Source organism: Panthera pardus, unplaced genomic scaffold, assembly GCF_024362965.1.
Source record: "Panthera pardus isolate Hobbes unplaced genomic scaffold, ASM2436296v1 HiC_scaffold_6, whole genome shotgun sequence".
In the NCBI taxonomy this organism is placed as follows: domain Eukaryota; kingdom Metazoa; phylum Chordata; class Mammalia; order Carnivora; family Felidae; genus Panthera; species Panthera pardus.
Genome location: NW_026526991.1, coordinates 30,407,969 through 30,480,057, shown reverse-complemented (window position 1 = coordinate 30,480,057; position 72,089 = coordinate 30,407,969). Strand labels below are relative to the sequence as shown.

Here is a 72,089-nt window from a genome sequence, read left to right as displayed (position 1 = left end):
ATTTAATGATTAATACTTATTGAGTGTCTAACAACAATGAAAGCTTTAACCTTAATTTTGAAGAGCTATCATAATTTTATTATTCATTCAAAAATCAACAGCTATTTATTGACTAGCAATAATAATAACTAACACTGTCTTGGTAATACAGAAGTAAACAAAAAGATTCTGCTTTCTTGGGGCTTATATTCTAATGGAGAGGCAAATGATAAATGAATAAGAAAAGCACTGGATAGTGACAAGGGTATACAGAGATGGTGTGATATGACAGTCAGAGTCTGGGTGGCTATAGTAAGTAGATTGAGCAGTCAAGAAAAGCATCTCTACAGAAACCCATGGGGGAGGGGAAGGAAAAAAAAAAGAGGTTAGAGTGGGAGAGAGCCAAAGCATAAGAGACTCTTAAAAACTGAGAACAAACTGAGGGTTGATGGGGGGTGGGAGGGAGGGGAGGGTGGGTGATGGGTATCGAGGAGGGCACCTTTTGTGATGAGCACTGGGTGTTGTATGGAAACCAATTTGACAATAAACTTCATATATTGAAAAAAAAAAAAAAGAAAAGCATCTCTAAGGAAGTGATATTTAATCTGAGATCTGACTAACAGAAAGGGCCAGCGTTCTGAAGTTGCGAGAAACAGTAGGAATAGATAGCGGAAAAGCACTCAGATGTGGTCAAATGGGTTTATTCATAGAACAGAAAGAGGGCCAGTGGGACTGGAACAACCTAGTCAATGGCGGAGCATTATAAGAAACGAGGTTGTTTTTGTGAGCCTCCCAGAGCAATGATGAATTACATGTAGTGAGAAACGCTGATAAACAAATGAAATAATACTTCCAATGGATAATATGATACAGATAAATATGGACAGCATCCTATTAGAACATAGAAGCACCTAACCAAGACTGGGAAAAGTGATATTGACTTTGAGCCCTAAACATGAGAGGCAAGGCAAGACCAAAAAGCGTTCCAAAGAAAGTTCAGAAAAGCAAATAGGTAATTACAGCCAGAGCCTAGGGTTGGAGGCAAGAGTATGGTGAGTGATGACCTTGGATACACAGGCAAGGACAAAATGATAGCCACAAGAACTCAAAACACCCTAAAGTTAATTTTGTTTCTTTTGTTTCTTTTTTTCTTTTTTTCTTCTCTTTTCTTCTCTTTTCTTTTTCCTTTTCTTTTCTTCTCTTCTCTTCTCTTTTCTTTCTGGCAAATAGGGAATATTTACTTATTTATTTTAGCATTTTTTCCTAAATTTAAATTCAAATTAGTTAACATAGAGTGTAGTTTTGACTTCAGGAGTAGAATCTAGTGATTCATCTCTTACATATAACACCCAGTGCTCATCCCAAAAAGGGGCCTTCTTAATGCTCATCACCCATTTTACCCATCCCCCCATCACCATCCCTCCAGCAGTCCTCAGTTTGTTCTCTGTATTTAAGAGTCTCATGGTTTGCCTCCCTTTCTGTTTTTATCTTATCTTTCCTTCCCTTCCCCTATGTATATTTGTTTTGTTTCTCAAATTCCACAAATGAACGAAATCATATGGTATCTCTCTTTCTCTGACTTATTTCACTTAACATAATACCCTCTATTTGACTATGAATGGATAAAGAAGATGTGAGATATATACAGATATAGATATAGATATAGATGATATAGATATAGATATATACATACACACACACAATGGAATAGTACTCAGTGATGAAAAAGAATTAAATTTGCAACAATATGGATGGAACTGGAAGGTATTATAAGTTAATTTTTTAACTGAGTGTGTTGAACAACAAGCACAATGAATATGAATGTAATACATACCTCAGAAAGTAGCCTTCAAGAGCCTACTGTTCTAAACAGTGACACCTGCTACCCTATTTCTAGCCCCACAGAAGAAAAAAAAATAAAAAAGAAGATACTAGTTTTTTGCCAAGCTCAGTTACAAGTTTCAACCCTTGTCTGGAAATTTCTACGTTCTGTTGACATACTGTCAAATGAAAGTCAATGAATCCTCACTGTAGTAGTTTGTTTGCCAAATATGCCAGTTCCCCACCCTGAAGTGTCCCTCCCTGAGGGAAGAATATACATCGTTGCTCTGATGAACTCAGAAGTGACCAAGTGACTTGCTTTGGCCAGTAACATGTAGACAGAAATAATGTGTGTCTCGTCCAACCAGAAGCCTTCAGATTTGGCAAATGATTCCCCATGTTCCTTTTCGCTCTACTAAAGTGACCGAGTGTTCCAGACCGAGGCTGCTCCATCAGGACAGAGAGTGGAACAACAGCCAATCTGGAAAGGATATGGTACAGGAGACATCCATCTATACGTCGTTGAAATTTGGGGGTGGGAGAGGTGTTACTGCTACTGCGGCACAAATCGCCCTATCCTGACTAATATGTTCATAAACCCAGACTTCTAGAGCAGAAGGGGTGAGGCAAGACATGCTAGTAACACCATACACCTATAAGCCTTTGGTCAGGTGAGCACCTGGGGCTTACCCTACTCGGGAATTTCCCCCACAGATTTCACACCAGAACCATGGAAATGAAGCATATTGGATTTTACATTTTCACTCTCTCCCTGCTCGTGACCAAACAATTCAGTACTAATGACTAACTACTCCAACCAGAAAAAAAGTGTGACATGGGATGTAGGCAGCCTGTCTGTGCTCCGTTCGCACAGCCCACAACTATAAATAATACCAGTAGGAAAGCACACATTGCCTTAGATGGAAGGCACAAAGAAAAGCACTTTCTCTGATAGTTTAGCAACACATTCAGATTTCATGTCTCTAGGTAAAAATAGGCCTAACAAATGAATTAAATTTGGAAGCTGAGCCGAAGTGAAGAACACTGGCATTATAAAGATGCCGTGGGAGGGAGAAGAGACTTATAAGGTGCTGTATTCTCTCTGCCGGTGAGCAGGATAGAAGGGTGGAAAGAAAGGATTTTCTTGAGACATGAAAATAATCATCAAGAGTTTGAAGTTAAAAATATCATCTTTATTAAACTAGTAACCCAAAGGAACTCTGAAAACCATACAGGCTTCAGCAACGGATAAAATAAAACTCAACAGTTAGGATTTTCTTCGGTGCACTTTCAACGTTAAGAAAAGGGGGTGGGGGGGAGGGAAACAGATCCAAAGAAAATAGATGTCAAATAGATCTCAAAGAGTGTCTAACAATACATAAACTTCCAACTTAATAACCCACATGGTTGGTTTGTTTGCTTGCTTGTTTCAATAAAACCCATCCATTTCTATTATAATTTTCAATGCTATTTTTTTAAGATTTTATTTTTAAGTGATCTCTACACCCAATGTGGGGCTCGAACTTTAAATCCTGAGATCAAGAGTTGCATGCTCTACCGACTGAGCCAGCCAGGCACCCCTCAGTACTATTTTTAATGTCTCTGGTACTTGGGCAAAGGAAGCATTAGGAGATAGTATATCTTCCAAAAGAAAAAAAAAGTATCAATCATCAACCTTTCTTAATGCTGTAGTCTAAGGCAAGTACACCTCTCTATCCTATAACATCTGCAAACAAACAAAAAAAAAATGCTATATTATCTTTCTACATCAAAATATATGCTATTCATTTCCAAGTAGAAATGCATCTAACATTAGATCATAAGCTTCTTGAGGGTATCTCAAGGCTGTCTTCTGCATCTCTCTCAGAGCCTACCTAGTACAGGGGGTAATACCCAGCAGGTGCTTCAGACACATTTTTTTTTTTTTTTTTTTTTTTTTTTTTTTTTTTTTTGGGGACAGAGAGAGACAGAGCATGAACGGAGGAGGGGCAGAGAGAGAGGGAGACACAGAATTGGAAACAGGCTCCAGGCTCCGAGCCATCAGCCCAGAGCCTGATGCGGGGCTCGAACTCAGCCCAGAGCCTGACGCGGGGCTCGAACTCACGGACCGCGAGATCGTGACCTGGCTGAAGTCGGACGCTCAACCAACTGCGCCACCCAGGCGCCCCTCAGACACATTTTTTAATTGAATAGAGTGACTTTTCTCCATGAGCCCTTCTTTGCTCTAAGTGGCCTACTGTCAACAAACTATACCCTATGTTGATAGACAATTGGTGAAATCTTTAGGCCAGCAAAACATCAGCAGATAATAACAGCACATTCTAACTGTGTCCAAATCTGTGGCCTGAAATGTTCCCTAAACTGCACCGCTGGCATCATCACATAGTGAGGATAACTCACTTGAATCACCTCCCTGAGCCGCTGGAGAACTGCCTGCTTTGCCAACAGTCCTATGGTCATGGTGATTTGGCCAGATCTCAGTTCCCCAAAGGTAGGCCCTGAACACAGTGAGGCCTTTCCAAGAGATCCAAATGGCTTGAGGATGAAGCTGAGATGACCCCCAGCTGTGATCACAAGAATGCAAAGGGCCTTGGGTTTGTTGTAGATACAGGCCTGAAAAAACCTATTCTTGGATATACGCACAATTATTGGGGTCAACTTACCAAGAGTAAAAAATCTAAGTCATCAATCACCTCCTGCAGTCAACACTGTTGTGTAAGTCCTCAACTCCCACAACAATGCAAGGGCTTCTTGATTAACTTGTGGATAGTCCTGTTGTGCTGCTTTAAGACCAGCTAACATGTTGGAACAAAGCGTTCTAATATCATAAACTGAAGTGTCAATGGTAAGAAACCTTATATTTTATATTTGTTAGAGTACTAGCCGAGATTTCCAGCCGGACACCCCAACTTTGGCAAGGCCTTTTTCTAGCTGTTGTGATGTGGCTCAACAGCAGGACCTAAATTAAGACAAAATAAAGCAAACTTGGTTCACAATCCTGGTTTTTGCGGTTTTTTAGAGTATACACATCATGAACTGTATAGTTTTATCTGGGGGTTAGTAACTTCAGGATCATTTATGCAAAGACTTCAAGCAAAATTGGAAGTTTCAAACTCACATTTCATACTGAAATAATTCAACACACATTAATAAATACTGTAAGTCAAGTCGTTGGGTTGGCCACTAAGATATAATGATGCACAAATGAATAGGGTGTTATTAAAAGTATATAGCCCTGGGGTGCCTGGGTGGCTCAGTTGGTTAAGGGTCCAACTCTTTATTTCAGCTCAGGTCAGATCTTATGGTCATGAGATCCAGCCCCATGTTAGGCTCTGCACCGACAGCATGGAGCCTGCTTTGGATTCTCTCTCTTCCTCTCTCTTTCTGCCCCTTCACCCCTCAAATTAAAAAAAAAAAAATGTGTAGCCCTTGTTGAATGTTGCATAAGTTTATCTTCCATTGTTTCCGCAATCAGGATACCACCCAGAAACAGGCTCTTCACAAATCGATGAAATTTTCAGGTTGGCTTTTAGTTTTGTTGATTGTTTCCTTCACTGTGCAGAAGCATTTTTATTTTGATATAGTCCCAGTAGTTTATTTTTGCTTTTATTTCTCTTGCCTTAGGAGACTTATCTAGAAAAATGTTATTATAGCCAATGTCAGAAATTACTGCCTGTGCTCTCTGTTAGGATTATTATGGTTTCAAGTCTCGCATTTAGGTCTTTAATCCCTTTTGAGTTTATTTTTGTGTATGCTGTAAGAAAGTGGCCCAGTTTGCATATGTTGTCAGGTTTCCCAACACCATTTGTTGAAGAGACTGTGTTTTTCCCATTGTATATTCTTTCCTCCTTTGTCGAAGATTAATTGACCATATAATTGTGGGTTTATTTCTGGGTTTCCTATTCTGTTCCTCTGATCCGTGTCTATTTTTATGCCAGTACCATACTGTTTTGAGTACTACAGTTTGGTAATATAACTTGAAGTCTGGAATCGTGATAACTCTAGTTTTGTTTTTATTTTTTAAGATTACTTTGGCTATTCAGGGTCTTTTGTGGTTCCAGATAAATTTTAGGATTGTTTGTTCCAGTTCTATGAAAAATGTTGGTATTTTAATAGGGATTGCATCAATTGAGTACATTGCTTTGGGTAGTATAGACATTTTAACAATATTTATTCTTCCAATCCATGGGCATGGAATGTCTTTTCATTTCTTTCTGTTGTCTTGAATTTCTTTCATCAGTGTTTTTTATACTTTTCAGACTACAGGTCTTTCACTCTTTGGTTAAGTTTATTCCTAGATATTTTATTGTTTTTTTGTGCAATTATAAATGGAATTATTTTCTTAATTTCATTTTCTGAATGTAACAGATCTCTATACATTGATTTTGTATCCTAAGACTTTACTGAATTCATTAATCAGTTCTAGCAACATTGTGGTGGAATCTTTAGGATTTTCTCTATATAGTATCATGTCATCTGTAAATAGTAAAAGTTTTACTTTTTCCTTATCAGTTTCCTTTTATTTCTTTTTGTTGTCTAATTGTTGTGGCTAGAATTTCCTATACTAAGTTGAATAAAAGTGATGAGAGTGGGCATCCTTGTCTTGTTCCAAAACTTAGGGGGAAAACTTTTTCAGTTTTTCCCCATTGGGTATGATGTTAGCTGTGGATTTTTCATATAAGGCCTTTATTATGTTGAGGTATGTTTCCTCTAATCTTACTTTGTTGAGATTTTTTATCATGAATGGATCTTGTACTTTGTCAAATGCTTTTGATGTATCTATTGAAATGACAACATGATGATATGTGATCTTAGTGATATGATGTTTCAGGCTCAAAAAAATTTTGAAATAAAGACAAAGTTCAGACTTAACCTCAATGAATATGATTGCTTAGCTATCTATAGTAATATTATTACTATAGATAGTATACTAATAATATTAGTAACAATTAGACATCACTAATAAGCCTATGCAAGGTCAAATTCTGCAGAGACATGGAACCTAAAAGGAAGAGCAAAAAGTCAATTTACTGCAGAATTTTAACATGGATTCATTCATTCATTTATGCATTTTTAATAAATTCACTTGAGTGAATTATGTTTATTGAGTCCCTAATATATTTTTGACATTGGAATAACATCATAAAAGAAACATAAAGTCTTTCTCTCTTTGAGTTTATACTTTAGTGGGAGAGATAGAAATTATAAGGTGACATTTAGTTTCCATTTTAATTAGCAAAATATCAAGAATATTGCTGAAGCAAGGGGGCTACAGGAAGAAAGAAAGGCCCAACATGTCTCAGCTCAACTGTCTGAGACTTCCCAGTCCTCAAAGGGATGTCACAGCTGCCTGTGATTCTCTTCATGCAAGGTAGAGACTAGTGTTTTTTGCAGAACAAATTCAGAGTGAAGTAAAGTATTAATTAGCTTCTGAGATGCAAAATAAGATAATGCCCCGAGACAACAGCGTTACCAGACATATGCATTGGGAAAAGATTTTTTAGATCACTCTATGTTTTCCTGTAGTATATCAAGAATTGAGTTGGCCAGAGTTGTGGAAGAGACATTTCTCCTTCTATCATAGCTAAGTCATCCCTATGATAGACAGAGGATGTGTCATAAAAGAAGTAAAACAATGTTTATCCTGGACACAAGATTGGTGAAAAAGAGAAGAGAGGGGGAAAAAAACCCCAAACAAACAAGCAAGTAAACATGCATCTCCAAATTTGTCCCATCTTTGCTTCCAGCAGGAAAGAAGGCAATGTTACATAGACGTTACTTGATCAGCAACCCCCAACTGAGACTCTGCCACTTAGCAGAATATCCAAAGCAGACTGCACTGACAGCGGAGAACCCGATGTGGGGCTCAAACCCGCAAATGGTGAGATGATGACCTGAGCTGAAGCGGGTTGCCCAAACGACTGAGCCACCCAGGCACCCACAGACTGGACCAATGTTAAAACATACTTTAAATTTAATTAAGTTTTCCCTAGAACAAGCAGGAAGACGTTCCAGGAGGAGACAGGCTAGGGGCAAAATAAAGGAGGTTCATTTCTCTGCACATCTAAATTGTCGGGTGACTGAAATCTGGAATCCTGCCACACAAGCCACACATTTTGCCCAACCTCTCTCTCTAACTGCCTGTGGGGTCAATATGCCGCAGTTTGAGAAAGAGCTGCCGCCAGAGACTTGGGTCCAAAATATGCAAAACTGACATAATTTTTACAAGAGAGTTGATCATTCTATTCAGAATCAAGTTACTAAATTCCTTCTAAATACGTAAGGCAGGAACTACTTTCTGAAGCCTAGTTGTTTAACTGGTATTGAAAAATTTCTTCCACAGATCAGAAAGTTGGTAATTTGTACATCATTGAAGAGCCAGCACCTTCTAGAAATACAATAGGGGCCCCTGGGTGGCTCAGTCAATTAAGCATCTGACTTGGCTCAGGTCGTGATCTCCCGGTTCATGGGTTTGAGCCCCGCTTAGGGCTCTGTGCTGACAGTTAGGAGCCTGGAGCCTGCTTCAGATTCTGTGTCTCCCTCTTTCTCTGCCCCTCCACCCCCTTTCTCTCCCTCTTTCTCTCTCTCTCTTTCTCTCAAAACGAAATAAACATTATGGGGTACCTGGGTGGCTCAGTCAGCTGAGCGTCCGACTTCAGCTGGGGGTCAAAGTTCGTGGTTCGTGGGTTCAAGCCCTGCGTTCGGCTCTGGAGCCTGCTTTGGTTTCTGTGTCTCCCCCTCTCTCTCTGCCCCTCCGCTGCTTGTGCTTTCTCAAATAAAGAAACATTAAAAAAAAAAAAAAAAAAAGAATTTTCAAACCCTCAATGTCATGTATACCCCTTCCTAAAGTGATCTCCCTGGATCCCATTAAAAATAATAAATAAATAAACAAACAAACAAACACACACACACACAAACATCAAGAAAATTTTTATAAATAAAAATACAATAGATTCAGAAGCACTTGTTTATAAGAAAAATAGGTGGAAATAATCTGTTCTCCTATAACAAGTATCTCTTTTTGTAAATTTGTACCTGAAATTATTTTCATTTCTTAATTTTATTTTTTTTTTAATTTTTTTTTCAACATTTTTTATTTATTTTTGGGACAGAGAGAGACAGAGCATGAACGGGGGAGGGGCAGAGAGAGAGGGAGACACAGAATTGGAAACAGGCTCCAGGCTCCGAGCCATCAGCCCAGAGCCTGACGCGGGGCTCGAACTCACGGACCGCGAGATCGTGACCTGGCTGAAGTCGGACGCTTAACCGACTGCGCCACCCAGGCGCCCCTCATTTCTTAATTTTAAAAGATCACAAATGAGCTCAAGATGTAAATAGAAAATATGCTCTCAAATATCAAACCCTATTGTGTGTGGGGTTTTTTTAAAGAGAAATGTAAATGTAATAATGAATAGGGGTTAGCAATGTAAGTGTGAAGTTAGAAAAATCTCCTGACAATTAAAGTCCAAATACTAAGATAAAATAAGGTGAATGTTCCTCTACTTAAGTAAAATGTGAAAATAGTGTTAAAAAAAAAAAACACAAGATTTTCTAAAACTAAGCGATTCTTCCTCTGAAGAGGAAAGAAAAAAAAAAGCAGGTTCATAAATAACATTTTACAATATTTATTTCCACTATGCTTTTTCCAAAGTTGTATAAAACAGATCTCTGCTAAAATAATTGCAAATTAGCTTGCTGACCAAAACGAACTTTAGAAAGAAAAGAAAACAGACTCATATCATTGTCGCCTTATTATTTATGCCTCTTTAAAAAAAAAAAAAAAGGCCTGTCTCCATTGTTCTTCTAACATCTTTTTATAATCAGCTTTAATGTGATATTATATTACATCTTTTTTATTCTTTTATTTTCTATTTTTTTAAATATTTTATTTATTTTTGAGAGAGAGAGATAGAAAGACAAAGGGTGAGCAGGAGAGGAGCAGAGGGAGAGAGAGAAACATGGAATCCTAAGCAGGCTCCAGTCTCTGAGCTGTCAGCACAAGGGGCTTGAACTCATGAACTATGAGATCATGACCTGAGTTGAAGTCGGACACTTAACTGACTGAGCCACCCAGGCGCCCCTTTTATTACATCTTCTTAAATAAAATAATTTATCTATCTTTTATTCCACAAATCAATCAGATGTAACATGTAGGTTACCCTTAATTAAAGGTTTCCTTTGTAGAGATACTCAGTGAATTCTCACGAACCCCACTGACAGAAAGCATCATTTGTTGTCAAGTAAGTCACTCGACAGAGCTTCCAGCTTAAGTTTTTAAAACACCCTCTCACCCAGCGAAACTTCCCATACTTGGTAAATCTTAGAACCTCTGGTAACCTTTACTACTTAGAGGTGAGGAGGTGACTGATCACCCACATTTTCCCAAAAGAGCCCCCTGCTCCTACTTGCCTGTAATGATATTTTAACATTGAACTCAATCTTCTTGCTCCCAAATTACAAGCCTATAACCATTACCTCAAGAGTGGCACCAGGAAACAAGAGTGCATTTTTACTACACCGTCATCCCTTAACATTTCCAACTTACTCCTTTCATGCCAGGCCTTTGCAAGAGGCCTCATTTATTCATTCCCAAATTCCAGGAGCACAGGAGCTAAGAAAAGCTTTGTTGTATGGCAGAGAGCCCCAGATCTGACATTCATGGGAAGGGGAAATCAAATGGGACCATCCATTAACAGGTCAGTCCAGAATTGTTATGAAACCCCCTGCCTTTTCAAATGACCGATGGGCCTCTCGTCCTTTCTTGGTGCTGGGCCTCCAGACTACGGGCTGTTTGCATTCAGTCAACACTCCAATTTTATAGGCCTGTGGAGCCAAAGATTACAAGACTTTTGAACTCCAGGCTGCCTTCTGTCTGGCTACACCCTCTGTTTCTGGAGCCCAAGTCTTTTTTAACAAGCCTACAAAAACAAGCAGTTAGGGTAAGGTCTGCTAATCCTCTTTTCTACCTAGAAGTAATTACGTATTTTGAATCAACCAGCAAGGAAGCAGAGTGACCACTACAAATGCGTGGAGCTATTTACAGAAGGATCGTACTGTGCCTCAAAGGGGTTGATCGCTACTGACTCGAGTTCCTTAAAAATGTCCTGCTGTTGCTACACGAGAAGTTACATACAACGCTAGGCCTGGTTTTTAAGGAAAAGAACAAATGTACAAACTTAAATGAACAAAAGATGAAAAGAAAAAGTCAGGAAGGCATTTTAAAAGGCTCCAAATATCCTGGAGCATCCATTGGTCTGTCCTCTAGATAACTGCACATCTGGTTTCTCCGCACATAATTTCACGCCCCTCTTCTTTTTTTCTTAATTTACACCGTTAACGGACTTCAGCCTATCAACAGCTTTGAAGTTGCATCTAGGCATTTTATATTAAGAACATGATGGTCTTTTTAGTTACTCAAAATGATAAACACATAGTTCAAGAAAATTCATAGCATTCTTTTCAAAATCCGACGTTTAAAACTGCCTTTTACCTTTAGTGTAAATTATTGCTTATACAATAAGCAGTTCTTTGTATCCCTGTGGACAAATATTTTGATATAAAATATGTCAATGGTCAACTCTCGTTATCTTGTCAAACAAGTCTGTAATTTTTCTAAAAAGGTTTTGCATTGATACCCAAGTTATACACTTCTTGGGACATAAATATCATAAATTGTAGTAGGCCTACCACTATCACCAAAAGAACAAGGAGTTCCCAATTTACTAATGGGTTGTGTTTCAAAACCTTTTTTTTTTTTTTAAGTATTTAGAGCACAGGGGCGTCTGGATGGCGTAGTCAGTTGAACATCTGATTCTTGATTCAGGTTCAGGTCATGGTCTCATGGTTCATGGGTTCGAGCCCCTTGTGGGGCTCTGTGGTGGCAGTGCAGAGCCTGCTTGGGATTCTCTCTCTCTCTCTCTCTCTGCCCCTACCCTGCTCTCTCTTTCTCTCCCTCAAAAAAAATAAGATAAATATTTAAAAAAAAAAAAAAAAAAAAAGGTGTTTGGAACACAGAATGCGTTTTCCCATGGAAACATTGTTGTGGTGATTCCATTCAAAGCGATCTGCCTAACAGCCCTTCATTCACACTCTTTTATGCCCTGCCCCTCTGATTTAACTATTGCAACTCCCTCCTCCTGGAATGCCCTCTACCCCTCCTCTCCCTGATATCCGTAGTCAACTCATACCCTTGACAATGAGCTTAAATGCCACTCCATAAAGATTCTCGACAGATGGAACCCATCACTGGATCCTCAGAACTAAAGGACTCTTCATGGCCCTTCTGTAGTAAATGTGGTTATTTCCCCCAACATCTGTTCTACTCCCCACCCCCACCCAACCTGTGATAACAATCATTGGGTTTTGGTGAGATTGATCTCATCCTTATTTCCTGGAACTAGGTCTATGCCAGTGAGGACAATCCTATCTCTCTTGACCTAGACATTGGTTCAGGTAACCCAGGTTTACACCAATAACTATTTGGCATTTTCTTTTTCTTTCTTTTTTTTAATTTTTTTAATGTGTATTTATTTTTGAGAGAGAGAGAGAGAGAGAGAGAGACCATGAGCAAGGGAGGGGCAGAGAGAGAAGGAAACACAGAATCTGAAGCAGGCTCCAGGCTCTGAGCCATCAGCACAGAGCTCCACACAGGGCTCCAACTCACAAATGGCGAGATCATGACCATAGCTGAAGTCAGATGCCTAACCAACTGAGCTACCCAGGCACCCCTATTTGGCATTTTCTTGTCCACATGGACTGGTTTAGGTCCAATCAGAACAAATCCTAGGACTTTTGGCCAATGGTTGTGAGACAGAACATTTTCTTCCTGGATTTGAAAGTTAGAGATTATATGGCTCACGTTCCTATGGGCAGGCATTTTGTTCCCATGAAGGAAGTCAACATCAAGTCGATACCCAGAGGAGGGCAGAACTGAAGGAATCATAGAGAAATGGAGCTAGAATCTTGATAGTGCAAGCTCCTTGAACCTGACCTATCTCTGAACTTTTCAATTACATAAACCAATAATTTCATTCCCTCACATCATTTAAGCCACTTTGAGTTGGGTTTTTGTCACTTCTAATGAAAGCATCCTACTGATACAATTCTTATCGCTTTCTACTTCATACCATTTTTTGTGTGTACCAGTTTTATATTGCCCGTTATACCTTTTAACTTTCTGAGACCAATACCATATCTTCGTACCCACCCTCAGTGCCTGGCGTATACATCTGTATAGGAAAACATAAGTGCGGGTTGGATTGAGCCAACTAACTCAGTATTTTTCAAGAGAATGCCAGTTATGTGGGATGTTAAAACATTTTATGGAGGGAAATAATTCTACCTTTAAATAGGATGGACAAGCACTGGGTTTTTAAAAGGGAGAATAATTTCTTTACCACAGTATTTCTTAAAGTCCTCAATATACTGCACTAATGCACATTGTGACAAAAAGTGAGATCTAATACAGTATATGTGTCAAACGCATTTAACTCCTTATCTCTTTCATACTGCACATCTCGAGGAGCTAATGTTACAAAGAACACGTTACGGAAAATACTAGAGTATGTCATAATGATCTAAAAACTCCAACCTGATAGGCTTCAAGGAGTAGAAAGGAAGAGGAAAAGGAAGTTTTCCCCACAATTTCAGAAGGAAAGGTCAGCCAGAGAACTTACTGTTGATGACCTCACCCCTGTCCACACACTGTTTACATAGCTCCAATGGTTTTCCCCCGAGAACTTACCTTTATGCTGATCCACACACACCAACTACCTCTGTAAGTTCTGATCTTCCAATCAAAATGCCCCTTCCTTTGCCCCTACCTACAATAAAAATTCCCTTTCCTTTCAAACAAGTAAGATGTCCAGAAGACCGCAATCTGACTAAATTGTGTCATCTTATATATGAAAAGTCAGCCAATCCTTCAAATCTCCCATTTTAACAGGTATTATACTTTTTTTCATATTTCTATTAACACTATCCCCTCAAAAATATCTCCAGGTAGCATAGAACATATAACAATATTACAAACGGAAGTGTAGAGCGAACATTTTTTAACAGGGTTCATATTTAAATGAGATCATTCAGTGGAAGACCTTTGACCTTTATGTAGGAAACAAGGGACATTTTGGTTGTCAGGCTCATTATCACCATTGGTTTTAATAATAGTAATTTTTAGGAGAGCCTGGGTGGATCAGTTGGTTATGCGTCCAATTCTTAGTTTTGGCTCAAGTCATGAGTTCACGGTTTGTAGTTCAAGCCCCACTCTCGGGCTCCACACTGAAAGTGCAAAGCCTGCTTGGGATTCTCTCTCTCTCTCCCTCTTTGTCTGCCCCTCCCCTGCTCGTGCTCTCTCTCTCAAAATAAATAAATAAAGTTTTTAAAAATAAAAAAAATAATAGTAATTTTTAATAACCTCTTTAGTTACCCGAGGCGGGGGGGGGGGGGTAAAGGGTGGGCAAAATGGGTGAAGGTGGTCAAAAGGTACAAACTTCCACATATAAGAAAAATAAGTCCTGGAAATGTAATATACAACGTGGTGACTATAGTTAACAATTCTGTATTGCATATTTGAGAGTTCCTAAAAGATTAAATATTAACAATTCTTACCATAAGAAAAAGAATTGCAACTCTGCTTGATGATGGATGTTAACTAAACTTACTGTGGTAATCATTTCACAATATATACATATATCAAATCATTATGTTGTATGCCCAAAACTAGTACAATGTTAGATGTTGATTATATCTCAATAAAAAATAATAATAAAGGTAATTTTTAGGCATTGTCTTCATAATTACCTCAATCACAACTTAATATTTCTTAGACCATCCCAGTCTTCTAAGGTTGCTCTAATTCTATACAATTAGGTTTATTACAAAACCAACCACTCCAAAACTGAATGGCTTAAGCTTTTTGTGACCCAAGAGACTTCTGACCCACCAGTTCCAGTGCCATCCATGTAGTCCTTCTAATCCTTGTGACCCCTGTCTCCCAATGCCTGCCCTCCTGTGTCCTGGGAGCTGCCTCAGACCCAAGCCGCACACGGCTTTGATTCTGGAAGCCCTGTAACCACCACAGACCGTTCTGGCCCAGTGGACCTGAGAGCTGTAGATAGGAACTTCAAAACCCTAGGCACAACACTTTCTCATGAGATCTCTGCCCACAGTCAAGACATAACAGCAGAGAGTATTTCTTGGTGGATTTTTATACACCGACTTCTGTTGAAAGTAAAAGGCAATGTTTTTCTCGAGACACTGATGTGATTAGACCTAATAAAAATTCAACAACTCACGTCTTTATTTTTAATCCATCCACGCCTGAGCCCTATTAATCTAACTTCCAAACTCGACCTTTATCCATTTAGAAGTGTGTGGCAGGTGCCACCTGATGTTTTTGAAGGTGTGTTAGCTTTTGATCCCCTTTGCTGTGAGGGGGAGACGAAGCAGCTTGCCTAGAGCCTCTCTGGAATCCGCGGGACCAGCGTACCACTCTCTATGCCTTTCATTGACTACATGTCATTGCCAACAGGCGATTCTTGTCTTACAAGTTTCTCAGGCTTCACGTCAGGCAACAATACCAATAACAGTATTCTGTGGAATAAAATTTATTAAAATTGCCTTGGATTGCTAGCTAATCATTCAGACTGTTGAAGCACGCAAAGATAGATTTTTAAAAAATCATTGTAGTATATAAGCCTTTTGACCTGGGTAGTAAAAGTGACATATGAAACAAACTACACAGTGAGTATTAAGTGGCGTATAGGGCCAATAATTTATTGTTTCTCTCAGTTCTTCTGACCTGGGTCAACCTGTCACCAATGGAAAGGTCTAAGACGATGACCTCACAAGACTGAGACCTCAGCCAGAACAGCTGAGAAGGTTGGCTTCTCTCTCTAGGTGGTTTCTCCTTCTCCGGGAAGTTAGTTGGGGCTTCTTCCAATGACAGTCTCTTTCGTTCCCAGCAGCAAGGTTGCGAGCCCCAATGCACACGTGGTTTTCAGATATCTACTGTATCACATTTGCTAATGTCCCATTGGGCAAAATAAGTCCTGAGGTTAACTTCAAATTCAAGGAGGAGAGGAATACACTCCCCTGTTTGCTGAGAGAGCGGCAAAGTCACATTACAAAGGGGCATTTGTGAAGGGAGGGAAGCAATCCTCATGGCCATCTTTGCGAACCGTCCATTTCGCTCCCACTGGCCACAGTGAAAGCTGAGATGAACAGTCCCAGCTGAGTCCAGCACAAATTGCTGGCCCATACCGTTGTGCGCAAACACATGATTGCCATTTAGACCACTAAATTTGGGGAACATGGTTGGATGCCAAAAGCTAACCGGAACAATTTCTGAACCCATAAGGCAGGCAAAAGTTCCAAAATGTTTTCAGTTTCCTTTTTAAAACTCCTCTTATGTTTTAACGCTGAGGTATTTTAAGTACTTTGGAGGTATCACATGACTATTCCTTGCGATTTCTACTAGGCAGGATGGAAAACAGAGGGCTGTTCACATAGAAAGTCAAGTATAAATCAGGTAGTTGAAATTTGGGGCAAGCCTCTCCTGCCCCTTCTGCACCCAACACGCCAATGAAGAGACGGAAGAGAGAGGGTTTGATGGAACGACCACAAAAGCCAAACACACACATTCGATAAAGAAACAGTGTAGGAGAAACAATCATGTACCTTCATCCTTAATAGGACATAGTAAGGCCAAACCATAAGCAATGCACTTCCTTACAAAAGCTCTCAGAATTCATAGAACAGATTGCACAGCAAAGAAAAAGCAGGCAAATAAAGAGGCTGGCAACCCGGCTGTAAGTATGAATTTTAAAAGGAAACAGTCCCACTTTCCCCGCCCACCATGACTCAAACTGTGTTTCCAAACTAGTCCTCTATCAGAATGTAGCAGAATAAGTGCCAATCAGAATTAGGACGCCTGGATTTTCATTTTGCCACTGAGCAGCTGCCAGACCTCCAATAAGTCATTTGACCCCTCTGGGTCTATGCTTTCACAACTATTAATTGAAAGGGTCAGACTAGACGACCTGCCTAAAAACTGCTCTTCTAGAAATTAAATGCTCATGTCAGAAGGCTGGGCAGTGTAGCATGTGGTCAAAAACATGACCTCTGTCATCAAAAAGAACCATTTTCAGGTCCAGTTCAGCAACCGACTAGCTGTAGAATCTTGAGCAAGTGTCTTAAATTCTCAGTTTCCTCACCTGGAAGATGAGAACGGTAATTGCATGGGAATCTGCTAATTATGAGATACCACATATCACATATTCAGCATTTGTCTGGCACATTAGGAAGTGCTCAGAAAATACGTCTTCATGTTGTGAACAAGAACCTAAACCGTGTCTGTTAATTCTGCCCGTACTGTCATAATACACATAGATTGGTCACATGATCCACAAAGGAATCCTAAAGCTGCCCTCCCCCCCACCCCCCCGCAGCTACCTGAACCTCAGCTCCGCTTGTGTGTCCTGAGGACAAAGCAGAAGTTGAATATCCAAAATCACCAGAACATTCTGGAACTACTGCTTTCCCTGCCCTAGCTGTTTTACTTCCCTTTTTAAAAACTAACATCAAGTCTACAAGAAAAAAGAGATTTGGGATCCGAGTTTAAAGAAGAAAAAAGCAGTTTGTGCAGACAACTTTGACTTCTCTGATTTGTGGAGGATCTCCTAGCCCCAGTTCCCAGAGTATCTTTAGCCTCCAGGCGTCTGCTTGAAACAGGATACTCAGTTTAACCAGTAATTCTGGTCTCTCCATTTTCCCCCTGTGTACAAGGTATCAAAGGAACAAATAATGCCTAAAACATCAAAATGTTTTTATTCCTCACCTAAGAACAACTATATCCATGGGCGAAAGGAGAAATAATGGAGAGTAGACTTGGGCAGGAAGACTGCTATTCAGTCTTGAAGGGTCTCCGTTGTAATTGCTAAGGATGACAACAAAACAATAGCAACTGGGGGAAAGGGAAGAAGTGTTCAGCACACGCTACTCATGCCCTCCACCTCATCTAAGCCAGTAGACCCAAGAAAGAACTTACGTGGAAGCAGGGCCCAGGCAGAAAAAGGAATGAATGCCCACATACCATACGAATAAATAATTAAAAGTTATAAAAGCAAGTGAACAACTAGGTTAAAAATATATATACTCTATTTTCCTGCTTTGACAGCTATACCCTTAGTAACTAAGAAGGCCGGGTTGCCATTCAGAGGTCCACATCGAAACCTGGTGACACGGGGAGAGCCGTCCCCTGACCTCTGCCCACCCCTTCTCCATCTCCTGGTTCTATCCAGCACCACAAGCAGCCTCAAAGGCACATTTGGGGATAACTCACTCAGCACATATATCCGAGCAATTCAAACTCCTTCTGCCAGGTGGCCTTTGCCACCTCCATGGGCCCAAAAGTACACAATTGTCTGTGACCAGGAGGACAAACCCAGAGCAAATGCCCCAACAGGCACTGGAATTGGGCCTGGAGAGTTCAGGAGGCTGGGGCATCTGGGACGCCATCTCAAAAAGGAGCATAAACTTTAGATGGGTATATCCCCTTGGTCTCTTAGACTGTTTGCTCAGTATATCCCAAGGAAACCACCTGGGACCGTTTGCCTTGGACTAGGGGCAGCACTGAGGAGACCACAGCCTTCTCAGAAGCTTCTCAGACCTTATCCCCAGGGGTCATTCCTCCAAGGAGATGCCTCCACACTCTTTTCCACACACAGATGGGCCTCTTCAGCTTCCCCACAACCGTCACCGTAAGTCATAAACAAACGTCAAGCAACAGGTTTCTTTCTAATGTCTCCCTTTGGCATTCTTCAAACTGAAACCCAAGTTTCTCATTTTCTCCAAATTCAGAAGGCTTGTCTTTTCTTCACATGTTATCCTGCCCTCGGGTGATTCTACTCATCCATTATCTGTATCAAAGTATGTGTCTCAGACGTGTACAATGTCCGTCTTCAAGTCATGACTCTTCCCTCACTTCGCATGAAATCAGGAAGCCAGGAGATATAAGAAACATGGAAACTAATGTCCCTTTTTTAAATGTTCCTTTTTAAAATTAGTAATTACTGATATCCAGCTTTGCTTCTTTTTTTCCCCGGGCCCTGATCATTTCCTGATTTTATTTGTATCCTTTTTTCCTTAAGGTTATTCTTCCCAGTAGCCCCAAAACTAAAATCAATCCAGCCAAAACCACCAAAGTTATCATTCCGGCACACCTTTCTCTGAGCCCGGTGGGTGTTCCTCACCCCTCCGTGCCCAAAGGCCATCACAGACCCTTAGGGCACAGGATAGGCACTCAGGCAGCAGGCTTATTCTCTTTCAGTGAACCCTTTAATACCTCCTAGCTAAGACCAGGCCAGTTCTAGAAAGAGTAGAGTAAAAAAAAAAAGGGAGGGCCAGCTTCATGAACATGTAGCCCGTGCTTTCTGGGCCATGCACTTGGTTTAATGTTCTGATGTCACCATCTTAAGGGTCTCACTAATCCTGTCTTTGAACTTTTTCTTATAAGTGAAGTCCAAGGGGACAATGAGGCTTATGTGTGAACAGAGGCATACATATGCTATGCCTGTCCGCCTTCATCACCACCCCATTCAACAAAGAGTATTTGCGATGCCCCGTGAGCACAGAATTCATGTGGCTCTACCGTGTTTGGGAGTTCTGCAAGACTAAAACTGAGTTCAAGGTAAGTGTGTTACATCTGTGGCTGTGTAAGTGGGGGTACTGACCACACCTGGAGGCCCTGTTTTCTATTCCACCCAGGCTACAAATACAAAAAGACAATGGGGTTCCAAAAGACCCAAACAACCAAGGAAACTACTTTATCTTTTGCTACTCTTGGTACTGCTCTGTAATAATCAACCATTCACCCTAAAAATGATGACACTGAAAAAAGAGAAAGGCAGGGCGACCAATAGCTCCTTTCCCTGTCAGTCCCTTCTTATTCATCAGTAGCAAAAAGAAAGGTACTGGTACATGTATATCAAGAAGCAGAAACAGTTGAGTTCGTTTTGTGCAGCATTTCCATTGTTCTGGTAGGAACAAAATCCATATGCGAGTATGAACTATAAAACATTGAAAGGCATAGTTTTGTGATTCCGTATACAAGTAAAATCATCTTATATTTTCGTTTAAAACTGGCACTGCACACACACACACACAAAACTGGCATTGAACAGTATAGAAATGAATGGCAAAATTAATGATAATAATTTTAAATGTTAATGTCTCTTTACTGAGGATTGCACTAAATGGCAAATTTAAAACACTGCGCTAAATTGAAAGAGATGCTGCAAGAGAAAGGAAAAACTTTATATTTTAGTGTCTTTAACAGTACTCTATTTTTTCTTGCTCTTTGAACAAAAGGCCCTACATTCTCTTTTTGCACTGGGCCGTGTGTGTTATGTAGCCCTCCCTCCACCCCCATCCCCCCACCGGCCCCAGTGAACAATGAGAAGAGATTGAGTGAGACAGAGGTGGGCTAAAGGTGTCAGAGACAGGTCACAGCACAGCAGTATGTAGACATTTGTCTCAGAGCGCTCTTTGATACCAGACCCCCATACTCAAACACCTCCTGTAGTGCCCTGTCTCATTCAGAGTAAAAGCCAAAATTCTCGCTCTGGCTCCATACCTCTGACACCTTCTCACCTTCCCCGCCCACCTCCCTGACCTCATCTCGCACCTTTCACCAGCTTTCTCTGCTCCACTCCTCTGCCAGGCTATCCTTGCGTCCTCCCACCTGCCAGGCATTCTCCTACACCAAAGCCCTTGCATATATCGTCACCTCCCCTAGAAAGTTTTGTCCCCAGTTTTCTGCAGCATCCACCTCGTCAAATCCTCAGGCATCTTATCAAATGTCACTGTACCAAAAAAGCCTTCCCTGACCACATCATATAAACGAGTAATACTTTATTTACCTTGCTTTGTTTTCCTCTTTTGTACTTCTCACCACAGGGCCTATCGCATAATGCATTTATTTCTTGATTTAAATTCTTGGTCTCAGGGCACCTGGCTGGCTCATTCAGTAGAGAATGCGACTCCTGATATCAGGGTTGTGAGTTCGAGCCCCACATTGGGTGTAGAGATTACTTAGATGGATGGATAGAAAGAAAGAAAGAAAGAAAGAAAGAAAGAAAGAAACAGTTTATGGCCTCTTCCACTGGAATGTAAGCTCCATGAGAGTAGAGGCTGTCAGTTTTATTCACTGCTATCTACCCAGACTAGAACAGTAAAAATATTTGTTGAATGAATAATGCTAATACACTTCCTAAAATCTGAAGTCATTTAGATGGAGATAAGAAAACATATTTAATATGAAGACATAAAGCTGGATGCGCTTTCATATTACAAAATAGTCTCTAACTTGGATCCACAAATAGTGCCTGATGTCCAAAGTCAGGAAGCATTCTGCTTAGGGAAAAGAAAACCACCCAACTAGGGCGCCAAGGGGCCCGAGGCTGGGGAAGCAACTCTGTCTTTAATAAGCTGTGCAATCATACACAGTAACTAGAACCTACCAAAACCTCAAGCCCCTTAGCTATAAAACGCACATGATTTAATAATTCCTGCGCTCTTTATCTCATAGGTTTTTGCGTGTGGTAAATGGGACAATAAATGTAGACATCGTTTTGCAAAGCTGAAATGTTAAAGAAATGCTAGGGACTTGTGCTTGCCCAGCTAAGGAAGGAAACAGTGGGATGAAGGGAGGGGGTTTGTCAGGGCGGTGGGGGAGGGATCACGGATACCAGGACTGTTGGGCCATTGAGCAAAGACTGGTATTTAGAGACCAGAATGAAAGAAGCAACGCAGAACAGCAGATGCCAGGTCCTTGTTGATCTTTCACACGGCGACCCCCATACGTCTCCCATTTGACATGAATGTCACCGAGCCCAATTAGAATTAGCCTTTCACATAACATTCAAATTCCTGGACTTCCGAGAACAGCCATATAAGGGATGAACAGACAGTGCAGATAAGGGGAGAGGAATGGAGAGGCAAAGGTTACAGAAAAACATGAAGAGATTTTTGCATTCCCCAACACAAAGGACAAGATGTTTCAACAAATCCTATAACTTGGGGAAAGATTTAGCTAGAGAATATTTACCCAAGTCGTGGGCCACCCTCTTTCCCAGCATTCTTGTGTGGGTATTTTTTAATTAATTTGTTTTTATTTCCAGACCTTATTCTTGTTTTCTTTATTTGTTTTGTTTTTATTTATTTGCTTAATTTTTCATTTCCTTTTGCCGCACTCACTATGTAAGTTGATATATTCCCAGCACCAAAGCCACTCCGTGCCCCCTAATTTAGTCTGCTTCGACACAGAGAGGAACTCATCATGTCAGGCACTCGCCTCCGCTAGAATATATTTTTAAAATTCATTTTCATGCTAACAATGCCCCTGCGAAGATGGTGAGGCATAGAAAATCAAATTGTGCATGATTCTTAATCAGGAAACGGAAGCATTTTTAAAGGCACCCTTCGACGCCTGAAATGAACCTTTTTGGTAATTTCAAGGGTGCCAGATAACTTCAGCTGAATGGTTTTTAAATAAAAATAAAAATGCCGTGACATGTAACAAAGAAGGGAGGTAGCAGTGGCTGTCAAAAGTGGGCAGCCTGACAGCCTCCTGACAGGGAAACCCTACACTGTATTTTTAAACCAACCTATGTAATTTAGGAGAAAAGTCACCACATCTCCTGATAAAGCTTTTGGGGGCGGCTAGAGGATAAGTTTGCAGTGCTGGAAATGGCAGGGCCTCCCACACTGAGAAGCCTTGAGATTCTGCCTTTTTGCAGGAAGAAAGAAAGAAAGAAAGAAAGAAGAAAGAAAGAAAGAAAGGGAGAAAGAAAAGGAGAAAGAAAGAAAAAGAGAAAGAAAGAAAGAAAGAAAGAAAGAAAGAAAGAAAGAAAGGGAGAAAGAAAAGGAGAAAGAAAGAAAAAGAGAAAGAAAGAAAGAAAGAAAGAAAGAAAGAAAGAAAGAAAGAAAACCCAAAAGTCTGTATTTCCTGAGTAAAATGGAAGCAGCCTCTAAGAGAAAACACAGAAGTTCCCAGATCTTGGAAATCAGCATGAACATCACCTGGTTAGCGTTGATAACAAGCAAGATGTGAGTGACCTGGTCTGAGTGAGTGACGTGGAGAAAAACTGGTAGCGGGTCATAAATAAATGTGGTCGTTTAACATAATCCCAGTGAGGAAGATGGAGTGACTTTGGCAGAATCTGACAGAATTTGAACAGTAGTGCCTCTAATACTCCCATATCTGGTCCTCGGGGAAATGGTGAGGATGGAGATTCTTCTCCACAGGGAGGATGCGAAATGTTTTGGCAGAGAGATTATGGAATCCCACCTCCCAACTTTCTCACTGAGGGTGTACTCTTTAGTTATTTAACTCTCTGAGCCTTCGTTTTCCTGACTTATAAAATGGGACTGATGGCATTATACCTGGCAGGGTTGCTGTTAGCATTAAGGAACAGCCAGAATAAATGCCATTTAGTGAGACCAATAGTGAAGGGCACACTCTAAGTATCTGCCAAGCCCTGAATTTGTCAAAAGGGCGCTTAGTATGAGGGAAGAGAAGGGGTTTTCTGGGGGCGCCTGGCTAGCTCAGTTGGAAGAGCAAGCTACCCTTGATCTCAGGGTTGTGAGTTCAAGCCCCATGTTGGGTGTAGAGATCACTTAAATGAATAAATAAGAAGTTTAAAAAAGGGAGGGGGCCAAAGGGGGACCTCACATATTCTTCTTGGCCATCAAATAAATGCCCCAACTGCCTCCTCTAACTTCTGGATAGACCAATGTCTGATCCCGACATAAGATTTGACTAAGTCTGTAACCACGCCCTTAACTCCCCCATTCAAATACCCACTACACACACACACACACACACACACACACACACACATACACACACCAGGCTGCCGCCAAGAGCACACGCTGTGCCATTGCCCAGCCCTGGGTGACCGACCCTGACATAGGCCCCCGAAAGGGCAGTTGTTTGACTGAATGCAACCTCTTATTAAAAATTAATTTCTGTCAAACCCGATTACATATGAACACAGCCTCATTGTGATCACTACTGTGATTTCTGGAAACAAACATAGGCTCTACTGTTGCCAAAAGCAAGGGGCAGTTTAGGACAATTCTCAGTCTTGATCCATGAACATGGAGACACAGCCAGCAGATTCCCTGAGGCTCACAAAGGCATTTGTCCCCCAAGGACAGCTATCTGCCTCACCCTCCTCCTCCCGTTCCACCCTGCCTCACACCCACTGCCTCACTCCCTGGAGCAAACATGTAGAGAAAGAAAAGCTTGCTCCCTAATGCAAATAGATCCCACACCCAATCCAGATTCTACCTCTTCTATTAGTATGTGCTTTCCCTTTGAGAGCTCAGGGTTCCTCCTCTGTAAATATAGAATAATGATGGCAACACCACTACCCAACCCATAGGGTTGTTGTGGTAGATTAAATGAGACAATATATATAAAGCACCTAGAATATAGCGAGCAGAAACTCAAGAAATACTCATCCTATCTCCTATTGCTATCCTGCCTTGTGCAATACTGTACTGGAATGCTGTCTTCTACAATGTTTCTTCTAAATTCAGGGCACAAAATTGGGCTGTTGTTCCTGGAGAGCAATGAGTTGAAGAGAATAGAGCTCTGTGGCTAACATACTCTAAACCAGATTTATGCACCCCATATATCTCTCATAAAATTAGTTTTTTTCCCCCTCTGCATTAATCATTTCTTCTACTTCCATCTCATGAGATCAAGAAGTTAGAGGTAGAGGGGCGCCTGGGTGGCTCAGTCGGTTAGGCATCCGACTTCAGCTCCAGTCATGATCTCGCGGTTCACGAGTTTGAGCCCCGCGTTGGGCACCATGCTGACAGATCGGAGCCTGGAGCCTGCTTCAGATTCTGTGTCTTTGTCTCTCTCTGCCTCTCTCTCTCTCTCTCTCTCTCAAAAATAAATAAAAACATTTTTAAAAAAGAAGGTAGAGGTAGAAAATCCACTGTGTCCTCCTCCTCTCCCTACTTTATATATCTTCACTATTTTTGCCATCAACTACTTTGACATGGCACTGCATGATCTTCTAACATGGTGGAGAGAACACCAGCTTCTAAAATGGGTGCTACCCTACTGACGTAGAAAGAATAAAAAGAGTAACAATGTCCAATGAGATAAGGGAGGCAAGTCTGAAAGAGGGCAAGCAGGCAATATGAATCAGAGATTAAATGTGTGAGATCATTGACCCAGTCATTCCACTTCCAGGAATTTATCCAAAGGAAATAATTAAGCAAGCATACACCAATGGTTTTCATTATAGTATTGCTGATCATGGTGAAAAATTGTAAATAAGCTAATGTTCCTCAATAGGAGGTTGACCATGTAAACTATTGTACATTCATACAATTGAATACGATGTAGTAACTGTTTTAAAAAATGAAATAAAGCTGGGCTTTTGAAATGGAGAGAAACTCTCTATAAATTGTTGAAGTTGAAAAATGCTGGTTGCAGAAAAATATGTGAATATAATCCTGTTTATGTAAAAATACAAAAATCTCTTATGTATATTTACATAACCATTTGTAAAACCCAAACTATGCTTTGTCAGACTTTTGAGTGGTTCTTTCTGGTGGGAAGATCATAAGAGTATTTTTAAAAATGTTTTATAAACCCAGACATGATTTTGTAATTTGAGCCCCTACACATTTAGAATCATCCAAATAGAATTTTTAATACAAATAAGATAAACAAAGAAAAGAAAAGAAATGCAAGTATGCACCTAATAAGAGAGCAAAAATTGACAGAATTAAAGGGAGAGATAGACAATTCAATAATCAAGTAGCAAATTACCTCTCTCAGTAATTAATAGACCAACTAGACAAAAATGTCAGTAAAAATATAGAAGATCTAAACACCATCAACTACTGTGAGCTAGTTGATATTTGTAGGACACATTTTCTCTTCAAGTATATATGTTATGTTCACCAAAATAAACTACATGGTAAGGCCATAAAATGAGTCTAGTTTTTTTTTTTTTTTTTTAAGTTTGAAATTATGTGAAGTATATGCTTTGACCAGAGTGGAAGTAAATTAGAAATCAATAACAAACCATCTAGAAAAAAAGTCCCAAATGTTTGGAAATCAAGTAACACACTTTTTTTTTTTTTTTTTGAAGAATGTCTTTTTAATTTATTTTATTTTAGGGAGAAAGAGAGGGTGAGTGGGAGGAGGGGCAGAGAGAAAGAGAGAGAGAGAGAGAGAGAGAATCCTAAGCAGTCTCCACACTCAGTGCAGAGCCTGACAAGGGGCTTGATCTCACGACTGTGAGATTATGACCTGAGCCAAAACCAAAAGCAAGACGCTTGACAGACTGAGCCACCCAGGTGCCCATCAAGTAACTAAGTAATCCATAGGTCCAAGAAGAATTTACAAGGGAAATTAGAAAACATTTTAAGCTAAATGATAATAATAACAATGGAATTTAAACTTTGCGGGATGCAGCTAAAACAGTGATTAGAGGGAAATTTAAGGCTTTGAATGTTTATATAAAATAAAGTCTAAAATCAACAATCTCAAGTTCCTACATTAGAAGCTAAAAAAAGAACAAAGTAAATCACAGTAAGTAGAAGAAATAAAATGATTCAAATAAGAACAGAAATCAAAGAAATGACAAACAGACAAAAGAAAAAAATGAATACAATAGAAATATTGGATGAAGATCTTTAAGATCCCTTTTTTCCAAACAGTGATGTAATTCTGAGTGCCATTAGGATATCAGATTCCCAAAGACTTTCTTCCCATCTGTTTGGGTGACCCGTCATTCTATTTTGCAAACATTCATTGATTTGCATGTTCGTCCTAGGCAAAGCCTCCTAGAAAATAAGCAAGTATATACACCTATTTAATGAAATGTAGTAACTCAGACCCTTTACAAACATGTACATTATAAACATTTATTAAGAATCTACAAAGTACATGACACCGTGTTTTACATATGATTGCATTTATCCATATGCACAACAGTCCTGTTTGTTCATGCAATATTTACTGAGCATCTGGTATATACCAAGCACCCTTCCAGGTGATGGGTTAACAAGAGTGTTTATAAGCTAGGTATTATTGCTCCCACATCACAGTGGAGGAAACGGAGTGTCAGAGAAGTTAAATAGTGGCTCAGGATCTGAGAGTGTTGGTTGAGCAAAGATTTTCAACCCGTCTCAAAGCCTGGTTTTCAGCTATCCTATACAAAAGGACTCTAAGACACAAAGGTAAAGTGACACAGTTGAACCAACACTTAGAATAGAATATGAAGTACTGTACAAGGGAGATGAAGACATAATCACGGGAACATGTCAAAATCTGCTGAAAGGATTCAGAAAGCTTCCCAGAGGAGGGGGCATCGGAGCTGAGATTTGACGGAAGGGGAAAAGTTTGCCAAGAAGGCTGGCAAACACGTCAACACATTTCGGCTGCCCAATAACCCCGGATGGGTTGCCATTATGACTCTTTCATGGATGAGAAGACGGAGGTCAAGATTGCTGAAAGGATTTGCTTAGGCTTAGTCACTAAGGTACATGTCAGGTTCTGGGTCAAGTATCTCACAGCCACTGGTCTCAAGACAACCCTGTGTTTCAGACACCTCTTTCCCCTCCCCCGGCCCCTCCCCGGTTAACAGTACTACCACTGGGTCTTGCCTAGAGCTTGGCAACATCCTGTTCCTGGCTACACTCCCAGCTCAGCCTGACTCCCAAGACCAAACCGTAGGTTCTGTAAAAGTTTTCTGAATTATGAGTCCAAAGTCCTGAGTTCTGAAGAGAAGAGTGACTTTAGGAGAGAAAGAGAGAACATTCTTTTATTTAGGCACATGTCAAGAAGCTTGTTCTTCCCACCAAAATAAATCATAGGTGTACCTGAAATAAGATAATAAATAATAAATAAGATAATAAAATCCAAAACAAACAAACAAAAGCCTCTTTCCTTAAACCTCCCTTCTCCCGGCCCCTCCCTACAAGTTGATTCACGCACACTCTTTCAGCTAAGTCAGGAATGGCCTAATTCTAGTTTCCCTTGTTAGAAGGCGTGAATTGAAGCTGCCTTAGCTTCCTGTCTTTTTGTGACCTTCTGATGACCTGGGAGCTCCCCCCCACTTTGGTTAGGGCCTCTCCATGCCTCAAATCTACACATCAGTGGGATTTATTTTTCCTTTTGTTTTTAATGGTTCCTCAGAACCATACTCATTTAGCAATCCCACCCACTTCCTTTCTTGTTTCTTTGGCCTGTAGGGGTTATAACCCACCTCTCCTCCGGGGCAGGCAGGTTCTTAGGGGCCCAGGGTGATTGATTGATTTATAGTTCTCCTTATGTTTGGTTGTTTTGTTTTGTTTTGTTTTTCCTTCTCCTATGGGGTAAAAAGCCAAATTGTGTCTTTCTTTCACTATTTACAACTTTGGATGTCAGCTAATAATCCTTCGATTTCTCTTCTTGTATTAGCCTTTGTTTTTTAGTATAATTATAGACCTCAGCACACCAGGCAATCTGGGATTAAATTGGCCTATGTTTAGGCTGAAGAAATCATCTTGAAAAGTCAAAACCAGTACAGGCATCATGTTACTAAATTAACATTACTAGGGCCCAACACTAGGAGAAAAAGAAAATATTAAAAAAAAAGAAAATATTTAAGGGGGCGCCTGGCTGGCCTAGTCGGCAGAGCTTGCGACTCTTAATCTTAGGGTTGTGAGTTCGACCCTGAAATTGGGTGTAGAGGTTATTTAAAAAAAATAAAATCTTTAAAAAGATATATATATGTATATATATACATATATATATCTTGAAAAGAAAGCAAGAAGAGGAAAAAGAGAATTGTACAACGTTTGACTTAGCCGGCTCAAGCATGTAGCCTCCCTATCCACCTTCACAGGGGTCAGGAAAAAGCCTTGGGTGAGCAGAATAACCACCAGCAGCAAAACTCTGTGATTCTGAGATACAACCATGCAATATGCCAAGTGCATTTGGCATAAAAGAAGGACGTTGCACAGAAAATTTTGTGGTTTTGTAAAGAATTCCACAGGTTGAATTAACTACAAAGAATGCATGCAACAAGCCTTATGACGAGCTTTCAAAAGCCTGACATCTCTCAGTGGTCTCTAAAGTAAACAAATCTCCCCCACAGTAGTATCGATTTCTATGGATTTGAGTTTCTGCTCTGAAATGATGTAACCTTCTACCTGGGGCAGCTTACAACTACCAAATGACAGAGAAACCGAATTCAAGCTCGCTTCTTTCATTCCTTGAAGAGCATGCCCTGCAGGGCTGCACGTTAGTATCCAGCAACCAGGAAATATTTCGTAAACAGAATTTGCACTCCATTTATTCTGAGTTTACTTTAAGAAGCCACTTATCTCTTTTAGAAGGACTTCCCTTGCCAATCACCTTTTGGAAAAAGCCTGGGAGAGACACTCCCCGAGGACGTGCAGAATCCTAGTTCAACAGATTGTTTGATAGAAATAAACAACTAAACCATCAACATCTTAGGATCTTCCCTTTTCCTTCCAAAGACAATCATTCTTTTTAGAGCAACTGAATCACGTACACGGATGTACACGCATGAACATACATGCACAAGCGCACGGGTGCACCCACACGTGCACATACACACTGCAATGTCACCTCTGATACATCTTGAGAAACAAGGCCACAATTTCTTTTCCAATGATGGCTTATGCTAAAATACCTAAAATAAATAATAATTTGGCAGGGGGGAGGGGGGTGGATAGGAAGCCCTTAAAAGTCACATTGTTCAACACTTAATTTCACAAATGATAAAATGGAGGCCCAGATTATGCTAAATTTCTTCCAAAAAGAATTTTGAGATAAGATTAGAATTTTTCCTTCTCTGATCTCTCACAGTGGGAAGATCAAAGGCTCTGAGGTCAGAGCAGCCTGGGTTCAAATGCTGGCTTTACCATTTACTGCCTTAGTGACCCTAAGTAAATTAATTTCTCTAAGCCTCCATTTTCCCATCTACAAAATAGAGGTGATAACAGCTGATGGGATCCTGAATACACCACAGTGAAGAGTGTTGTTTGTTTTTTTTTTTTTAATCTTTCTGAACTCCTCTTATTTGCCTAAAAACAGAGACTCCCCCAAGAATTCAAATGTCATGAATGTCCTTGCCTGGGGTTTCACCAGGAAAGGTTGACTCCTATCACTGGAGATTAGTCAGCACCAGGATAAGAAATCACCTAAATAGACATTGTCACAAAATTATCGTGTCTCTCATCTATTCTCCTAAGGGCCCATGTATTTTCCTAAAAGTCCTTTGTTTTTTCCATAAGTGCCCTTTCTCCCTCTCCCTTTCCCCTGTTAAGGTGGTATATAAACCCTAAATTCTCACCACCTCCTTGAGACACAATTTTCTGCGAACTCCAGCAAACATATGTGAATAAGAGTTTGTCTTTTCTCCTGCCCCTCTGTCTTTGGCCAGTTTAGTTTGCAGGCCTCTGCTTATTAAACCTAAGAGATCAGAGAAAAAGCTTTCCCTCCCTGGCAGAGTTACCCACAATGAGCAAGACGCTGTTCTAAGATCATTTCGTGTATTAATTCATTTGCTTCCCACCACATTCTTATGTTATTTCCATTTTAGAGATGAGGAAACTAAGGCATAAAGAGGTTAGCCAACTTACTTCAAGTCAGACAGCTAGGACTGGTAGAGTGAGGATTCGAAGCTAACAGCTCCAGAGCCCTTGTGCTTAACCACTGTGTGAGAGTAATCTCTACCTCACAAGAGAGTACCGAAGATTAGACAGGATCCTCTTCATCCAGTCTGACACACAGGAAGGGCTCAAAAAAATGGAGATTCCATTTTTACTACCAGAAAAATGTGCTGTGTTGGGGCGCCTGGGTGGCTCAGTCGGTCGATTGACCGACTTTGGCTCAGGTCATGATCTCAAGATTCGTGAGTTCGAGCCCCGCATCAGGCTTTCTCTCTGTTGTCAGCATGAAGCCCACCTCGGATCTTCTGTCCCCCTCCCTCTACACCTCCACCGCTCATGCTGTCTCTCTCTTTCAAAAATAAATAAACATTTAAAAAAAAAAAAAGAAAGAAAAATGTGATGTGTCAGGGTGCTGATGATGAACCTAGAATGTTTCCTGTCTCTCATCAAGGGATTAAGGTAGAACAAGGAACCATAATGTATAGCTAATATTTACTATTTTGTGTTTCAATTAGCTATAGCTTGACAGTGTGGAGGGTGTGGGAGTTCCCAATGGAAGACAAGGACAAGAGAGTCAGCGGGTAAAACTCTGATAGGATTATCCAGCACCACCCAATGGACCCCAACATCCCAGTGACTAAAAAGGTGTGGGTTTTGTTTTGTTTTGCTTGTTTTACCACAGAACAGGAATATTTGTCTCAACCCTGACGGAACGTGGATGAATTATCCCACAAAGTCCCTGGACTCTGATTCCAGGCCTGTCAGCAATCTTGGAATGAGGAGTCCAGCGTGCCCTCCCCTTCATCCTGGGAAGGGGATGGCCCATGAGATGGGCAATACCCACTTTGCTGTGGAGGAGTGTAAAGCAGATGTTAAGAACCCGAGCTTTTGAAGTAAACAGACCCAGGAACAAAAATACCAGCTTCTCCACAACTTACCTGGGGGACCTTTGGCAAATTAAGCTTCATTTAAACTCTGAATTCCTATTTCCTCAACTCAAAGATGGAGATTGACTATCCCTACAAAATCGATCTCATAGGATAGATGGGCCAGCCTCGCGGTAATAGCTCAAGGCATATTCTTCGGTAAATTTGTAAACTGACTTTGTGATTTATCAGCCACCAGCAGGGAGTCTTCCATGATTCTTTCCTCCCCCACACAGAAAAACCATCCCCTGCCCTCTGAATTCCTGCAGTGCTTCTCCATCTCTTTGGGGGCAATGGGTGATGTTCCTTTCTGTATGCCAGAGAAAAGAGCTAAGCACTTGACATGCATTTTTTTTCCCATTTAATCTTGATAACATTATGAGGTAAGTACTATTATTATCTCCTTTTTTTCACAGATGAAAAAAGGAAAAATTAAATGAGGTTAAGAAGCTGGTCGAAGATTACACAGGTAGCTAGTGATGAAGCTAATATTTGAACCTACAAGAGTCTAAATCCAGAGCCTGTGTTTAAGTTATGTTATGTTAACTTTACGTTCTCTGTTACTCTATACCTCATAATTATTTATATTCATTATTAGTTTCATTCTGAGGCTGAAAGTTCAAATTTTGTATCCAATTTATCTTTTTTATGGCACTCAGAACATTCTGTAAACACAATAGGAATTGTGTTTTCTTATTATTGAATGAATGAATGAATGAATGAATGAATGAATAAAAATTATATAATTTTTATTCCCCAGAGCCTGTTCAATCATAATTATTTGTACTAAGCGCCTTACATCAATTGTCTCATTCAATCCTCACAACTCCATGAGCTAAGTGCAATTATTCCCATTGCTCAGCCAGTGAAACCCCAAGGCTCACCGAGACTAAGTAATTTGTCCAAGGTCGCATCGCTAAGTCACAGATCTGAATTCTCGTCTGGGAAGATTGAACACCCTGACCAAGCTTGTAACCATCATTCCACAGCTGAGAACCAGATCCGAATGGAGGTGGCCTCATCAAACCACAGACACATATCGTGGGCCACTCAGCCAGCATTTCTTCTTTTAAAAGATTTTAACTCTTGGGATGTGTCTGGCTGGCTCAGTCAGTGGAGCATGTGACTTGATCTCAGGCTTGTGAGTTCAAGCCCCACACACTGGGTGTGGAGCCTACTTAAAAATCGATCAATCAATAACAAATTAAACTTTTTAACTCCTAATTGCTTTCGTCAAGGAGCAATGTTTTTAAAAATTTAATGTTTATTTTTGAGAGAGAGAGAGACAGAATGCAAGTGGGGGAGGGGCAGAGAGAGAGAAGCAGGCTCCAGGCTCCAGGCACAGAGCCCCACGAGGGGGCTCGAACTCATGAGCTGTCAGATCATGACCTGAGCCGAAGTTGAACACTTAATCGACTGAGCCACCCAGGTGCCCCAAAAAGAGCCTTAAATTTTGGATAGAGATCAGTGGCAATTTCAAATTTTCCTCACAGGAAGGGTTTGGGAATAGCAATTTCACTGTAACTGAGGTGGAGAGGGAAGGAAGGACAAGGAGTTTTGTTTTGATTATTATAAAGCTATATTTTCATAGGAGGCTCACTATTTTTTAATCAGGTTCTAGTGTTTTTTGTGCATCGCCAAGAGATAATTGTTCTTCTGTTTGAGGGTATATTTTAAAACGTGTGTTCCATGAATCTGTACGTGGACCAGTCTTGCTTACCATTTCTTTAAAGTGATTTAAACATCAATAAAGTGAAGTCTCAAATTTATAAAAAGACACCAAGGTTTTCTGGCAATTGCAAAACCAACCTGATAAGAATAAACGTCAGGAGGATCTCGTGGAGCTGCATGAGTGGGCGGAGAACATTTGCGTTCAGTGGAGGTGGTTCACATAATGCCAACAGGAAAAGAGAACCCCCCTCGTTCTCGGGAGACCAAGGCTTTCTGAGTGCAGACGTGATCCAGGAAAAAGATGATGGCATCATTGCAGCCCATTCCCTGAAGAAGTCGGTCCAAAGCATTGTGGCAGTTACAAAAGCAAGCATCATCAGGAAGGATGTTAAAAACAAAATAGAAAGCACAGTCTTATGAGTGCTCGCACACACACGCACACACACATACACACGGAGACACCAGAATTCATCTGCTACAGAAACACTGGGTAGAGTTCCAGTCATTAAACCTCCAAAATGTCATAATGAAACTGGAACATGACCAAAGAAGATCACTCAACAGTGTTAAGGTTTGTAAAGAAACTGGAGAGACTTTAAAACGCTTCAGCCTGAAAAGACAAAATATGAGTGAGCGTTGGTAGGCCAGAATCTAGAAAATCACAAAGGTATTGATAGAGTGACACCAAATCAAAGCAGAGCAGACCTAGAAACCCTGGTGAAATTAGAATAAAGTATTTTTAGGGAGATTCAAGTGCTACTTTATAGAACAGGGAACAAACTAGCAACAACAACAAAAATAACTCTACGAGAGCCTATAGTAGTGAGCTCATGAAAACTTATGATGCAGTTATAGCTAAACTATGGGTTCAACTTTTTGACGTCCATGTTATGAAAGACATCCATCAAGTTCCCTTTTACTCTATTCTTTGAAGACCCCGGGAGAGGAGATGCTAGAAGAAATTAACTACTGGTTTAAAATCTACAGCATATCTGGTAATTCCCAAACTGGTCAATCTAAAGAATCACTTGTGGACCTTAAAACAAACCAAGAAAAAAACAGATTGCCAGGTCTAATTCAGTAGATCTGGGACTTGGAGACCCAAAGAGAAAAATCCTTTCCATAAAATAAAAAAAAAAATTTTTTTTTTAATCCAGAGAGTAATCTGATTGACTGGATTTGAATCCTGTCTCATCCCTGAACCAATCACTGAGAGGGGAAACTGACACACTCTTCTTGCCCTGGCCTGGATCCTGTACCCTCCAGTATGGTGGAAGTGGGGTTCTCCCCAGAAAGAAAGTGGGTGACTAACATTGAGTCTCCCCTTTTCCCCAAGTAATAAAACCTCAAGTATATTAAGGGAAGTACATGCCCAGCTAAATGTTTATATTCCCCAGTCTCTCTAACTATGGCCATGTGGCTAATTTTGGCCATTAAGTGCCTAGAATTTAACTCTGGTACAGGATTTCCAGGAAGCTTTTTTCAGGGAACTGACTCTGCAGGAAGCACACTCTTTTTCTTTCCTCCTTCCTCCTCCCTCCTGACTGAAATGTGGATCTGATGACTAGCACGGAGCCACCATATTGTGACTGTGGGAATCAAAGCTTGAGTTTCGAATGATCCCATGAAGTTGCCCTTACCAGGCCAGCATTTCTCACCTCCTGACTTTTACAAAAGAGAATAAATCCTCGCGAGTTTTGACGACTTTTAGTGTTCGTTCACTATTTTAGGCTTCTGAACCTAATTCTCCACTGAAACTGTAGGATTCTGTAACCAGATGTTGTGGTATTATGATTTATAAGAAATACATACATTGGTCTCTGTCCCAGTCCCTGACACAGGGCTCCTGAAACCCTTGCAATTTCCTGGGTAATAAGGAGCGTCTTTCATTCTCGTGAGGTGACTCTGAGTGGAATCCTAGATGGTTGGTGGGTGAGGTCTGGTTCCAGGAAAGAAAAAGCCATGATTAGAAGTTTGGAATTTTCAGTTCTGCTTCCCATTCCCTTTACAAGGAAGAAAGGCTAAAAAGAAAAAAAAAATGGAGTTAATGAGCAGTCATATGCCTGTGTGATGAAACCTCCATAAGAAATCCCAATGGCGTAAGGTTCAGAAAGCTTCTAGGTAGATGAACACATCCCTGACAGAAGTATGGCATGTCCCTATTCCATGGTTACAGAACCTTCTGCCCTTGGGACCCTCCCCAACTTTGCCCCATTTCTTCACTTAGCTTTATCCTTTAACGTATCCTTTTATAATCTAATAAACATGTTTCCCTGAGTTCTGTGAGCTGTTCTAGCAAATTCATTAAACCTGAGTAGAGGGTTGGGGGAACCTCTGATCTGTAGCCAATTTGGACAGAAGCTGTGTGTAACCTGCGGACCTGCTCCTTGCTGTTGGCATCTGAAATAGGGTGGCTTCAGGACTAAGTACTTAACCTGTGGGATTGGACACTATCCCCTGGTAGATAGTGTTAGAATTGAATTACATTGTAGGATGCCCAGCTGGGGTCATAGAGAATTGCTTCGTGTGGGGAAAAAAACGCCACACATTTAGTGACCAGAAGTGTCAGAAGTGAAGTGTTCTGTGAGTAGTCAAGGAGACACAGAAGAAAGACCCACAGGAAGGAAGAACTGGAGTGGAGTTTTTCCAGTTCAAGATGTAACTAACAAGAGAGGTGAGGTTCACCAAAACCACGGTTATTTTTACACTCTGCAGATTCTCTTTATTTTTTTTTAATGTTTATTCATTTTTGAGAGAGAGAGAGAGAGAGAGAGAGAGAGTGCAAGTGGGGGAGGGGCAGAGAGAGAGAGAGAGAGAGGGAGACACAGACTCTAAAGCAAGCTCCAGGCTCTGAGCTGTCAGCACAGAGCCTGATGCAGGGCTCGAACTCATCAACTGTGAGATCATGACCTGAGCCGAAGCTGGACACTTAACCGACTGAGCCACCCAGGCGCCCCTGTAAATTCTCTTCAAATTTTATCACTCATATCCCTGAACGTTCTGATTTTTGCTCTCTGTTCTATACTTTGAAAAATACTTTTGCAAGACCTTATGAAGAATTTGGTTTCTACTACTTCCAAAGCTAGCCACAATTCATCACCTACAACTCTAACATCCCTTTTGCTTCTCTGTGAAAAACCACCCTGTCTTCCAAAGTTGGTTCAAGATTTAGTCTACCCCAAAACCCTTCCAGACCAGCCCCACTTAAGTCTAAATCATCAAATGTAGCTATTCTTTCAACTCAATCTTTGTAACTCTGTTTCCATGTTTATTAAATAGATTCAATTAGTGGTTTTCAAACATTTTAAGCCACAATTCCCTTGATTCGAAAACCATGGGCCTCTAAGACATCCATGCAAGATTATGCAGGTTGGCCATGCATTTTTATCACTGCCTTTCTGATTGGCACCTTTTAGAGTTGTGCAGTGCACAATCCACCCCAAATGTACCTACATCCATCCCTGAGGGGGAACAAAGTTTGAAAAGCATTGCACTGATATTTTCAGTGCATATCATCCATAAAAGACTAGTATTTAGAATATCAAAGCACTGCTTATATCAGTTTAAAAAAAAACATAAATAACTCAATTGAAAACTTGGCAAGAGATTTGAATGGGAACCTTGCAAAATAAAATCTCCTTTGACCAATCAAGACAAGGACTCACCCTCATGTGGAATCCGATGATGAAAATTAAAATCATAATAAGTAATCACTTCATATCCACAAGGTCAGCAAAAAAAAACTAAGAAGTCTGACAATGGCAAGTGTGGACAAAAATACGGAACAATATGAAAACTCAAATATTGGTGGTGGTGAGGTGAATTGGCACAACCACCCCATCATCTGAAGTTGGGGATCTACCCAGTTTATGCCAATTTTACTCCCTGGTATATCCCAGGGAAATGTGTGCATGTGTGCATCGGGGTACATGCACAAAGATCTTCTTAACAGTATTGTTCATAATAGTTAAAAATGGAAAAAACTCAAATGCCTATCAAAGTAAGATGATCTACTACAATAGAATACTATGAAATACAATAGAATACTAGTTTGCTTGAAAACAATTCGCTGTCATCGCACCCAGTAACTTTGGTGTGAATCTATCTCAAACAACATTTTCTCTGCCAACATGAAAACATTAATATTCTTTTATAAAACTATTTCATATTTTATTTTAGGGTCAATCTTAAGGATTTTTTTTTTTTGATGGTATTGCTCTGTTGTGAATGTTAGAGACAGATGAAAACAGGGCTGGATTGAGAAAATAATGGCACCAGTTCTTGACAACTATAATGTTGATGAGATGGGATCATGAGACGTAATCTGGGTCACTATGGCTTCTTAAAGTCTGACATTCGGTCTCCACATAAGATGTGGCAGACAGTGTTTCCCCAAAATGGCTACGACAATATTTTCCATCCCATGTTCTCTTCCAGAATCTTACCCCACCTTCATCTCCTGTCTTAGAATGGCGTAGATATCGGCATACAGCGGAAGTAACTTCGAAGACTAAGTCCTAAAAGTCAGTACAGTTTCCACCAGGCTCTCTCCCTTGGGGTCTCACCTATGGAACTCAGACACTGTACTGCGGGAAAATTTAGGCCACACGGAAAAGAAGCAAAGTCTCTGGCCCTAAGCCCTGGCTGTGCTTCTCACTGACGGCCAATACCAACTTGCCAACCATGGGAATGAGCCATCTTGGAAATGGAGCCTCTGGCCCACAGTCGAGCTACTCTAGATAATAAGACTCTGAAGAGAGATCAGCCTTCTCTGCAGAGGTCTGCTCAAATGCAGACTCAGGAAGAGAATAAATGATTATCATTGTTTGAAGCCATTAAGTTTTGGGGTGGTCTGTTACATAGCAGTAACAACCAGAACATAAAGGAGTGTTCCTGCTATAATTGCCCTGGGAGCTATGTGCTCCCCCAAATCCCCTTCTTTGTCCTGTCTTCTTTCTTCCTTCTCCTGTTAATATTTGCTGTAGGAATGAAACTGGACCTAATAAAAAAGGCTTAATGTAATACTTAGGTTGTCTCCAAAAGCAGGTAAGAGGGAATTCTAGCTTAGAAGAAGCTCCTTTTTTAGACTTGCTTGATGCTTAGTGTATAATCAATTCTTTTTTCCTTTGTGTGTTAAGGGTTCATTTTTGAAGATATAAGTGGTCCAAAACCTCTCTTTCCTAAAAAGCACTGGAGATAAATACACTCTCAAAAGGTATTTTCCATGGCAAGACAGGGAGGTAGGTGAGTCAAATTGCATACATGTTGGCTGTTAATCCTTTCGTATATAAAATATCATGTCTAAAATGTAATTTTGACTATTGCAGCCTGTAGGGACATACAAGGACCTGCCTGATAGTTCCTTGGGGGATCTGCTTTGATTTGGGACACTAGCAGAAAGATTAAGCGGTCAAACTTCTAAATATGACATTGCCTTCAGCCTTTGAGGGCTCGTTAAGTCTTCCATTGCCTTTGATTTCAACCTTGTTTCATCGGATCAGTGCAACACAGATCAAGGCCTGGATAAATATTTGTGAATTGTTTGAACTTTGTTTTGTGCCCTTAAATACTCTTAGGAGATCAATTTTGAACTTTAAAGAAGTTTGAGGATTCCATCATCAGAACCGGACTGATTCAGGGCCAATTGAGATAAGAACACAAGAGGAGTAAGGGTATTTGAAAGTCCGCAGGATCTTCTTGAAAATGATTATTACTGAGTAACTGCAACTAAATTTATACCCCCCCCCCAAATCCTTTTGAAACAGTTTAATGTCCAAAGAATGATTTTTTTTTTAAGATGAATTTTCAAGAATACTTAACGCCAGCTACAGCTGTGTCTCTGTGTCTGTCTCCCTTTCTCTCTCCTCCCACATCAGCTTTCCTTCAGGAGGGATCAGAGTGAGGAAGTGAATTCTTTGGGGTCAATTCACTGTGTAATCCTGAAAAGGGTGTGTGGGCAGGAGTGCAGGCCAGCTGGACACATGCTAGCCACCCTAGAGATCCTTAGGAAAATCAGTTTTGTAATTTATGTGCTCATGGACCCAGTATAGGGCAGGTTCTCCATGGAGAGAGAAGACGGGACACCACATCCCTCTGGTGACACATCAGCTGGGGCCCTGTGGCTTTCTCATGATTTTACTGTTGAATTTGGGTTTCATTTGGCAGGCCACTTAATCTCTGCTTCCTCCACTGCCTCAGCTATGAAACGGGGTCACCACTTCCTAGCCAACCCAAGGGCACCTTGTAAAAACGAGCAAAGACTGATGACAAACAGTTTATAACAAGAAGAGCTAAAGCTTCAAAGCTGCATTCTACCACTTGCCATTCGATGACTTTAGGCGTCTCTCTGCCTCCATTTCTTCAGTGACAAATAAGGCTGATAATAGGATCGATCCCACAGAGCTGTTTTGAGCATTAAGTGAGATGATATGGTGCATCTGATACCCTTCATAAGTGTTACTTGTTTTCGCCTGCTCCTCATCTCGTTTTATCATCTAACATGTGTCACCAATCCGTGACCAGAAGGCTGAAATTATGAGAGAATCCCAGAATGAAAGGTAAAGCCTCTCATTTTACAGACAAGGAAGAAGAAACTTAGGGAGGCTGGGTGACTGGCTCAGAGTATCTGGTTCATTAGTGAGAAAGCGAGAGAGAGTTAGAGTTCAGGTCTCCTAATTGCTGGGTCGGGGCAAGCCTCCAATTTTCACTCCTTTGGAGGCTGTGCGGATCTTTCTATCCCCAGATAAACCTTTCTTAGTCTGATTTTAATCTTAAGACCAGTAACCAGTGCACTCCCTAAAGTCTCCCACAGCCCCCATGAACCCTGAAGATAACCTCATCTCTGGAAAGGCGGCCTACCCTCCCCCCGACCCCCTCGTAGACCAGGAAAGGTAACGTTTTCTCCTGAGGAAGAGACCTGACGAAGCCACTAATGGGGACAGCAGGTGAGGAGGGAGGCCTGGGGAGCCGCAGCTGCTGGCAAAGGTTGCCCTAGTAACCGTGCGGGCTCCATTCAGGAAGCAAGCCCAACTCTAAGATGCGAAATGATCGCCTTCACCAGCCCCTGCAAGCACAAAGCAGCCGAGGGGACTGAGGTACAGCCAGGAGAAAGGCAGGCACAGTGCGAGGTGGGGGCCCATGCTGTCAGTTACAACCTTCCACCTTCCATAGAAGAAAAAGAAAGAGAACAGCTCTTTGAATCTTCTGGCCTGCGTGAACCGTGAAAACCACCCATTTAATAGGAGTCCTTTTGTGGCAACAGAGGGGAAGCGGGCACCACTCTGTCACCAGCCTGATGAAACAATATGCCAGGAGAGGGGGGGTAGAAATCCCAAACACTGCAACTTTATGGGGGCCCTAAACTCTTCTTGCTCCCTCTCCTTTATTCAGACTAATGACAAAGGCCATTTGCTACCGATTTATTGGACTCTTTTTTTCCCCTCACAGCTTGAGCTGCTTAAACGCGGGGAGCCCCTTCTCCCCAAATCGCTGTCAGACACTTGCTGAATGGGCCAGGCTCAATTATGCTCCCTCCACAGGTTCAGCTCACACTGTGACCCTGCATGGCTTCCTGCTATTCATATGTGTTACTTCCCCTTTGTGGTAATGGCTTGTGGCACTTGGCCAGAAAACATTATTAATTTCAGAAGTGCACTGACAAACAACAAACCCACAGTGAAACGAGAGGAAGTGCTGAGGAGGCCAGCTGTCGGCTGGAGCAGAGCAGTAGGGGACTCGATGTATGCAGGTTCCAGGAGGAAAAGAGATGATAATCCACAAAGAGGAAATGCACTAAAATTATCCACAGTCCAGAGTAAAGAAAAAAGAAAGGAAAAAACGAAAGAGAAAAGAAATCAGAGAAAAGAAAGGGGGAGAAAAAGCACGCAGCTACTTGAGCTGCAGCTGGACAGGAAATTGCTAACGCTGCTTGCAAATCCCTACTTTGAACAGGCAGTTTAGGGAATGCCAGGAGCGGAAACCGTTCAGAACTGGATTAACACGAGCCAAGTTGAACTGCAACCCACTTCTCCTTTCTCAGCTCTGGTTGACTTGGGGCACCCAAATGGGAAAGACTGAGTTGGTACTTTTCTGCACTGTTTCTGTTTGCCCTCTAAACATGCTTAGTTGCCAGAAGTCACCCTGGACTGTCTGATACGATTGCCATAATATCAGAGCCACTCGCCTCTCATAACGTAGATCACCAAATGATCCAACTGGCATCTCACACGCACCTGTGGGTGAAAAGCTCATCTCTCTCCTCGATGCAGGTGAAGGGGCTAAATTCATTTGAAAATTCTAATTCTTTTGATTTCCTACACCCGCCCTTTACTTTTATTTTTGGTTTGTGTATCTTTACACTTGGGACAAGGAGAGGGGATGTCCCAAGGAAAAAGACAGGATATTAAGCCTTTACCTCGAAAGGTACTGTTTAAAATAACTTCGACATAAGGTTCAGTAGTAGCGTCTGGCCCACACTCTAAACCAGCTAAGCACAAAGCACATTAGAACAGGAGTGGCAAAGTTTTAGCTCAAGTGTCAATGTGCAATTTTAAAGCCCACATCCAGGCTTGGTGAGAAGCTTAGCTATGCCTGCCACATGTGCGGGAGCAAGGAAAAGGGAGACGTCATTTCCGATTCACTTGATATTCCGACACTAGGATAGCTTGCAGGTAGAAGTGCCCCAGTAACAAACTGGCACAACGATTGTCCCTAGTTCTCCCAGGCATGTGTATTATCGAGTAGAAGGCCCTGACAGGGAAGGAGAGAGGTTAACACTGTGACTATCTTGTTATTCCGGAACCCCCTCTTTATGACTATTCAGGAATAGCCAAACTTTATACTTCAGCAAGGTGTGCTGTATGGCTTCATTTTTCTTCAAGGGCATTCCTATTTTCTTAAATGGGCCAGAGTTGTATTCATAAAGTGTTGTCGGAACACATCATACAGCCAGTTCATTCTATGATGTCATCTTTATTTGAAGCAAGCGGTTAATGTCATAAACTACACCTGAAAAACATTCCTGGGATTGCTTAGGCGATGGGAACTTTGCCCTGCTGTTCCTGTAGTACTTTACAAGCCAATTTCACTTCCCCGCTGAAAAATTCCTTAAAAGTATCACTTCACAGGTAGGTACAATTAAAGAGAGATTAAAAAAAAAAAAATACACATTCAATAGCCAAAATAGTCATTTATTAATAATTTAAGGTTTTACATTCTTATAATAAATTTCAGCTCAAAACTTTACACCATGAACATAATGGGGCAACTTGACTCTCCCTTTCCACAATCATATGCACTTCACCTATCAACCGGGTACCCAAGCTCACACACACACTTCCAGTTTTATACAAATTTTTTTTTTTAAAAAAAAAGGAAAGAAACCAACCCAAAGTATTGCATTTGAGGTGACACTCCCTGAAGAATTTTGTACAGAGGTAATATACTGTTTAGCACAGCTGAAGTTTAAAAAAAAAAAAAAGTGAGCCCATGATTTTGGTGTCTTTCCAAGATATCCCCTTTGAGACAACACAAGCCAAAATATTTACAAAGGTAAGGCATAGTCAAACTACATTAAGAAGGGAAAAAAAATCACAAGGAAGATATATGAAAGAGAGTAAAGGCTGCACCATAACAAGGTCTCAGTGAGAACAGTGTCCATGAAAACGTGATTCAGAGTTGGTGAAGTCGAGCATGCTGCAAATATACCCTTTGGATTAGAAAAGAGCAAACATTTCTGGTTTTTCTGTTTTAAGAAGTGGCGTACTGCTCTCCCTTTGGATGATTTCTTTTAAACCCATCAAAGAAAAAACAAACACAATTCAAACAAACACGGTCAAGTGATTTAAGATCAAATATTTACAATAATCAAATGGAGTATCAGATTTGTTTTCTTTATTATTACCTTTATTTATTTATTTATTTTATTTTTTATATTTTTTTGCAAACTGATACTACAAATACAGAGCTGAAACCTCTCTTTGGCTCCTCTATATGCAAAATTGAATCCGTCTTCACTGAAGACAGTATGTAATCAGTTCCAGGCGCAAAAAGAAACAGTCATACGAGGCCCTAAACACATGCTCCTCCCCTACCATTTGGTCCTACCCTATATACCTGGTGACCCTAGAATTCCAGTCCCTGCCTGGGTAGGCTGTACACACGGGCGTGGAGCGAACCTATGGCCCGTATCTATACAGCATGTTCTGTTCTTCCAACAAGAATGGAGCAAATCTCTCCCATGGTAATAACCAATTCCACACGTGGGAACCTCGTCTAATACAGACAACTGGTGTCATTCTGACACCTGCGGCCGTGTACAAAGAAAGCAGCCCAGCTGATGCTGCCAAGAGAAACGGCTAAAGGAACGGACACATCCGGTGAGGCGTGTGGGGCCTCTCACGTGGATTGCAGGGAGCCCGCCTGGTAGACGTTCTGGTTGGAGGGGGTGGTAAAATAGAGCTGCTGCGTGGGGGCCCGATTGTCACAGGGGCTGCTGAGTCCAAGCGTCCTCTCGAAGTCCAGCAGCTGGCCCATGAAGTTGAAGTTGGGCGAGATGTTGGATTTCTTCATCTTGACAATGTCATAAGCATCGTTCATTGACAGATTGAGCTTCTGCATAAGATAAGCCACAGTTACAGTGACCGAACGGCTGATGCCAGCCAGGCAATGCACCAAGACGCCACAGTTTTTGCCCCGGGCTTCATCTGTAAACACAAAAAGAAAGGCAAGCTTTCAGTAGACCGAAAACCACGCTTTGTGAATGATTAGTCTAAAAAGTGAGTTAAAAGAAAAGACAAAGAAAAGAAAGAAAGAAAGAAAGAAAGAAAGAAAGAAAGAAAGAAAGAATCGTGTGTGGCAGCTGGACCCTGCAGGCAGCAGAAAATGTATCATTGAGATAAAACATGTACACTGGGCACAATTACATATTTCAGATATTTTCTGAAAAGGGAGCTTTTGTATTAAGTTTCTGCCAACAACAACAACAACAAAAAATCCTTAATGTGTGCATTCTTTGCCTCAGCATGTGAATACCAGAAACCCTGCAATATGGTCTTGAATGCCTTTTATACAGACAAGCAGACTGCAAGGGTCTATTAAATTATTCTCCAACTGTTGTGCAGCTAACAATGGAGGTATTCAGGCATTTTAAAAGAGAGAGGGAAGTCACAGGGGACAGCCCATTAGGAGGAACAGGATGTCGACATGGCCTGAAAATGAGTTCCTTTGTAATAGGAAATGCATTACAATGCCTGGAGATTCGCTTCTCCAGGCTTCCAGCCCACAGTCCTTCCTGCTGGGCTCAGGTTACCCTCACTGTCTCACTGTGAACCCGTATCACAGTAACATTCAACTGAATTACAACATCTAGCATTCATAGAGCTTTCCAACAACTAACCTGATGTCCTAAAATAACTGTCAGATCTTTTAAAATTATAAAGCAGTGCTAAAATTCCTGTCAATGAGGAGGACTTCTAGCTAGCCTTTTCCAAGTCCAAAGACTGTGAGAAAATTCTGTTGCCCGATAATACACAGCCCCCTCTCAAATGACTGAATTCAAAGTGTCAGAAAGCACCATTTCAAAGACACCTGTGGTCTGCAGCCATGTCAATAGGCACTTTTTCTTTCTTTTAGCAAGAAGATAAACCAGAATTCCCTGCTTGTAACATTAGAGACCTGCAATCAGACATGCTAACAAGCAGCAAGAAAGGTTAACAGCTTAAGTTCTATGAATGGCTAGGAATTTTGCATTTAAAAGTCTGAGGAAGGACACTTAATTAGTCTCACCTATGAAAGAAATGGCCTCAGGGAAAAACTGGGACAGGTTTTGACTCCAGTGATCCGAGATGGGGATCTGCTTGTATTTAAACTCTCCTGCGTTCTCAAAGAGATTCGGCAAATTGGGGGTGACGTTCAAGATGTACTTGATGCCGAACTCCTCCAACACGTCCAGGTTGGTGGAGTCCTTGGCACAGCCCAAATAGAGGAAGGGCAAGATCTCCACGGGGAAAGAAGGCTGGCTGTTGGACAGCGGGCTGCCATCCGAGTCCGTTGCACTATTGGGGTCTCGGTCAAGGTCAGACTCAATGTCCGAGGAGGAGTCAGAGCTGATCCGCAGGCCCCCGAGCCCCAGCACTGGCAACGGTGGCGAGCTGCTGCTACATGAGCCGTCTAGATTCGTCTCGCAGTGCAGGGCGAACTCGGCTTGGAACTTACTGAAGCCACCTGCCAGGACGAGAAAGGCAATAGTGTAACCTGAGATCCCGTAGTAGTTTTCACAGCTAGTGAGAGCCGCGGCCGGGCGCAGGAAACACCCCAGCACCCTACGAACCCCCTACACACAGACCCAACTATAACAGAAAGACACTTAAATGTGTACCCTCGGGAGTGGAACGAACAGGCCCGCCTTCCCTGGAAACCCTTCTTTTAAATCCGGAGATGCATAAAAGGGCAACTTTTAAAAATATTTTGAGGGACCAGGAGGTGCGATCTGCGCACACACACACACACACACACACACACACACCATGACCTCTCCTGTCCTGCAAATCTCAATTCAAGATCGAACGATAGAAAGCAGGGACAGGTGGAGGAGACTCCCGGTAGGCAGGAGGAATCGTTAGAAAGAAACAACCCGTGCCTGTGGCCGGAAGCTGGTGGATTCTGCGCCAGCCTGCTCGCGAGTGCGGGACGCTCGAGGTTCGCAGCCGGTAGCTGGCGGCTGTCCCCCGACCCCGCGGCGCGACTCAGAAGCGCCAGTCAAGCGCAGCAGGGCCACTTGCAGTCCTCGTGCCCTGCCCGCAGCGCACAGCCCCGCGACCCCCGCCCGGCCCCGCGCGCGGGGCTCCCCCGGCGCGTACCTTCCAAGTAGAACGCCCGGCAGCCCTCGTCCTTGAGCTTCTTGAGCAGCAATCCAAGCACCGACTCGCCGCCGGTGTTCTCGTTCCAGTCGCTGCTACTCTCGTCGTAAAGCACCACGGTGTCGGTGCCGCAGCGCCGGGTGAAGCGGTCCCGGTCCTCGCCACGGGTGAAGAGCGCGCGCACCGGCAGGTTGCCCTTTTGCAGGCGCCGCAGCATGATGCCCGGGATGGCCACGTTGATGGCTGACTCGATGTGCGACGACTCATACAGCTCCTGCGGCCGGCAGTCCATCAGCAGCAGCCGCTCGTTGCCCAGCTCCAACTGCTCGTTGAGCCACGCCACGGTCTTGCTGATCGCCATTTCCGACGCGAAGGGCACGGGTCTGAGCGTATCTATCATGGGGGTCGAGCTACCGGAGAGGGCGGGGTGCCTAGCAGACGCCCCTCGGGGCAGGCATAGGCCGAGCGCGCTACGCGAAGCTGCCGCTCTCTGAGCGGGGTTTAATTCCACCTCGTCCTTCCCAGACCGTGTTAGCGGTTGGGGAAAGCGAGACAGAAGTGAAGCCGGCGGTTCCCGCTGCACCCCGCTGCAGCCGCTCGCTCTTGGTGTCAATGAATCTCTTTGAATGAAGCTGCCCAGACAGTTTTGTTCCTCCCCAGTGAATGAAATCCAATTAATTCGGACTCCCTGCTACTAAGAGGGGAGGGGAAAAAAAAAAAAAGTCCAGCGGCTCCTAATCCCTCCCTTCAAGGCTGCACCTCAAATCCGCCCAGGCGTCTTTCTCCTCGGATTATTCAAACCTCGATTTGCTCACTCTCCCTTGGACTCAACCCTCGCACACCCCCTGCGCGAGGCAGCTCCTCAATGGATACAAACAGCGAGCGTCTCAATGGATACATTCTCCCGGCCAGCCAATGAGCGCGCTGCGGAAGGGGCTGTTGCCGTGGGGACGGGCCGGCTGGAACAGGTTGTGTTGATGAATTGTTAATGAGTTTGTCATTCACAAAAACGGAAAGGAATTTCCGCTCCGGATAAGCCCCAGTGCAAACAAGCTGCAACAGCGGGCTCGGCGGGAGGAAGGAGAAAGAAGAGGAGGCGGCGGCGGAGGAGGAGCGGGGCACATAAACCAGGGCACTTCAGTTGTCTCATGTTTCCTTCTGTTGAGAGTTCACACTTCGCGTCGGAACTTTTGCGCACAAATGGTGCAATTAGCAGGCACAAAAGCCCTTGTTCGTGACGCCTGTGTTCGCAAGCTAGCTTTAAGAAAACTTGTGCTTTTTTTTTCCCTTTTTATTCCCTTTAAACTCATTTGGACAGGAGTTCGCCTGAACCCCCCTCCTCCGCCCTTCTTTAGGCGGTGTGTGGCATTTGTTTGCCAGTTTAAAAAACCCAGCTCTGTTTGCTCTGATGTTCTTTTAGCTGAGGCTGTGTTGGGGCTGGTGAACTGCCTGGGCTTTAGTGACCGATGAGGTGTTAAATGCTAATCCAACATCTTTCGAAACAAACTAGGATTTTGTTGGAACATTTTCAAGCAAGCAAACAAACAAGTGCCTGGTTGTCCAGATAATAGGGAGGAAGGTTGATGGGGTTTTTTTTGTTTGTTTTTAATAGCGTTTAAATTACTTTATTTTGTTTTTAAACAGTGGAGCCTGCAGAAACAAACTGGTTGGACAGTTCGATGCTTTTATTCCCTTCCAGCGGCCTGGGGCGTTATGAGCCATTGTTCCGGGGATCCAAGCCCTACCCCCCCCCCCCCTTCCTGCGGTCACCCACCGCGCGCTGGGGGGTTGCGCTCGTTAATCATTACTGGGCAGCTAGCTCGGCTTCCGACGGAGGAGCCGGTCTGGCGCGGTTGCCGGGTCTAGGTGCATTCTGGGCGCGCGGAGCCGGGCGGGCTGTCCCCACCAGCGGCGTGTCGTGGGGGAAGTCCTACCGCAAGGCCTGCGGGGGCCCGCGCAGGCTCCGCGATCGGCTACGGTAGACTAGAGAGGCCTGTCACAGGGGAGCCTTCGGTCTCACCCTGACAACCCCCTCCACTGCGGGTCGCAGGGCACTAGCGAGCACCAGCTGCGCCTGCGCGCTGCGCTCCTGGCCAGCACCCGGTCGCCCCCGCCTCCTGGCTCAGCTGGCGCTGGGCGTTGGGCTACCCTGAGGTCGGGTGGGGGGCCGAAAGCGGGCCTCTGGGGTTCCGACGCGGCCTGGGGTGGGTAAGAGGCGAGGAGGAGTGCCTGCCGGGACCCCTTGCTCCCACGGAGAGCTGGGAGTCGCAGGGAACGTCTCGGCCGCTCTGCAGGGCCAGCAGGTAACTGAGGAAGTGCCGGCCAGGCGGGCTCGCTGCTTTCTGCCGCGGCGCCGGGGAGCAGGGCGGGCCGGCCGGGGGCCGGATGGAGGCGTGGCCGGGTGGGGGCCGCGGCGGCGAGGAGGCGCAGACCCCGCGCGCAGAGCTCTATTGTTATATAAAAGTGCCGCGGCCTGCCCCTCCCGAGCGGAAAACCACCTGTGTACCGCCGGCCGGGCGCTGGGGGCAGGGGGGCCCTGCGGCCGGAAAGCGCGGGCCCTAATCCGGCCTCCCCTCCCTAACCCCCGGCGGAAAAGAGGCCGCGCATAGTCCCGCCGCCGCCCGGGAGGCGGAAGCGGGGGCAGTGGTTCGAAGGGGAGCGTGTCTCCCCAAGTGCCCCTCCCGGCGCCCACCGCGAGTATAGCGGAGGGCACCTGAGGTCGCGGGGTCTCCCCCAGCCAGACGCCCCGCACCCACGGGCCTGCCTGCTGACGCCCCGGCTCCGATTTGCATTTTTAGTCACCCGCCTCTTCCTTGGTTTGGGGAATGTAGGCTAAAAAAAGGCGGCTGCGAGGCCCAGGTTGCCAATTTTGGAGCTGTGCTGCAAGCAGGCCGCCCCTGGAGGAGCGTGTTCAACGAAGGTGGGGGTTGCCGCGCGCTCTCCCCGCGCCTTTTTTGGGCATCCCTTGGAACAAAATTCCCATATTTCACTGGGTATCATCTAGTTCCAACTGGAGGAGGCCTGCGCTGGAGTTGAAGCCTCCGATCCACCCCCACCTGTTACAGGCCTTCCCACCCCAAGACGTTCCAGTCACTGGGTCCTGGGGGCGAGGCAGGACGCTCTGCAGTAGAACTGCGAAGGGTAAAATCTTTCAGCCTGGGATGTCCAACAGAAGAGACAGGGAGGGAAGTCGGTTGTTACTTAGCTATTGTAAAAGTGCACTACCTGGGCATGAATTCGGGAGGATAACCGCAACACTTCTCAAACCTGAAGACAGAGACGCTTAGTTTGACCTATGCTTCCGAATCCTACATCAACGGAATGTCAGTTCTTCTCAGCACTTTCTAGAAAATGCCATTCGGACCACTCGGTTCTAAGAAGAGGGGCGTAAAGGGTCTTTGAAGCGTGGTGGCCAGGGTTGAAATTGTGCCCCGATCACTTCCTAAACGTTCGGCCTTGGTTAAGTCATCTTTTGTAAACCTCATCTTCCATGTGGCATAATGAAGATAATAAAAATATCCACTTCATAGGTTCTCTGAGATGGTTAAATGGGTGAAGCTTCCTGGCATGATGGTGATGTGCTATTGGCTGTTGATGTTTTTATCGCTGTTAATTCCCAGCCTGCACAATGGTCTGAGTCCTTTTCATCCAGATGCCCTTTGAGGCCTGCCTAACAGCCCGCCTGGAGCTTGGCAGTCTACAGAAAAGCCCTCTGAGGAATGCCCCAGGCAGTTTAATCCATCCCAATTCAGCTGTCAAACAAAGCAGGTGCTGTTACAGACCAGTGTCAAAATCCTTTAAGATGGCTAACACAAAGTACCCAGCTACCTTTCTAACTTCTGCCTAACTGGTCCCCTATTAAACACCCTCTTCTCCAGCCACACCAAAATGATAAAATAGAAACAACATGTAGATTGCACATTTACTACGTGGAAGGCTTGGTTTTGATTTCTGTGTTTACATGCATGATTTTGGTCAGTTTCCAGAAAACCCCATGAAAATCATCCCCATTCACAGCGCTTAAGGAATTTGCACGAGGTCACATAGTAACAAACAGTGGGGTCAAGATTTGAGGTCAGACCATTAAGGATTAGCACATATGCGTTTTACAGGGTATGATGGAGCCCACGCACTGCGCTGTTCCCTGCCAAAATTTGAAGGATTGAGTTCTACGTTTTGAATTTTGACCACCAGGCTTTTTCAGCTTCACATAGTCTGTTGCACCCTCCCCATCAATGTCAAAGATCAAAAGTTAGACTTATTTCCCTGCCGTTTTATATCTGGTTATCTTCTTTGCACACACCTCTTCATTAGTCAGCCGTGCACTAAATGCTGCATATCTTTCTTCCTCCGAATTTGTCTTAGATTCTAATCCTGACAACTGCCATTACTAATCTAGTGTGTCAGCACTGCACGTGGGCCTGGGTTCAAACCTTAGCTCTGTTACTCACTAGTAGTTTGATAGGAGAAAGTCACTTAGCTTCACTGGCCTCCATTCATTCGTTCATTCATTCGTTTATTCACTCATTCACTCCTTTATTCTGGGCTCCAGGAAATCAGGGAATAAAATGGGCAAGAATACCTACCCTTCCCCCACTCCGAGCTTACGTTCTGTTGAAGACAGACAATAAACAAAAGAATTATACAGTATGTTAGAAAGTGAAAGTGCTGTGGAAAAAAACAAGGGAATTCAGTAGTGTGTAAAATTAGGAATAGTTATACATTCATTACGGGCCTAGGAGGATTAGAGACACCCAAAAAGTGTAGGGCACAAAGTGGGTATTCAAAAGATGATGTTTTTAAAACTCACTGCCTTGTTCCTGCAGAAAGTTGACTCCCCGTTGCTGGTGATCTTGCCTTGATCCTCATCATCCTGGCCCTGTTGCCCAGGCTGTCAGGAAAAAGGCTCTCGGAAGAATTCTAGCATCAGGAAGAACCACAGGCTTTCTGATTTCCGGAGGCCCCAGTTCCCTGCTGAGGGTATCATTCATATGCAGAAAACGGTGTTTCCAGATTTGAGCATGAAGCAGGTCTTGCCTTACCCCTCAGAAGTGCACAGAAGCAATGTTACATGTCCTAATTTCTCTGTGTGTGTATGTATTTGTGTGAATGCACCACGCACTCCCGCTTGAATTCTTTTCATCAAGTGTTTCCCCTGGAAAGCCCCTTGAAAGTAAGTCTTTTGTTTATGAATGCTTGCTTGCCTATTGGAGAAGCATTCCAACTTTGCAGACATTTTCCTGTGTTTGAGGACACTTGCAATTTACTAGACCCAGAAGAGTTAGCATGACTTTTAATCTTCTTGAAGTAATCTCTCTGTGAATACAGTATTTATTAACACATCGTGTGAAAATAAGCTCAGTTTTCCGTCAATGAGAGTGTTTTGGAAGGTCTGACTTAAAATGTAGTCTTGTGGCATATTCAAGATTCACTTTTAGAAGTCCCAAGGAGGCCCTCAAAGTGACAGCCAGTGGCTTTCTGAACAGCTAAGCCTCAGAACAGAATTTCTCTGCAGTTGAGAAATGTGTTTGACACAGACCTGATTGAAAGGGCATATGGGGTTCACAAAACTCGAGCTGAACTCTCCTGACAGGTGCCTCACAAAGACAGCAAGTTCTGTCTGAACAGCAGGAACTGTGGAACACAAGAGGCCCACAGGCCTGACAATAGGAAACACACATTCTGCACACTGATAGGCCGTGCGTAGGGAAAGCCAAAAGGAGTTTCAAGCATGAGCCCCAAATTAAAATACCACGACTGCTGATCCTGGCTTGCAGTCAAACAGCCTGCCCCTTGATGAGTTGCTGAAGGGTCTTATTAAGCACAGGCTAATGATTTTCCCAAACAACGTGGAGGTGGGGAGAAAGGCAAGCTAGGTTAGACAGCAGCTAACAGGTAGGTAGGGAGCAGCAGTGCCAGAATTACACGTCTACAGTCACATCCAGGGAGTGGTTGGAGCTTTCCTAGAAAGGAGATGGACTTTTGCACCTTGCCAGAATGACATGACCCAAAGGAAACTATGAACCATTGTGAAGTCAGACCTTGGCCTCAGTCAGGCTAAGTTCTGAAAAATTACGGTCTTCATCGGCTCTCTTGTGTTTTGTTTCCCATCGCCCTGTGGAATGTACATTAATAGACATTCAGGATCCCATAGAGACGTGATCTAGAATATTCTTCCGAAGCTAGACAGTCTAGTGAGGAAATTCGTTGAAAGATAAAATGTTGATTTCTTCTTTCAGATGCATTCGTCCCTTTCCTTCCAGTTGCATACATTCATTGATTCCTCCCTCGTATCCTTTATTTCAAAACGTAAGAACTACAAAAGCATATGTAAATGTGTATGTAAGAAGTCATCAGGAAGTTGGCATCTCTGAGGACAGCTAAGCTCACTCACTGTTTTTTTGTTACTCTCGTTGTTGTTTGGAAAAGGATGATGATGCCTTGCTTCCCATTGTACTATTTCCAAAGCCCAGCAATATCCTTAGTGGGAAATTAGGCTTTGCCTTCGGGGGTGGCAAGGGACTATGTGTAGCTGTCTTGCCAGAAGCTCCCCAGTCATGTCATGAAGCATCATTGATGCTTCCTGGGCATTAGCCATGCTGCAGCTACACGCAGAACATTTGCCTTGTGCCTCCTTGTGTGGGCCTTGGCTCCTCTGGCGACTTTTCTCCTCATCTTGTGCTCCTTTATTTATGCAGGTGTGAACAATACAAATAACTGTTGGGTAAGAGAACTAATTATTATTCTAAGTAGGTGCTATTTCCTCTCAGCCCTTTTGCCTCAGCGATCAGTAGAAATGATTATGTGTGTCCACAAGACAAGCAAGGCACGCTTTAGCTTCATCGATTAAACTTAAGAACTTGCAGATCACCCAGAATACATTGAGGGAACCCCAGGGGCCTCCAAACTCCAGTGTAAGCAACACTGCTTTCGGCCATTTGAGGGGTTAATTACAAAAGTTATATTTGGGTATATTGCGAAAAACACAACGACAACATAAGGGCTACAATCTCTTCTACATCCAGCCTTATAGATGTTAAATTAAATCTAACTGCTTCCATGATACCTTTGCCAAGCAGATATACCGTTACTCGGGTTTTATAGTGGGGAAGGCTGGACTCAAATGTCAGGTAATTACACAAGAATCCAAACTTGCACCTCGGTCCCTTGGAAACCTGTCCAGTAGGTATGTTTTGCTCCCTACTTGATAGGTATAGCTCTAAAGCATGACTCCATGCAGACTGTTGTGAATTCAACCTGTTATAAAACGGCAACTTCTATATAACTTGTTAAATTTTATTTTGCTTGTCAAGACTGGGAGTTCTGGATTGACTCCAGGACTGGGGTTGGTCTGAGACCAACCTGGATTCTAATCCTGACTCACAAATTTTCTAATCATGTGACTCTGGGGGAGATCACATAATCTCCCTATGCCTCAGTGTCCTCATCTGTAAAATGGGGATACTATATTACAGGGCTATTGTAATGAATGACTTCTCTTTGTAAAGGGGTAGGAACAGTCCTGAAACAGTAATAATTCATTGACAGTTACCTGTTTTTATTAACACGCACACACATACAGTTCTTTTTTTTTTTTTTTTTTCTTTTAGAGAGAGAGGGGGACAGAGGATCTGAAGGGGACTCAGTGCTGACAGCAGTGAGCCCAATGCAGGGCTCAAACTCACAAACCTCGAGATCATGACCTGAGCCGAATTCGGTTGCTTAACCAACTGAGCCACCCAGGCGCCCTCAACACACAGTTCTTAATGTTTATTGACCTTGCTGAAAGGGGATTATATAGTGGAAAACACGACAGTGTCCGTTTGTTCTCAGGAATAGAAACTATCCATACAAGATTTTGAAAAAAATTTTGGAGAGTCAATTGCTTTACCTCTCAGCAGCCCGGAGATCACAGTTTCTGGTAAATTGGTGACACTGAGGTTGCTGCTGGCCTCAGAGGGACTGCCCAGCAGTCTCGGACTTGCCTGCCACAGGGCAGCATGTTCTCCCCACCCCCCGGCGCTGCCGGCTCAGGCCAGTCCTGTTGACTGCGTGTTCTGCTAGAGGGCAATTGGGAGGTTACCAGCCCAAGCAACGTAACCACCATCTCTCAGCGACCTGGGTTTGCAGTCTCTAATGGGAGCACCCATTTGTGTCATGGGTCCTCAACTTTTTAAGACCTCCTTGCATCTAAGAAACCTCATCTAATGAGAAGTTCCTTCTTTCCACTGTCTTCCTGCCAGGAGGAGATTTTCGGATGGGGTAGAAAAAGGGGATGAGGCAGAGCCAGGTATGAGAGCCAGTGTCCTGTGGAATGGAAAGGAATCTTCCATTTGTGGGGGAAGGGTGCTGTGCTGGAGGACACAGTATAGAACCCCTCCCCAGCCCTAAGTAAACAGACCAGTTGCTTAGCACAGTTTCTGTAGTGATTTTTGCACATGTATGATTCCAAGGCTATTTTTGTTAAACATCTGACAAGGGTGCATCTTTTGGTGAATTCCCATCGCGTTTTTCTGGACCCACCAAAACTTTCAGATTCTTTACCCAAACGCCAAAAGTCTAAATGCTTGGTAGGTCATGCCCCCCTCTTCCCACCTTTCCTCTCCTCAATCTTTTGCCTAAGCAGTTCCCAGGGAAAAAGACTCATTATTTATTTATTTATTGTTTGTTTGTTTGTTTGTTTGTTTGGAGAATCCCAAGCAGTTCTGCTCTGTCAGCACAGACCCAACTCAGGGCTCAACCTCATAAGCCATGAGATCGTGACCTGAGCCAAAATCAAGTTAGACACTTAACCGACTGAGCTACCCAAGCACCCCTTTTTTTGTTTGTCTGTTTTAGTTTGTAGTAAGAAATGTTTATTTCTAAAAATATGTATATTTCTACTGCTGAAATTGGTGATTGTCAGAGGAAGTGTGATAGGACCCCCGATCTCGTAGCCCACCTACGTGTGTAACCATGTCGCCTCCGGCCCTGGGCCATGTGACCCCCCACTTTACCTAGCATCTTGCCCCCACAAGATTAAAACCCACTGGTTTTGATATTGAACATTGCTGCCTTTCCTTTAGGATGGCCTATTCGTGCAAGGTGCTGTTACTCAAAGCACTGAGGGTAGAGAGAAAGACCTTTCCTCAGCCACACACAGTTTGCATAACCACACTTACCTATTAAAACATGTATTTTTTTTACTTGTTAAATTTGGTATGAGATTTACTTTTCTAGCGAGAGTGAGGTTGAGTGCGGTGAGAAGTGTCATGTAAACAGGAGCTCTAACCACTAGACACGTATGATTTTTGTCCAAAGATTCTGGCATTTATTCTATCCCCAACCTGGTTCAGAAGCAAAGGTTTCAAAAAACATAGGGGCCCAAGTCCCATCTCCAGTAATTCTGATTTAAATGATATAAAGGGGGTCCCAGGGTCTCAAAAATCCCCCAGAGAATTCTCATATGCAACCTGCAGTGAGAACGACTCACTCACAACACCTATCCCCCCCAAATCTCCTTGCCTAGGGGGAGGCTCCCAGCCAGACCAGTGGGTCTCAAATGTTTAGAAACACCTTGGAGGTACTTGCTCGTGGTCCACAGCCTGGCCTCTCACTTAAGGACCCTGATTCAGAATGTCTAGAGCAGGGCCCAGGCAAGTGTTTTGTAATCCAGCAGTCAGGAGTGGCTCACACAAGTGGGCCAGACTTTGGAAAGCTCCGAATGATATCCCAGCCAGCCAGGCTCCTCACCCATCAGCTCTAGTCAGGAAGTATGGAAATGTTTTGGGTGGTTACCTGGAATCAAATAGTACACTGTACCCACAAACATCAGAACTTCATAACAGAAGAATGCAATGTTAAACATAACTAACCTGCTTGTCCTTGAAAGCTCTATTCTTTTTTTTTTTTTTTTAATGTTTATTTATTTTTGAAACAGAGAGAGACAGAGCTCGAGCAGGGGAGGGGTAGAGAGAGAGGGAGACACAGAATCCAAAGCGGGCTCTAGGCTCTGAGCTGTCAGCACAGCTGACGTGGGTCTCGAACCCACGAACTGTGAGATCATGACCTGAGCCGAAGTCAGACGCTTAACCGACTGAGCCATCCAGGTGCCCTGAAAGCTCCATTCTTGAACTGGCACTCACTCTGATTTCTTTTCACGAGCCCTGAAACTGTACCCAAAACTGCCTGTGGATTTGCCTGAAGGAAGGTTTTTCTTGAAAATGGCATCAAGCGCAGGGAGCACCCGTTGTGTGTCGAACTGAAATGATCGCTGGGTTGTGTGGAGATCAGTCAGATTCAGACCCTGCTGTCCACAAAAAGTAGATTGGACTGGGTAGAATAGACTCATGTCCAGGTAGCTAGAATGTAACAGTTAATACGATCATTGCAACAGAAAGAAAGCAAGAGGAGGAAATGGTTCCTGGGCCTTGAGTGTTGCAAAGTATCCCAGAGAAAACAATATCTGGATATGCAGATTTCTCCTCTCCCTCATCCCAGAGGGACAGGAGAAGAAAGGCACTCTAGGCCAGAGAGACAGGTGGCATGGCCACCTTGGAGCCATGGCCATGCATGACAACAGTACAGAGAGTGCAGAGCGGCAAAGAACACAAGAAAGGTAGTGTAAAGCCAGATGCAAATGGGCTTTGGATGCTATGCTAAGGAGTTTGGAATTTTTCATTAGGCGGTGAGAAGTCATCAGAGATATTTATACGAGGGTGTGACATGATTTCAGAATATGATTCTAATAACAAAGAGGTGAGTAGATTGCAGGGGAGAGGAAAACCAGGGGCAGGAAAACCAATTAGGAAGCAGTTGCAACTGTCCAGGAAAATGATGCTATGCCACCCAAATCATCCTGTTCTTAAAATAACGTGCTCATCATCTTGCGTCGTTTTATTCCTTTTATTTCTGGGGCTAGAAAAATCACTTAGGCCTCCATGACTCAGAATCCCTCCCTATTAATAGAAGATGACAAAATACTCACCTTACCTCACATAGGGAGGTCTGTGAGATGCTTATAATTGTAGCCAGGAAGGAGGGGGCAATGTTATTCTAAATGCCAATGGTTTAATTCCACTCCAGGAGAGAAACTGCCTTTTGCCTCTTACTTTTATTATAAAAATCCCAGCCCCACAGAAAAGCAGAAAGCCCAGGGAAAGCATCAGAAGTGCACCCTGGAGAGAAAAGCCACTGCAGAAGTTTTCAGTGCTTACCATGCTTGCAACATGCTCGGTTGCAAAAGTGAGATTTTGTAAAGAAAGCCTGTCGCTCCATCGTTTCCCATTACAAGCAAAAGTGTGACGAGTGTTCCTTCTATCGTTCCTGTTGTGGCAGCGGGGGTGGGGAGCATCGGACACTCGCCGAAGGAGTTAACACGAGGTCATTTAAGTGAAGAGCTTGGCGTGAGGCTTTCCGGTTGTGCTCGCTTTCTTGGGTCTTGGAGTCTGTCCTCTTAGCAATGGGCACCTGGTCATGCCTTTTCCATCTGCTACCTGGCCCTTTCCTGCAATGAGATCTCCAAATCACTGCCCCAGACGACATCGGAACTCTCTCGTCTCTTTGGAAAAGTGTCACAGAAAGCACTGCTGACTGAAAATGCTGTAAATTTTGCCCAAATCACTTTGTCTTCTACCTCTTAAACAAATCTATGCTCGATATACCTGCTAAGGCGGTGCAAGATATTCTGAGGGATAAAAAGATAAGTCACATGGGGGACGCTCTCCCCTCCCAAAGCTAAAGGTGGGATTGTGACATAAGAGAGAATGTCTCAAACGTAGTATTCAGCATGCTCTTAGGACAATTCAAAGTTCTAGATCCAAAGGGACGGTCATGTTGGATGACTGACGTGTTCATTCTTCCATCCACAGCACTTGTCTTTATATAGATCAACTACATGGTTACAGACTGATATAGTAAGGGGGCGTGTCAGGACCACCTAAAGAGAAGATGATATATGGTGCTTTCTGAGGTGCATTCTCCTAAGTAATAAATGGTAAGTTCTAATGAAACACTTGATCTGGTACACTAAATTACTCTAATTCGTTTGTTCTCTCTTAACATGTACTTCTTGGAAAACTTACTGGTAAAATTGGTCACAAAGAAATTGAGACACTACAGCTTACAGAGAAACAAAAATTTTTAATCCTTACACAAATAGGATCATATTTTAAGGGCAGTTAAAATATCACAATATCACCGTCTGCATTTACAGGTACTCGTCCATTACTCGTTAGATTCCTTTACTACAAAGGGCTCCAGGAAACAACTAGAAACATGGCTACGTTGGTAACAAAGAATCAGTTATAAAGGGAAAGTAATAAATATTTATCCATTTATTAATAGTGTAGCCATTTGATAATTTCTGCTTCAGTCTTTAAAATTGTTTGTTTTTTTTTTTTTTTTTGAAAGAGAGAGAGAGAGAGAGAGAGCAGGGGAGGGGCAGAGGGAGAGGAAGACAGAGCATCCGAAGTGTGCTCTGTGCTTACAGCAGTGAGCCCAATGTGGGGCTCAAACTCACAAACCGTGAGATCATGACCTGGGCTAAAGTCAGATGCTCAACTGACCAAGCCACCTAGGCACCCTTCTGCTTCAGTCTTTAATTATTATTATGTTTATTTACTTTGAGAGAGAGAAAGAGAGACAGACAGAGTGCGAGCGGGGGAGGGGCAGAGAGAGAGGGAGACACAGAATCTGAAGCAAGGCTCCAGGCTCTGAGCTGTCAGCACAGAACCCGACGCGGGGCTGGAACCCATGAGTGTGAGATCATGACGTGAGTTGAAGTCTGGCGTTCAACTGATTGACCCACCCAGGCGCCCCTTCAGTCTTTCAAGGTGACATTCATTTCTTTAAAAAAAAAAAATGTGCAAGCCACAGACTGGGAGAAAATTTTTGCAAAAGACACATCTGATAAGGACTGTTATCTAGCATATACAAAGAACTCTTGAAACTCAGCAGCAAGAAAATGAACAACCTGATTAAAAAATCGGTCATAGACTTTAATGGACACGTCATCAAAGAAGATATGCAGATGGCATATGAAAAGAGACTTCACATTCAATGTCCTCAGTGAAATGCGGACCGAATCAACAAAGAGATACCACTGCACACCTATTAGAATGGCCCAAATCCGGAACACTGACAACACTGAAGGCTTGTGAGGATGTGTAACAACAAGAACTCTCATACACTGCTGGTAGGAATGCAAAATGGTATAATCACTTTAGAAGACAGTTTGACAACTTCTTACAGAACTAAACATACTCTTACCATATGATCCGGCACTCATATGCTCCTTAGTATTTGCCCAAGAAGTTGCAAACCGTTCACACAAGACCCTGCACACAGATGTTTATAGCGGCTTCATTGAACATTGCCCAAACTTGGAAACAATCAAGATGTCCTTGAATTGGTGAAGGGATAAACTGTATTCATCCAATGGAATATTATTCAGCACTAAAAAGAAGTGAGCTATCAAGCTATGAAAGGACACGGAAGAAACTTATGTGCATATTGCTAAGTGAAAGAAGCCTATCTGAAAAGGCTACGTACTCTGTGATTCCAACTATATGACGCTCTTGAAAGGGCAAAGCTATGGAGACAATGAAAATATCAAGTAACTGCCCAAGGTTAGCGGGAGGCAGGGATGAACTGGTGGAATACGAAGGATTTTTATGGCTATGAAACTATCTTCTTTTTAAAAACATTTTTAATGTTTATTCATTTTTGAGAGAGAGAGAGCACGAGCAGAGGAGGGGCAGAGAGAGAGGGAGACACAGAATCTGAAGCGGGCTCCAGGCTCTGAACTGTCAGCACAGAGCCCAACGCAGGGCTCAAACTCACAAACCGTGAGATCATGACCTGAGCTGAAGTGGAACGCTTAACCAACTGAGCCACCCAGGCACCCCGCTAGGAAGCTATCTTGTGTGATACTCTAATGGTGAATACGTGTCGTTATACATTTGCCAAAATCCATAGAATGTACTCCATCAAGAGTGAACCCTTATGTAAAGTATGAACTTTGGGTGATAGTGATGTGTCCATGTACGTTCATCAGTTATGATAAATGTACCATGCTGGTGCTGGATGTGGGTAGTGGGGGAGGCTATGCATGTGTGGGGACGGGGGATCTATAAAAAAAAAAAAAATCTCTGTACTTCCTGGTCAGTTTTGCTATAAAGCTAAAGCTGTTCTAAAAAATAAAGTCTATTTTGAAAAAAATAACAATGTGTTTGCTACTGTCAGGGGACTTGGAACTACAGAATGTGGTTTTCCCATGTGTTAGAAGAAAGCTCCTGTTCAAATGTCTCCACATGTTACATAGTTGTTGTTGTTGTTGTTTATCTAACTTACCTATTGATGGATATGGAGGTTGCACATAATCTTTTTTGTTATTGCAAGCAGTGACTGCAATGAATACGACCTTTTGCACATTTACCCCCTTTGTACACAGGTGTATCTGCAGTATAAAGTCTTAAATGTGGCATTGCTTGGTCAGAGCATGTGAATTTATAATTTTGATAGATAGCCCCCAAACGCCCCATTATACTGGTTTGCATTGCCACCAGTAATGTATTTCCCCACACTTTAGCTGACACGGCGTGCTCGCAAACATTTTGCCAATCTGATAGATGATATCAACATCTCCTGTCTTGTATGCCGTATGGATTGCCTTTCCTGTGAACTCGTCATTCTCTACACAGTTTTGACTGCCAAATAAATAAGTAAAATAAAAAAATCCTATTGTATTTTTCAGACCTTACTTTCGACCATAACATTAAGTCATGGTAGCCAGTGAACTTAAATACCATTAATGAATCGTTACTTTCAAACAGAAAACACGTAGAGGCACTTGATAAACCCAAAGAGCATTTTGATACAAAACTCATTGATGCCTGACTTTTCCTTCTCAACTCATTCTAAATCTCATCTTGTAATTAAAACTGCTCTCACTCCTTAGAATTGCTCAGGGTCAAAGAGCCCTGGTTTTTGTTTTGTTTTAATCCCAGAAGGGTTGTTTGTTTTAAGCTCTGCCTCAGCCATTATTATCTATGCGAACCTTCCAAGGAATTTTCACCCATTAAAATAACAACCTTAATATACTCTCCTAGCATTCACAGGACCTGCCTTCCGCCCAAGCAGAAAGGAAAGAGTGATACCAACTAAATATCTAAAAGCTTTTATTCTCACCCCCCGGTTCCCTCCCTGAGAGGAGACTATCTGACCCATTAAACAGAGAAGTGAAAAAGTCCCTTTACTTCTCTTTCTCAGTCTGGGAAAGACTTGTGACACCAAAGTGTCTTGTTTACAGTTCCCAAATAGCACATTGCTCTTGGCAGCTGATGTTCTTTAGCTGCTGATTGAAAGATACATATTTTACACAAAAAAAAGAATATCCTGAATCAAGAGGATTTTGAATATTACTTTGAACTGGCTTTATCACAAGTACATATCAGGAATCAGCTGGAAGTGAAATGGGAGGTAAGGACACAATGAAGGTAGAAGAAAGCATCAGAGATGATAAGATGGAGATCAGGAAGTAGGTTTGTAAATAGCAGGGTGGATATAGGAAAAGCCACTCTCTGTTGTCCTGGTTCTCCACACGGAAGTGGCCAGAAGCTTCTCTATCCAGTCCTATTGAGGTGAGAGAAAACTCACAGGAAAGTTAGATGAGATTTAGGAAACGTATCCTCAACCCAGAGACCCTTAGCTCTCTCTAGTTAACCTTAGTAGAGATTATGATCTCCATTCATCGGGAGATTTCTTATTGGGAAGAAAATAGACTGTAGGCAGGAGGTCAGATAGAAGATATGACGTGATTTTTAAAAAGTCATTGTCTTAGTAAAATTGTCTAGAAAGTAAAACCTGAGGCAAAGATCTCTTGCTAAGGCTCTGTTGGAAGGTACAATCCCAAGGCTTCCTGGAAGCTGCCTGGAAGACAGGGAGGGGATTGGCCTCGCAGGCACAGATCTGGGTCCTGGAGCCCCTGAGGCTCCGGTTGCAGCAGGTGAGATGCCGTCTCACCAGAATCACATCCTCAGGAATCTGTCCATTCAGGAAGAGGTGAAAGGTTAGAGAACAGGTGGGGCTGGGGACCCTCGAGAGGCACATAAATTAGTCTAGTAACGTCGTAGTTTAAAATCATGGAAAGTACAATTTTAAAGCTTTTTAGGATTCAAGAATTAGTGCTTTTGTTAAGGTTCAGATGAATGACTTTCAGATAAATGAGTCATCAAATCATAACGACTGTAAGGGCAGGAATTCTATTATTAATGAGACTTACGATTGATGAAATATTTTTTATGGTTATTCAGATTGGTTCCTGGACTGAGTTTACTCATTCTTAATCAGCTGACTTTTATTATTAAAGTTAATTTTTAAAGGAGTGTTCATGGGGCGCCCGGGTGGCTCAGTTGGTTGAGTGCCCGATTTCGGCTCAGGTCACGATCTCACCGCTCGTGGATTCTAGCCCTGCATCGGGCTCTGTGCTGTCAGCTCCCAGCATGGAGCCTGCTTCTGTGTCTCCCTCTCTCTCTGCCCCTCCCCCACTCACACTCTGTCTCTGTCTCTCTCTCTCTCTCTCTCTCAAAAATAAATAAACATGGGGAAAAAATAAAGGAGTGTTCATAATTTTAAAAATGCTTTTAACCACAATGCTTTGTTTCCAAATAGTATGTCATTTGTGCTAAGAAATACATTTCAACTTCTAGATGTGTATTTTACGAAAACCCCTAATGCATCAAGGGGAAAGGTGACAAGGTCTAATCTTTCTGCACATTTGTGTGCTCACAGCAGGGTCCTATAGTCTGGATCTAGGGTAGGGAGGGCAGATGGCAGTGACGGAAGTAGCGAAAAATCAATGAAAGAGAGTCTGTCGATGAAGTGAGTTTCATATATTTAAAAAGTAAAATAACAATGACCCACCCTAGCACATACACCCAGATGACATCTGGAAATTTATGGAGAAGTAACAGGAGAGCCTAAATGAAGCCTTCTGAGAAAAGTTTTTCAAACTGTGTGTTCTCTTGAATTCTCAGGATTCTAGAAACACATTTCAGTGATCCAAGAGAAACAGCCACAGTTGGTGTCATCGCCATACATACGGCAAGAAGCTAACTTTGGGGACCAACACATGGGCACTTGTTCCTGAGATTGTAATATCTTTATGTCCTTTTCACGCCCCCACCGCCAAAAGCCCCACCAAGAACAACGTGTGTTTTCCTGCTTAAGGCATGTTTTATCCGAACGTAAATCTCCCTCCGGCTTCCCTATAGGCATTTGCTGATCCCTGATGAGGTCAGGCGTTTGCACTATGACATAGGAAGAATATTTATGTGCTTACTTCATATCCTGCAGGACAAAGAAGACGGTATGAGAAATTCTGCTGCCACTAATTGTGTGTAGTTTATCGCTTTATCTTTAGAAGGTTTAATGTCAAAACTTGGAGGAGAGGACAACTTGTCCAATCTGGGCCAGAGCCTGAGTTTTCTACTCTCCCTGGAGTTCAGATGTCTGAGAAGAATCCGTGTGGATGTGGGTTTGCATGTTAGCACCTGAAAGCGGGCACAGCCCCCACCTTGGAATGAATGTACTCTTCCACAGGATTCATTTCCAGAGGGTGGTGGAAGGAACAACAGAGACAGCAATGTGCCCACACACACAGCCATCTGCTATTCCAACCACATGTCTCTGCCCCCCGTTTCCTGCAAATGATTCATCTATTCTTTTTCTCCTTCTTCAAAGATAACTGTGTAGGCATTTAAGGAGGGGAAAGCCATTAAGAAAAGTAGAAGCTGGAGTTCTTGGGATGAGGTAGAGCCGATTAAACAGTCTGGAATTTCACAAAGCGAGCAGTGCGGGCGTGGACTCCGGGTCTCCTCTCTCCCGCGGCTGCATCATTTCATAACAAGTCAACACCAGCCGTCACGAACAGGTGAACAAAAATGGCTGCATGTGAAGTACACGTGCAAGAGCTGCCAAGGAGCAGGAGAGGATGGCAAAACGCAGGAGAAAGATTTTGGAGGGTTTTTTTTTTTTTTTAAGTAGGCGGGGCTTGAATTCAAAACCCTGAGACCAAGATCTGAGCTGAGGTCAGGAGTTGGAGGCTCACCCAACGGAACCCCCCAGGCGCCCCCGATTTTGGCTTTTCTAACTGGAGGCGCCGCTCATCTCACCCACTGTCACACGTGGCTTCAGTCTCTAACTTTGTCTACTTTCACACCAGTGAATTCGATCTTTGTGACTTTTTTGGAAAGGTTTTTATTTAAATCCCAGTTAGTTAACATACAGTGTAATATTAGTTTCAGGTGTACAGTATAACGATTCAATGCTGCCAGACAACATCCAGTGCTCATGGCAACAAGTGCCCTCCTTTAAAAAAATACGGAAACCATCACAAAGTTTTAAGTCATCCTTGCCCAGGGGCCGCGCTAATCTTCTCCGTGTCGCTCCAGTTTTAGTCTATGTGCTGCCCAAGCGAAGACTGTGACTTTTTAAATAGGTACACCAAAAAGCTGCCTCTGCGTCATGCTTTAAAGGAGACCCTAACCGGAACGCCTGGGTGGCTCAGCCGGTTAAGCGTCTGACTCTTGATTTCAGCTCAGGCCACGATCTCACGGCTCATGGGATAGAGCCCCATGTTCGGCTCTGCACAGACAGTGAGGAGCCTGCTTGGGATTCTTTCTCTCTCCCTCTCTCACTTTCTCTTTCTCTCTCAAAATAAATAAACTTAAAAAAAAAGGGGGGGGGGAGACTCTAACCAGTAGCCAGAGAAGGTGAGTATGGCCACGTCCTTGACACCAAAGGGTATTGGTGGCAACATGCTGTGTGGGAAGGGGATGAGCACGTCTGCAAGGAGGTGATCCATAGATATTGGTTGAATTGCGTCAAACTGGAGGTTCAAATCCTGGTTCCGCTTCTACCTTCTAGGACATTAGGCAGGTTGCCAAACCTCTGGGAATTTCACATATACGTTGAGGGATGAAGATACCTACTTGATAGGGTAGGGTGAAGACAGAAGAGGGTAAGGTATGTAAAGGGCTTTGTGTGGCCCTCACAGAAAGGAGACATGTAAATATCAGATGAATAGGAAAGTGCCTTATTTCACTTCCATCTCTGCCACGTCCTACACCTTAAAGCTAGAAGGTAAAGAACTCAGAGGAGAAGTAGGGATCTCTGTCCAACACCAGTGAGGCTTTACCCGTCAGGAAAGGACTTCACGTGGGACTTGCCAGTACAACCGCATGGGACATAATCTCCTTGTTGATGTAAGGCACGGGGGAAATGGGGGGAGGCAGGCAGAGCCTGATGACACCTTCGTCCCAACTCCCAGGAGCCACCACATCCCCTGTGGCAACGGAGGGGCCCAAGGAATGAGGAATGCTACTGCTGAGTAGAACATACAGATCCCAGATCAGATTGAGTTCTTAAAGATGTTAGCATAATGCCTCCATTTGCTTATCTGCATAATGGGTGTTATAATAGCACTTACATCTTGGGTTGTTGTAAAGATGAAGTAAGATAACCTATGTGAAGGATCGAGCGTAGAAGCCCAGGACAGTGAGCAAGCAGCACACGGATGTCAGCTACTGTGATTATTTTCTATTTTTTGTCAATATACGGCATTGTCAACAATTACTTCACCCATTACCTTATTTATCAATTGATCGATCTGCATTTAATAAACCGTTGTTCACTCAGTCACTCCATTTATTTACCCTCAAATATTTATTGAGATCTTACATTGTGCCGGTACAATGCTGGCCTCGGGAGATGCCAAGACTCATTTGGCAAGAAATTCGCAGGCTAGTTGGGAGAGAGACTGGTAAAGAAAAACAGGACCAGACAAAGTGTATTAAGTGCCATAATAGAGAGTTGTATAAAGTGGTCCTGGAACCTGGAAGAGCCAGGAAGGGCTTCACAGAGACGATGTTCTTTGAACTGGATCCTGAAAGACGAGCAGCCTGGGGAGTTTGGGCTTACAAATTTCAGGTAAGCAAAAGAGCTTGCAAAAAAGGGTACAAACTTCCAGTCATGGGGAGATAAGGTACAGTGAGATGGCCACAATTCATAACGCTGTATTGTATGTTAGGGGCACCTGGGTGGCTCAGCCGGTGAAGTGTCCGACTTCGGCTCAGGTTATGATCTCATGGTTCCTGAGTTCAAGCCCCACCTCGGGCTCTCTGCTCTCAGCACAGAGCCTGCTTCAGATCCTCTGTCCCCCTCGCTCCCTGCCCCTCCCCCATCGCTTGTGCCCATGCTCTCTCTCTTAAAAATAAATAAACATTAAAATGAATAAATATTTAAAAGCTGCTGAGAGAGCAGATCTTCAAAGTTCAAAACAAAACAAAACAAAAAAGAGACGGGAATGAGGTTGTGACAACAGAAAGGGCTGGGAGCCACGAGGACTTGGGTGTGGGTGGTGTCCCGCCATCTGCCTGGCACCTTGCCCTGAATTCAGGCTCGACCTCTGGCTGGGGCCACAGAGCCCCACCTGCAGCTCAGCCCGAGCCCAGGTGCCGGCCCGAGTCTGCTCTAGGGCGGAGGAAATACAAGTAGTTCACCGGGCTCGTTATCTGGTCAGCTGAGCTATGGATTCTGTTCTGAGCTCCCGCTTCCCTTCCAGCTCTGAGATGTCCACTTTATTCCTCGTCGCAGGCTCTCCCTGGTACTCCAGTTCCAGCAACTGCATTGGACTTTTTCTTTCCTCCACATTTCACCTCTGAGTGTCTCTAAAACTGGAATCCTGCCTTTTCTTTTCAGCCCTCCCCAGAGCTTGGGTCTCCTCTCAAGCCCTGGCCTTGGCCCTGGGGCTCACTCCAGGCTGTCTGGTCCATCGATGGTCACTGCTTGCCAGATTCCTCCTCTTCACCCTCCACGGTGAACCCAGGATGGCCTGCAAATGGCTGAGCCATCTCTTTACTGGCTAAACAAAAACTCCCATCTACAGTCTGTTTCTTTTTTTTTAATTTTTTTTTATTTATTTTTTTTAACATTTATTTATTTTTGAGACAGAGAGAGACAGAGCATGAATGGGGGAGGGTCAGAGAGAGGGAGACACAGAATCTGAAACAGGCTCCAGGCTCTGAGCTGTCAGCACAGAGCCCGACGCGGGGCTCGAACTCACGGACCGTGAGATCATGACCTGAGCCGAAGTCGGCGGCTTAACCGACTGAGCCACCCAGGCGCCCCTACAGCCTGTTTCAACTGCCTGGCGGCACTGCCCTCAGGACCTTCACACCAGCAAAACTGGTTTGGTTCACCACTGATTGAATTCCTAATTCTACAACTATTGCTGCCGATGCAAAATGCATTCTCTTGGTATTAAAAGTACCACCAAACATGCACTTTTTAGGATATAGGTATGCCGTAAGCTTTGCAAATTCCCCACAAGAATTTGGACTTACACCAGGTGTCCGATAAAAACTATTAGAACATTCGCTACCAAAGAGTCTTGGTTCTGTGGGCCCAGGCCTGCCTGTACTGATTAGCATTTTGTGGCATGTATCATTTTCCTTGACATCGCTCAGGAGATTAAGACACCAGTCATATGCTGCCAGCCACAATTTTTAGAAAACAAACTTGGGAATAAAGTCACAAGAGGAAATGAGGACCATTTGGAAATTTGAGAACCCATACGTTCTCTGCTTTTTGGTGTTTTTTTGTTTCGTTTGGGTTTTTTTGTTTTTGGTTTTTTTGTTTTGTTTTGTTTTTTTTCCAGGAAGAATTTCAAAGTTTCAACCTGTTCTAACACTAGCCCATCTGGCTGCTTTATTAGTGACAATAGCAGCATCTTCTAATGCTCTCATCTGAGGCCGTACTTTCCAAAAAATTACAGAAAGAACTTTTGGATTTGATGTACCATATTTTGTCTATTTTTTTTTTCTTTGAAAAAATAAATCCCAACTGGAGAGCATTTTAGAGAGATGCTCTAAATTTCTATGTGCATAGAAATATTCAGTGAGTCATGCCTAGTGTTGTAGGTCTATTCCGGTGCGTGGGGTTTCCAGAACAATTACATAAGTGTTAGCATAGCCAGGAACTTTTGACATTTGTGGCAGCTTAATGGAGTTCTTTTCATTATTGAAAATATCCTAATTGTTGTTTCCTTAAATTTAAAATGCATAAAACTGGTGAAGCAGTATAAATTGATTTTGAGGCATTTCTATCAAATGTGCTTTGTTGGCAGAGAGACTGGAGAACATTTATTTGAAACGAAATACAGGTGATGAAGCTGTAACAAATACGATAACCTAATCATCCAACAGAAATCGCCTTAGAGCATAAAGGTACACGAGACACTTTTCTTTTTCCTTCTACCACCTATCAAGATTTCCTTTACAATCTGAGTATCTGTAGCATGTTGTTTACTTAGGCGGCATTAAATATGGGAGTAATTCAATAATATGGTTTTGAAAATGCTGAGATTCCAAAAGTTACAAGAACTTACCTGTAACTTGCTTTTATTTCTCAGAAGACTGCCTAGGAAACAGCGGGATATTTCAAGTACCACTCATATGTTTGTGAAAATGTTAGTTATCTCTCTTGTTTGTTTGTTTTGTTTTGTTTTAGGATCTGAGGTATCTTCCAATAAGAGAAACCAGAGAAAGTCCAACTAGAGCTGTTATCAATTTATCTTTTCCATCTCAAAAGTGAGCTCCCCCTTCGCCAGTCCAGGGTTTGGGGGCTTTCTAGGGAGGATGAAGTCCTTAGTTCTTGTAGATGTTTGCTTAGCGTCTTGCACAACTCCCCTATTGGCTTATTTTCCTGCAGCTAAGAGGTTGTAGTTATGCGTGTCACCGTATTCGCTGGTTCAAAAGACTGGTACAAAGGACAGGCAGGCAGAGAGGGCATGGACTCCCAACGGTTGTTGTCTGCTTGTCCTTTTGAAGGGAAAGGACAGTCCATCAAGTCCAACTCTGCACCCCCAAGTGCTGTTGGCTTCTTTCCACAGGACCGCAAGAACTTGAACACTTTTCCTCTGTGGCAAAGCCTGTAAGCACAGAGCAGCCTGGGAATCCCTATAGGCGAGGCTGTGTGAACCGCGTGGGCTGTGGTTGTGTAGGTGAGAATGTAAATGGGATCACAAATGTAGTAAGTGTGCTTGTGACATACAGTCATCGTTAGAGTTTGCTTGTTGACATTGGAGTACTACGTGCTGTCCAGGACTGCTTCTAAGAATCTACTGAACACGTACCTCTGGGGCTTAGGAGATAAGATGCAAAGAGGAATTTGGTGTCCTTGCCAAGGTTTCTAGATAATGGGAATGACTTTTTAGGAGGAAATGATGTTCATCCCAGGGCTGGGAGGGTGGGGTGGGAAGAACTATTTAACAGTGTTGTCAGTGCCCTGTCCCAGAAGGAAGGATCTTCCATCATTCGTGGGGAATTTTTTTCCAGCCTCTATTCTCTTTTCAAGATTTTGATTCTAAAGCGTGAGCATTGTTCCAGGTTGGTCAGGTGGCTGTTTGTTGGTGAGTAGAGGTTTCAGGGCACCTAGATTTAACAGTCTCCCTACACTTTCCAGTAGGGGAGAGGTAATCCTTCAAAAGGAAATAAAAACAGAATAGAACATGAATGTCCAAAAATCAGCATGTGCCCATGATATGTTGATTATAGAGGGGAGCACCAGTGCAATGGAAATATACATATATGTGTGTACACACATATATATATACACACACATATACATACACACACACATACACACACACACACACACACACACACACACACATATATATATATATATATATATATGTATCATCCTGCTGTAGTCTGATAGCTTATTGACTTATCTCTCTTCCCCCATAGACACTGAAGTCATTGAAGGAAGGAACATGTCTTATTCATCTTCGTATGCCCAGACTCTCAAGACACATACAATAAATATTCATTGTATGAAAGGATGAACCAATGTCTGTTTAAATGAAAGCTTTGTTTTATCTAGTCTATAAGCTTCTGAGATTACTTTATGGCCCCCAGGCTTTAGCGATCCTTCTTCCTGAGCTAACCTGCTCAAAGCTGAACTCAGTAGTACTTAGCCTCTCACCCTCTGGGTGCTCCCAAAGAGAGAGGTAGAGAACCAAAAGACTATATGTCAAATACGAGCTTCCTTCTGCTTCTGTTCGTTCTTCTTCTGTCACCATTTGGTCTTCAGGAACTCCTAACATGCATTTGTTCCTGGGATGCTTAGTAATCCTTGATGAGCTGATATCTAACTATTTCACTTGACATAATGAATGGAAAGAATGTGTTTTGAAATCAAACAGATGTAGGTTCCAATATGAACCCACCAGTTACTAGTTTTGAGACCCTGGATTTTTTTTTTAATTGCTCTGGATCTTGGATTACACATGTGTCCCCCGAAGATACTACAAGTGTAAATGAAATAATATATGCAAAAACACTTGTCAAAATGCTTGTCGTGTGACAGGTGTTCAGTGAACATCAGCTCCATTCTGTTTTGGTGGCTTATAGTGAAAGAGGCATGAGAGAAATGTGCAGTACTAGAGTAGGTAATTTGAACAGAAAGGAAAAAGAGGGAAAAGCAGAATGAACACAATGATTTGCTCTAGCACGAATCAAACTCAATTATTAACTTTTCACCGAACGCTGAAACATACTAAAGTTTAAAAAATGTTAAAGAGGGGTGCCTGAGTGGCTCAGTCGGTTAAGTGTCTGACACTTGGTTTCAGCTCCGGTCATGGTCTGACAGTTTGCGAGTTCAAGCCCCACATCTTGGGGTTCTCTCTTCCCTTCTTTCTCTGCCCCTACTCCTCTTGTGCACGCTGTCTTGTCTCTCTCAAAATAAATCGACTTAAAAAAATAATAAATTAAAAATGTTAAAGAGTGGGCTTAAGGGAGAAACAAGCCCGTATATATTTCTAAAGCAAAAACAGAATTAGATATTCCCCAAACCAGAACCTGCACAGGCATAACACTGGAAGGGATTTCCTCTCTAGTGTGTGGCATTGTTTTGGTCCGTTCCAGGATGCATTGGGATGAAGTCCTGGATGTCATAACTAGCTAGCTACCATCAGCAGAGAGGTCACTTATATGGAACCCCCAAGGCAGAATAGATCAAGGATTGGAGAGACAGCAAGCATTCAAAGGAGCTATTGCCTGGTGGGTGGGGTCCGGAAGGGGCTCTGCTCAATAACTTTTTCCCACTCCTCTGGCCCACTCCTTTTTCTGGTTTATCTCATCAATAAAAGAACATGTTAAATTATATATGGTATAACTAATTATATAATGTAATAAAAAATCATAGAGAGGTCAGTTCTAGAAAAAGGAATTAAAGAAACATCTTTGGCTGTGACTGTACTTTTGTTTTCTCTTCTCATTTAAGAAATCACAAATAAAAATTCAAGGTACTGCAGTAGAAATATAACTTGAGTTTCTCTGAAATTCATTTTTGTTAAAAAAAAAAAAATGGGTTGACCTGAGGAGAAATAAAATCAACTCAACAGCTCACAAGGAGGGTGTGATACCCACTTCTGTCTCCAATATCCCTCATCTTGCCCATTTTTCTTTTTCTTCAAAATTCTAAGCTGCTCATACATCGCAGATTGTTCCCGAGGAGGGGTGTATGCTCGCCCAGTGTGGGAATGCCTAGGGTGGGAATGCTAATTCATGGTCTGGAGGAGAGAAAAGATATGAAGTAGAATTGGAAGACAGTGAGCTAGAAATAATATAACCCACCTCCACACCTCTCTCCATAAAATTGTACCGCTTCTTTCCTGCCAAAGGAGAGCCACGGTGCCATGGTAAGCCTGATACAGAGAGGCTTGATTTTTTCTTTGGAGAATCACTTTTCCCTGATAGGAGAAATAGTTACCAATCATGGTACCTTCCCTTAACTCGGCCAAAGGGAGGATAGAGACATGATTGAAACTAGGTCTATCAGAGGCTCTTGACCTGGAATTTCGATGTCAAGAGAAGTGACCCAAAAACTCAGAATGGTCCCAAATCATTTACTCTGATAGCAATGGCCAAAGAAAACTCCATTATTCCTAACACCTGAATTCTTAGAGCTTCTCTTACACTTTCACGCAGCAGACCCTCAGCTTCTGCTGTGCTGTGAGCGACTCTATATCCTAACACATTCGTTTGTTTAAGATCTCCAGACTTCACTTCTG

At 42.9% G+C, this 72,089-nt stretch overlaps 1 protein-coding gene, 1 long non-coding RNA gene and 1 other non-coding gene across 3 annotated transcripts; 1 reads left to right on the top strand and 2 right to left on the bottom strand.

Moving 5' to 3' along the window:
• Positions 1–42,283: 42,283 nt before the first annotated feature.
• DUSP6 (dual specificity phosphatase 6) lies at positions 42,284–46,823 on the bottom strand. The gene is made up of 3 exons (XM_019446395.2): positions 45,974–46,823; positions 44,901–45,338; positions 42,284–43,819 (listed from the first exon to the last, which is right to left on the bottom strand). Exons 1-3 carry the CDS (start codon positions 46,371–46,373, stop codon positions 43,512–43,514), a joined length of 1,146 nt encoding a protein of 381 aa, XP_019301940.1. The 5' UTR covers positions 46,374–46,823; the 3' UTR covers positions 42,284–43,511.
• Positions 46,824–47,023: 200 nt separating this feature from the next.
• LOC128774926 (uncharacterized) lies at positions 47,024–49,505 on the top strand. Its single transcript, XR_008419450.1, has 2 exons — positions 47,024–48,276; positions 49,039–49,505. It is a non-coding gene; the product is annotated as an uncharacterized LOC128774926 (long non-coding RNA).
• Positions 49,506–64,327: 14,822 nt separating this feature from the next.
• On the bottom strand, positions 64,328–64,434 carry LOC128775157 (U6 spliceosomal RNA). Its single transcript, XR_008419808.1, has one exon. It is a non-coding gene; the product is annotated as a U6 spliceosomal RNA (small nuclear RNA).
• Between the last annotated feature and the right edge of the window lie 7,655 nt (positions 64,435–72,089).

Bases quoted from the DNA above. Each gene is read 5' to 3' on its own strand.
- DUSP6 (XM_019446395.2), bottom strand. From the start codon at position 46,373: ATGATAGATACGCTCAGACCCGTGCCCTTCGCGTCGGAAATGGCGATC. The intron at 45,339-45,973 runs GTACGCGCCGGG...TCGTCCTGGCAG, and splicing joins CCGGGCGTTCTACTTGGAAG to GTGGCTTCAGTAAGTTCCAA. The intron at 43,820-44,900 runs GTGAGACTAATT...TTGTGTTTACAG, and splicing joins TGAGGCCATTTCTTTCATAG to ATGAAGCCCGGGGCAAAAAC.